The 56,679-nt window shown below is 51.2% G+C and overlaps 2 protein-coding genes across 2 annotated transcripts; one reads left to right on the top strand and one right to left on the bottom strand.

Annotated features, from left to right (window-relative positions):
• Positions 1-2,581: 2,581 nt before the first annotated feature.
• LOC121448132 (procollagen-lysine,2-oxoglutarate 5-dioxygenase 1) lies at positions 2,582-30,706 on the bottom strand. Its single transcript, XM_041651883.1, has 19 exons — positions 30,566-30,706; positions 25,506-25,597; positions 24,440-24,573; positions 23,897-24,060; positions 22,216-22,328; positions 21,054-21,117; positions 19,603-19,700; positions 18,582-18,683; positions 17,911-18,042; positions 14,802-14,923; positions 12,515-12,619; positions 12,140-12,265; positions 11,248-11,389; positions 9,708-9,821; positions 9,039-9,104; positions 8,342-8,446; positions 6,791-6,937; positions 6,258-6,383; positions 2,582-3,407 (listed from the first exon to the last, which is right to left on the bottom strand). The coding sequence occupies exons 1-19, from the start codon at positions 30,639-30,641 to the stop codon at positions 3,252-3,254; spliced, it is 2,184 nt and encodes a 727-aa protein (XP_041507817.1). The 5' UTR covers positions 30,642-30,706; the 3' UTR covers positions 2,582-3,251.
• A 5,252-nt stretch (positions 30,707-35,958) lies between these two features.
• Positions 35,959-42,459, top strand: LOC121448796 (uncharacterized protein KIAA2013). Its single transcript, XM_041653010.1, has 3 exons — positions 35,959-37,097; positions 39,786-40,639; positions 41,740-42,459. Exons 1-3 carry the CDS (start codon positions 36,065-36,067, stop codon positions 41,755-41,757), a joined length of 1,905 nt encoding a protein of 634 aa, XP_041508944.1. The 5' UTR covers positions 35,959-36,064; the 3' UTR covers positions 41,758-42,459.
• The last annotated feature ends 14,220 nt before the right edge of the window (positions 42,460-56,679 follow it).

Below are 56,679 nucleotides of genomic sequence, written 5' to 3'. Positions count from 1 at the left end.
AAACTGAGAGATGCCATGATTCTAAATATGAAAAAAAAATGCAAGCTACCTCATTAATATTTTTATACTGATAACATGTTAAGGCTTTGGAGAAACTGTACTAAATGAAATACATTATTCTAATTAAATTCGCTTCTCTTTTTACTTCTAGAAGTACAGCTGATAGTGGAGGTCACAAAATGGCTCTGTAAGGATGGCTGCTACCAAGTCTGCCAACCTGTGTGCCACCACCACGTGGTTGTCCTCTGACCTCCACACATGATAATTAAATACGGCCAGAGCCTAGAGAGATAGCTCTTACGATGGATTCAGGGAATCCACCGTCCTCTTCTGTCCTCCATGGGCAAAAGGCACACGTGTGATATACTTTCATACAGGTTCCCGCAGGCAGGGAACTCATACACATTAACTAAAAATAACAAACAAAATCTTTAAAAGCGTGTCAGACGGCTAGTTGAGTATTTTAAGTTACCCTAGTGGCTTGCACTCACAGTGGGTACTTTGCTTATTTTTTTTGTTTGTTTTTGAAGCAGGGTTCCCAATCTGTGGTCCTAACTAGCCTTGATCTGATGACCTTCCTGCTCCACTTCCCTAGGGCTAAGACTCTAGTCATTTGCCACCACACCTAGCTCTCCTGGTATGTTTTCTACTGATTGGCACTGCCCTACAGCCAGGGTAGTCATGCCCCAAACAGCTTCAGAGGTAAGTCAGCACTCCAGTTATGAGTCTCCAGGGAGGTGAGTCAGGGGAAGCTGTAAGGCACTGCCCACAGGGCAGCCTCCTGTCTGTAATGTCTGACTCTGGACTGGACAGTCACACCCAGTCCTTGCCTTAGGGTATGGTGCACACTGAGTGTCTCCCACACCATCCCCAGCCTCCCTAGGGAATTCTCTGAGCACAGAGCTGTGAACTCCATTTCCTTTCCCTTTGGCAGAATCTTAACCGGACAGAGGCCAGGAGGACCTCACCTAGTATCTCTCCTGTCCTGTAATCCCCCTGAAAGCACTGGCCTAGGCCCTAATCCCATCCTAGATTGCAGGAAGAACATTTGAGCCCATTCCCAGGCTTCTAATCTTACCCTTCACCTGGGCTTCTCTGAACCAGAACTCCAAGCCACGAGACCTTCCTTCAGCCCCTCAATGACAAAGTTCTTCCAGTACTGCTGACTGCTACCAGATATGGGTTCGGGGAGAGCTGGGGTCCTGCTGTAGGAAGCCTTTCTTATGTCATTCTTTCCTATTTTAATTGATTTTTCCATGGCGCATGTGAATAACATTTGTAACTAGAAAAATGGTCATCATTAGTTAAAAACAGCCCTAGAAAGGACGTGGTGGTTCACGTGTGATCCCAGCTGATGCCGAGGTAAAAGGATTACACGTATTGGGAAGCTCCGCCCAGCCCCATTCCTCCCCTTTCAGACCCTGTCCCTTATGCTTTGTGTTCTCTGTGGGGGTCAGATTGTGAACTTGACCAAAGCTGGAATCACCTGAGCAGAGGAAATCTCAGTTGAGAAAGTTCCCAAGACTGGTCAGTAGGGCTGAGAAAGTTCTCAAGACTGGTCAGTAGGGCCAGTAAGCAGCACTCCTCTTTAGCCTCTGCCTTCATCCTTGCGTCCAGGCTCCTGCCCTGACTTCCCTCAGTGATGGAGTGTGACTTGAAAATTACAAGCTGAAACAAACCCTTTCCTCTCCAAGCTGCTTTTCACAAGGGTTTTTATTACAGCAACAGAAACCTAAGACATCATGCTTGGCCTTCACTTGTTGCAAACCTTATTCTGAGAAAGGCATTTGGAGGTATGGCTTCTGGGGAGTCATCAGGATTAGATGAGATCATGAGGGTGGCTCATGGATGGCCTGAGTGGAAGGGAAATCTGAGGTAGCATCACCCTCTGCCTGGCCACGTGATGTTCCACCACGGTTCTACTTGCAGAAGTGCAGAACACGTAAACTTCTGCGCTTTGGTTTAGTTTGTTACTTTTGTTGTTGTTTTGTCTTTTTTGAGATGGGGTTTCTATGTAGCCCAGGCTAGCTTGAGACTTTCCATCCTCCTACCTCCCAGTGCTGGGATTCTAGATGTGCACCATTATACCCAATGTTAGATTTGGGGAGAAGGGAGTTGGAGACAGGGTTTCTCTGTAACTGCCCTGGCTGTCCTGGAACTTGCTTTGTAGACCAGGCTAACCTCAAACTCATGGAGATCCTCCTGCCTCTGCCTCCAGAGTGCTGAAATTAAAGGCATGCACCACCATCACCTGGCTGGATGTTAGATCTTATTAGCAAATGCCCTAAAGCCAGACCAGTGTGGTGTGGGGCCACCCAAAGTTCTGTTCTTGATTTCATAATCACAGCTGCAGAAGGGCTGGCAAAAACCACAGTGGCACTGACAGGTAATGAGCCAGCTCTTGGCGATTAGACAGTATGTGCCAGCCAGTACCCTGGAGGCCACACGGCACTGGGTTTGGGGAACACGAATCCTCAAGTCTGCTAAAAGCCAGATCCACAGCCAGGGGCTCTTACAAGCCTCCCTGCAGATGTCTGCCAGTCACATTCACACTGGCCCACCCCACACATCGCTCATACAATGGTTTCAACAACATTTAATAGAGCTCTCATCTCTGTCCCTGTCTCCAGAGGCATCAGGACAGGGTGACCTGGTACAGTGTGGACAAATCACGCCTCTCCCGCAAGCAGGGTCAGTAGAGAACCACGCTGTGGCACAGACGTCTTTCCTGTCCCTCTGGGAGGATTTCTGACTCACAGTCTCAAGAGAGACAACTGTTGGCTCTGCTGATACAAACCCGGAAGGGAGGGCTTCAACGGTCTTAGGTCCAGGGGTAGAGGTGGGGGTAGGTATGCCCAGATCTTGGTGGCACTGAAACATGAAACAGAATCCTAGGGGGTAGATCTTGCAGAGGTATTCTGGGCACAGCTTCTGGCTCTACAGTCTCCCAGGCAGCTCCAGCAGAAGTCGGACCCCAGAGAGTTGGAGGAAGAAGGAGGGCTGGGAACTCCAGGAAGATGAACATTACCACCGTCTCCTGGGACCGGTGGGAGCACCATGGGCAGCCCCAGTCTTGGAGGGGCGCCCCATCTCTGGTCTGCGCCCGATCTTTCTGACTGGCAGCTTCAAGAGCAATAGGAATTCAGGAATCAAAGATTGGACTGGGTTCCTTGGGACCCAGAGGTCCCGAGGGCTGCTGGGCAGTGGTTGTCAACGAAGAGAAAGGTCTAACGGAAGCAGGCCCTGATCAGTTAGGGATCAACGAAGGACACAGCAATATAGCGGGTGCCCTTGGTGGTAGGGAGGCCTTCGTGGTAGTGTGTGAGCCGCCCAGGGTGCATGAGGGCCCAGCCCTTCCTTGGGGCTCTCACGGAGCAGTTGTAGCGCAGAAATCGGCAGCCTCCACCCTGGAAGAGAGGAAGCATCAGTGAGTTGTTTCTGCATTCTCAACCATTTCCCCATAGCTCCCTGTCCTCTGTTCTATCCCAGCCAAGGAGCCTGTCTGCACTGTCTGGGGATGCCTTGTGGAGTGACATCCATCAGCTGTCGGAGAAAGGCACTAGGAGATGCAAAGGGCACCTCCATCCTTCACCCTTTACCAAGCTTATGATTCCCCTAAGCCTCAGGCTCCACTTCTATAGACAGCTGACAGGAATAAATAAAATAAATATACACAGAGAGTTTGGTTTAGCCAGATGCGGTAGGGCCTGGAATCCCAGCACTCAAAAGATGGAGATGGCAGAATTAGGAATTCAGTGCCAGCCTTAGCCAACCGGGGATACATAAGACCTTGTCTAAAAAAACAAACATAACATACACATACATGCATTCATACATATAGCTTAGTACTGCTTGGGGGTATGGCTTAGCAGGAGAGCACTTGCTCAGGATACAAGAACCCCTGGGTTCCTTTGGCTCACTTTACTCATTCCTAGAACTACAGATGCCTTGTTGTCCGTGACTGTCCTGGGTAATCCTGGCCTCTAGTCATACTAGACATCAGTAACAACCTCAGGGTCTGACACTTCAAAATGTCTTCAGGCATTGCTAATGTTCCCCAGGGGTCAAAACCGGCCCTGGTTGAGAACTCATGGCTCAGGGCTATATTGCTTCACTGTTAACTTGTTTGGTTTGTCTTTCTAGAAGCTGAGGTCTCTCTACATGGGCCTGGCTGTCCTGGAGCTGACGATATAGACCAGGCTGTATATATCCTCCTGCCACTGCCTCCCAAGTGCTGCTACACCACACATAATGTCCCACTGGCCAGTGTTTGAAAACCAGTGTGACAGAGCAAACCGACGCAGAGACTCTGTGAGGACCTGACCTTGCAAACTCCATTTTAAAGAAGGGGCTTCATCTTAAGCCATAGAATGAGCTGGGGGGTGGGCGATCTCAGCTCCAGAAATGCGCTGCCATAGCAGAAATCTGAACAGATGCCCTAAAAATGGCCAATTAAGAAGATAGGGAGTAGGGCCATAAAATTTAACGAGGTCCAGATGTTCTTGGGAGGCATCCTGTCCTTGAAGAAATCTTGTCAATTATTAATGGCCCTTTGTTAGGGTTTTCACACCCCAAAACTGACCAATGGGTTCAGAAACTACCTTTATCCTCACCCAATCCCAAGACAACAGGACTCCAACTCCCCTGACTACAGCGTTTCCCCTTTAAAAGTTCCCCCCTCGCCAGGTTCAGGGCTGCACTTCCCTCACCCACTGCGTTGTCGTGGTGGAGGTAGAGTCCACACTCAAGTATGAATATGAATATTATTTAAAAACCCTCATGTAATTTGCATTGAAAATCCAGCTCTGTGAATTCATTTGGGAACCAGAAACTTGGGCATAACAGTTCCTCCATCTTGTATTCTCGCTGAGGTCATTCCAGGTTTAAGTAGGATGTGATCCCCTTGGAGAATCCCATGGAAAATGACCCGACTCTCAAACTACTTTTGTGAAGCTCCCTGCAGCAGCCACGTGAGGTGGCAGGATGTGCCTTCTGAAGCCTTAAAAACAAACAAAAAACAACCAAGTTCTCATACTGGGCATGGTGGCACATGGAAGGCAGAGACAGGTGTGTCTCTGAGTTTAAGGCCAGATGGTCTATAGAGTTAGTGCCAGGACAGCCAGGGCTACACAGGGAAACCCTATCTCGAAAAAAAACCCAAATCAAACCAAACCAAAACACAGCCATGTTCTGGACACTCGGGGCTACCACAACACTGTGTAGTCCCAGCCAGCTGAAATAAAGGCTCCCAGTTAGCTACAAACTGTCTGATTGGTCACCTCTGGTGAGCTCCCTGTAATGACAGCTGTTTTGGTTTTGAAGACAGAGTTTCATGTAGCCCAGGCTGACCTCAGATTTGCTTTGTAGCTGAGAACACCCTTGAATTCCAATCTTGCTGCCTCCATCTCCTAAGTGCTGAGACAACAGGTGTGACCGCCACATCTGGTTTCATGCAGTTTGGGGGTGAACCCAGAGGTTGCACATGGCAGGCAATCACTCAATGCACAGAACCACAGCTCCTGTCCCAACACAGCTGTATTCATGGGTGTCCTTCACAGTGCCCCGTCCAAAAGAACTAAAAGCATGGTTGTAGCTGGGCTTGACGGTACACACCTTTAACCAGTACTGAGGAGTCAGGCAGGCAGATCTCTGCGAGTTTGAATCCAGCCCAAGCTACAGAGTAAGACCCTCTTGCAAGACTTTTTTTTTTTTTAATTGCATAAGGAATGGACGGAGGCCTAAGCTAGCTCATGAACTGGCCCTATGCAGAGGTCTAGCTGAGGCCCTCAGAATGGCCTTTCCCTATCTCAATGCCTTCTTGGTTTCCATAGCTTTCTTCCAGCCACACAAGTTTGTGTCCCACGCCAAGGCTAACAGTCCCCACACCCCCCAGAGAAGCCTTCTTCCTTCTCATAAAGAGAATCCCAGACTCCCTGACCAATTGCTATCACTCATTGAGTATTTATCGGGGTTTCTTATAAGCCCATGACCTGGGCTCTTGTTCTCCCACCTCATATGAAAACAAGGAAACAGAGAAGTCAAGAAACCTGTTACAGAACACAGGGGTAAGTGAGGCAAAAGGCTGGGTGCAGACCCTCTGGAGTTTGTGCTCCGGCTTCTGCCGAGCTGTGCCTTGATCCAACTCTTGCAGGAAGCCCTCCCCACATACCTGGCCCCATTTTCCTCTCGGCCCCTGGACTCTCCACTCACCTGGCCCCTCCCTCTGCCAGCCTCTGAGCCCCGAGGCCCTGGCTTACCTCATAATCTTCCCCTACCCTGTTCAGGGCTATATTGACGGTGAAGGTAGAGGCATCGTGGTGAGGCATCAAGGAAGGCTGCTCATCGGGCTTATAGCGGACAACGAAGGCTAGGTCAAACTGGGCCTGTGACAGGGCAGGGGACAGGAAAACCTGCATCAGTCAAGAGATGCTGTGGAGGACCAGGGAGAGGCAGAATGGGTGCAGTGAGTGTCCATAAAATCTGTTACGCTGTTCGCTCTCAGAATGTAGGGATACGTAATACCAGTCCTCCAGTGCCCGCAACAGCAGCTGGCACATAAGAGTCTCAGGAAGAATGGATGGAAAGAGGGAGAGAGGGAGGGAGGGAAGAAGAGAGGGAGGGAGGGACCAGGCTGAGGGTCCCCACACACACACCATATCCCCCTCCATACCTCACCTAATGGTGTGGAGATATTACTCTTCACTGGGAAGCAAACATCTAGCCTCTCCCTAAGGCTGGAACTATGCCCACCATCCCCTATCCTGCCGCCCCCCCCCCCAGGCAGACCCACCCTGGTGTAGTAGCCAGGGTAGAGCTTCTCTGTCATGGGCGCGATGTACTCCACCAGGAACTTGTGCCACTCCCGCTCGAAGGTGATCTGGTTCATGTGGATGTCAATAGTGGGGACGTTTTCATAGCCGCCCTGGATGCGGTTGTCCTGGAAGTGACCATGGATAGTGAACCCAAGATGGCACCTGGACTCCAGGCTCTGGCTCTGACTCATTTCTTCCCCTTGACCTTGGCACAGAATGGGACATTATATGGCAAAGCGGGGTGGGGTGGGGGTTGCATATGCTCTTAAAGTCCCAATCTGTTGACTTTGGGTTAATCAACAGGGAGGTCATCCTGGTTGGTCAGCTCTAAACTGTGAGCCTTTTGAAGGAGACTAAAAGACAGGTCATGGTGCCCAGCAGCTCCAAGGTCTCCAGCTTTAGGGAACTGGCGTGCTCCAATAGCACATGAGCTGATAATGAGAAGACAATCCAGAGATAAAGAACAGCTCCAGCAGACCCCTAGTCTGCAGGTTTGTGAGACCCCCCAGCAAAGGACTGGATAAGGCACACCTGGATCCTGACCCTCAGAAACCAGGAGATAACAAATGGGTGGATGGGGGCTTTGTCTTGGTGCTGAGAACTGAGCCCAGAATCTTGCAACACTAGGCAGATTGAACTACACGGTGTTTTAAGTCTTAGAAATGGCATAGAGGGGCTGGCTCAACGGTTAAGAGCATTGCCTGCTTTTTCAAAGGTCCTGAGTTCAATTCCCAGCAACCATATGGTGGTTTCACAACCATCTGTAATGAGGTCTAGTGTCCTCTTCTGGCCTACAGGCCAGAATACATAATATATAAATAATTAAAAAAAAAGAAAGAAATGGCATAGAACTGGGGGAGACAATGTGGGAGTGTAGGTGGTGGTGGGGGGAACAGGATGGGGGATGGGAACCATTCACTGAAGCTCTGGGGTCCATGGACTGTGCCTGTTTGCCCAGACACCAAAATACCTAGGTTAGGCAGGTAACCAGAAGTACACTAGGGTCAGAGATCAGTCAGTAAGAGGCACACAGTAGGGTCAGAGATCAGTCAATTGGAGGTGCACAGTAGGGTCATAGATCAGTCAATTGGATCAGGCATGGATCTAGGAACTCATGTATCTTTAAAGGTAATGCCGAAAGTTCCCAAGTCCTATAGGCCAAGGATTCCTGAGAACAAATGTTCACCGCGCCACTTGCATCAGGTGTCTAATGAATTTGGACCTGGTACCCAGTGCCCTTTGTTCCCTGTTGGTTCGTTTCTCCCCATTTCACATGCTTGCCTGGGGCAGGAAGCTGAAGCATTACAAATAACAAGGCAGGAAATGAAAACCCTCAACCTCACTTTAAGGCAGCTCAAGGCCACATTGTTTGCTTGGGGACCAACACTCCCAGTTTCTAAATCGTGTGTTCTTGCCTGCTTGCACCCTGAAAGTAAAGAGTCCTGGGCAGACTGGCTAAGTAACCAGGAGAAGAGCCCAGAAGGGCATCCTGGGTGAAGGCACAGCCTCCCAGCTGTCCATGGCACTACCTTGTTATCGCCCAGGGACCACTGGCCATAGTGCTCCATCTCCTCCACCAGCTCATCACAGGCCGCCTCCGTGAAGATGGGGAACCAGTAGACATCCGGACAAGGCTAGAAAGAGGGGAGACTCCATCACAGGCGTCCAGAGTGACAGCACCATGTCCTCGTCAAACTGTGGGATCCCCTGTGGAGTTCCTGGTCAGTCTCCTGCAGCCCACTCCCTGAGCCTCGGGGACTCTCTGAGTGTCCCCAAGGAGTCAGGGCTCGGTGGGTGCTGGTTATATGATCAAGGGAGATCAGACAAGACTTTCCAGACAAGGTAACAGCCACAGCTACCATCAGCATGGGAGAATGTACATCTAGGGCAGAGACTACGGACGTGAGAGGACGGAGCCCCCATCCCTCATCCTTGGCTCAGAGGCAGATTTGGGGTGGTCCCTCCTCCTCTTCCTTGAGCGCTTGATCTTGCCTCCATCTCCTGAATTCTGCTATCACAGGCCTAGACTACCATACCCAGCAGTTCCGTCCTTGTCAAAGCATCTACAGACCTCAGCTGGAAAGTGCTGCTGGGGAAAGAGGCCAACCCATCCCAAGCATTGCCAGGGGCGGCAGACTGAAAGGTGCCCCTCTTTCCTCTCCGCCCCCATTCAAGCTCCACCCCGTGTACTCCCATAGCAGCAAGCATGGGATGTGAGCCCCTTACCGTCTCCACCAGCTTCCCCGCCAGAGCCTTGGTGTAATTCTCATGGATGTACTTCTCTTTCCAATCCTGTGGAGAATAGAAAATGTAACAAGGAACGGGGTCCCACGCCTGGCCCGAGTCAGCTGTGGCACCTTAAGCATGGGACATTCTCGGGCAGTCTTCAGCCTTCAGGGCCCTCAAAACCTGAGTTTTGAATTCAAGAGAGGCAGGCAGGTTATCACCGGTGTCTGCTGGGTGTGGGAGTAAGGTCTGAACGAATAGGATCTCACATTTGCACCGATATGTACATTTGTGGGTCTGGATGTGTCTGTGTACAGGCGTGCACAAACGCCCATGTGAGTGACAAACCCCGTCATTTAGGTATACTGTCACATGCTGTCACAGCTGCTGCTTCCTCTAATCATTGAGCCAGCCTCAGGGGTAAGCCAAGCCAGGGAAGATCGATGTTAGAAACCAGATAAGTGAGGTCCAAAGGTTAAAAAGGCTCAAATAAGTCACAGCTCTCTGCTCCACTAGATGGCGCTGTGCCTAAGGTTCCCTCTATACTAGAGACCTGGAGGTAAGCGGGGGACTTGTGGAAAACAGGTCATGCGGGGGTCTCTGGCCACAAGATTAGTGAAATGGAGTCTCTCCAACTTCCAGCCCAAGTCCCACCCACCCAGGTCTCACCTCAGGGTTGCTGAAAACCTCCCAGAGATCATTATGTAGGTGGGTGGTCTGGTAGTTATCCAGGGACAGCAGATGGCCAAAGGTATGGCGGTTGGTCAGGAACATGAACACCTCCTACGGAGAGCAGACAGCTGGAAAAGCCTTCTCACCCTGCACACCCCAGGGAGGGGCAGTGAGCGCTCCACCACCAGATTCAAGCTTACAAGGTTCAAGACCCAGCACCCAGCACAGCCCCCCCACCCCCCGAGAGGCAATCAGGGAAGGCTTCCTGGAGGACTGAAAATAAAAGAAAAGGATTCGCTTGCCCTTTCTTGTTTGCAGCACTGGGGATTGAACCCAGAGCCTCAAGACTGCAGGGCAAGAGCACTGCCAAGGGCTGTGATCCTGACATGTTGGTCACAGGGAAAAACCTAAGCCGGCTGTCACATTAGAACAGATGCATCTGGCCTTGCGAGATGGCTCAGTGGATAAAAGCCTGACAGCCCGGGGCTGGAGAGATGGCTCAGAGGTTAAGAGCACTGACTGCTCTTCCAGAGGTCCTGAGTTCAATTCTCAGCAACCACATGGTGGCTCACAAACATCTGTAATGAGGTCTGGCGCCCTCTTCTGGCCTGCAGGCATATATGCAGGCAGGCAGAACACTGTATATATAAAGCCTGACAGCCCGAGTACGATCCCTGGGACCCCTGTAAAGGTGGAGAGAAAAAAACTGACTCCATGAAGATTCCTCATCGTCACATGCATACCGTGGGACATATGTGCACACACGCGTATATGTGTACACACACACAAAGAGAAAAGGGTCCACATTAATAAGTGAGACACTCAGTTTGATCCCAACATTAGAAAATAAATCTACCATGGGAACCAGGTGTCACAACACACGCTTATTATCCTAGCACTTAGGGGGCAGAAGCAGGAGGATCAGGAGTTCAAAGTCAGTATGATCCTATTTCAAAACAATATACAAAGCCAGGTGGTGGTGGCACACACCTTTAATCCCAGCACTAGGGAGGCAGAGGCAGGCAGATCTCTGAGTTTGAGGCCAGCCTGATCTACAGAGCAAGTTCCAGAGAAAACCTGTCTTGAAAATCAAAAACCAAAACAAAACAAAAATACACACACCAAAACCGTGAAAATGATGTGACTGTCTCTTGGACCAACTTCTCAGTCTACACTGAGGCAGAGAGTTTACATCTCCTTTAGGATGTACCAAAATTATATATAAACTGGATATGGTATCACACATCTGTAATTCCAGAATTTGGGAGACTGAGGCAGGAGGATCAGGAATTGGGGTCTATTATAGCCTAAAGGTTCTATCTTGAAACATCAATGAAACAAACAAAAGAGACACAGACAGTTCAACAACCAGTCCCTGGTCTCTGCAGTCTTGAGGAACGGCCTCACACCCAGTGCCCAGAGGGCCCTGCTGGCCCCTCAGAAGCTCCTGGGCCTACGGTGACAAGCTAGCCCAGTGTGCTGGTCAAGGCTGGAGGACACACCCCTGGCACCAGGACCTCCCAAGAGCCCCACTGACCTGCTGCCGGACATTGGCACAGAAGCTCATGTCGGCATCTAGCTTGCTGTAGTGGAACAGGTCTGCATGCTTCAGCTCGGCCCGCAGGGCACTGCCCTTGATCAGGTAGACATTTGAGATGTAAGGCACGTTCCAGACACCGCTGCAGGAGAGGAAATGACAGGATCACAGTCTAGCAGGAAGGCTCACAGCCTGAGAGCCTGGAGCCCAGAAGAAAAGGTTCTATCAAAATTATAAATAACCTGGTGTGGACACACACACCTATAATCCCAGAACTTGGGAGGTTGAGGCAGAAGGGTGGGAAGTTCAAGTCTATTGAACTTGAAGTCACAAATGGTATCGTGGTGCAGTAGGTGCGCAGGGGGAGGGGCATTCATCTGAGGGTGCTAATCTGGACTTTTCTGTTTTTTATTTTATTTTGCATACATGCATGTGCGAGTGTGTGTGTATGTGTGTATGTGCGTATGCATGTTTGAGTCACAGGACATGAGAGGAGATCAGAGGACAACTTTTGGGAGCTGGTTCTCTTCTTTCCACCATGTGTGTCTCCGGGACCAAACTCAGGTTGTCAAACATGGCAACAGGTGCCCTTACACACTGAGCCATCTTGCCAGTTCTAATCTGTCTTTTTTGTTTTGTTTTGTTTTAGTGCTGGGAACTAAACCCAGGGCCTTGCAAACTTTCTACTCCTGAGTCAAATCCTAAACTCAACAGTGCTCATCTCCTCTTCCCACCCTGGGCATGGGAGCCCACAACATTTAGGACTTCTTCTGTGTGTCTGACTCTGTCCTCTTTGCTTGAGGTTCAGTAGCCACTTGAGGGCAACCAGAACAGGAATGCAGAAGGAGGCACCACAAACCCAGGAGAAGAGACGAAGGTAACGGGTACTCACACACGCCGCCCCTGCACAATGTCCACGTAGTCCTCAGAGCGGGCGTAGTAGCCATCTGCACTCAGTGCCCCCCAGAAATTAGACCAGAGCCTTCCATGGCGGGTCATGAGTGGAGCGAGGACATTCCTGAGTGGGGGACAGACCATACTAAGGATGCGAAGGGGAGGGGCCTAGTAACCTGGGATTTGCATGCTGGGATCTCTAGACTTGTCACTGGGGCAAGGCTCATCAGAAACCTCACCCCTCCTATGCTAGGGACAGACTCAGGAAGGGGCCATTCTATCCGCCTTGGAGTTGTCAGGTTGGGAGGACCAGGAAGAGGGGAAGAAAGCCAAGGGTCTTCCACTTGGCTCCGGGGTCCACCCACAGTCTTACTTGTTTTGCTCAATCAGGAGCCGTAGGGCGTCCGGCTCAGTCAGGGCCACATCAGCATCCACGCTGAAGTAGTAGGTGCAAGTCTGGTCCTGGCGGCACAGGTCTCTGTGAGAGGAAAGGGGGTGAAGGGGAGAGGAAGGGAGAGGTCATCACGACATCTCAGGATGGTTCCAGAGCTTCCCCAGAAGGTACCGTATCTGTCATTATGGCTTGGCAAAGGACCTTAGAACTCATGCAAACACAGATGCAGCCTGATACCTCAAAGGTCCCCCACAACTTCAATACCCAAACCCCAGGTTTCTTAGCTCTCAGATCAATGGCTTGACCATGGTAAAGGTTTGATCTGGGGGAAGCACAGCCCACCAGATGGGGCTCAACCAACCCTGCCTGTCTTGGTACTAGCTGGGCAAAAGCTGGGCGGGGGGATCCATCAGTAGCAGAGTGCTTGCTGGCACGGATGAGGTCCTGGGTTTACTGATATCACCCCACAAATAATGAGCTAGGTGGTGGTGGTGCACACCTTTAATTCCAGCACTTGGGATGCAGAAGCAAGCGGATCTCTGAGTTTGAGGCCAACCTGGTCTATAGAGTGAGTTCCAGGGCAGTCAGAGCTACACTGAGAAAGCCTTTCTTGAACACTCCCCCCAAATAATATACTACTAATAATAATTTTTAAAAGCATGCAGCTGAGTATGAAGTACACATCTATATCACAGCACTCGGACAGGAGAATCTGAAGTTAAGGCCAGCTTTGTATACACAGTGAGCTCAAGGCCAGAATGGGCTACATGGGACCCTGCCTCAGAATGCCAAAAACCTCCTAAAAATGTCCCTTTTGTGCCGGGCGTGATGGTGCATGCCTTTAATCTCAGCACTCGAGAGGCAGAGGCAGGCACATCTCTGTGAGTTCAAAACCAGCCTGGTCTACAAAGTGAGTTCCAGGACAGCCAAAGATATACAGAGAAACCCTGTCTCGGAAAAAAAAATTTAAAAAGTCCCTTTTGTTCAACTAGTCAGAAAACGACAATCCCTGACCTGAAGCTCCCCACTGCCAGTTTTGTTCCACACAGAAGCTAAGAATTGCCCTCTGTTCTTAAATGACTAGGAAAGGGGGGGAAAAAAACATCAAAAGAAAATTATGCTTTCCTGTGAGGAAGTCAAACTTCAATGTCCCGAAATAAAATCTTTCTGGAACACAATCTCACTCATTCAATATTCATGAGTGGCCATCTTTATGTTATGTTACAAGGGCAGACAGCTGAGCAAGGGTGATGGAGCCCACCTCGCTGACTGGCAGAGCGAGACCTATCCAGTTATTTTAGGGAGGTTTGCCAGCCACAGATTAAGACACAGGAATTCTTTTTTGTTTGTTCGTTTTTTGGTTTTCGAGACAGGGTTTCTCTGTGTAGCTCTGGCTGTCCTGGAACTCACTCTGTAAACCAGGCTGGACTCAAATTTAGAGATCCATCTGCCTCTGCCTTGTCAGTGCTGGTATTAAAGGTATGCACCACCAACACCTGGCAAGACAGAGGAAGTTTTATTAATTTTTTGAAACAGCCGTGTCGCCACCCTTAGGCCAGCTATGTAACTGAGGGATGACCTTGAACTCCTGACCCTCTGGCCTGAGATTTCAGGTGTGTACTACAAGGGTCAGTTTATATGGAGCTGAGGACCAAACACAGAGTTTCACCACGCATGCTGGGCAGTCACTCTACCAACTGAGACATCCCCATCCCTAGACATGGCTTCTTGTGCCTTTGTTTTGGGGCTGGTTTATTTATTATTAGCGTGTGAGCACACCACAGCATGCATGCGAAGGTCAAAGGATGACTCTGAGTCGGATCTATCCTCCCACCGTCTTGTGGTTGGCCTCTGAAGAGTCCTTTTTTTTTTATTTGTTTGTTTTTGAGACCAGGTTTCCCTCTATGTATCCCTGGAGCTTGCTCTGTAGGCTAGACTGGCCTCAAACTCAGGAGATCCACCTGCCTCTGCCTCCCGAGTACTGGAGTCGTTGTATTTCTAATGTCTCGGTCAGTCCTGATCTACGTCTAACCCTCCAGTCTTTCTCCTTTCCCTAATTTCCTTCCTAAACCCACATGACACTGTCCGGGAGCCCCCAAGTTGTCCTGACAGAGTCTATTTCATTTCACAGGAAAGCCCTGGAATCCCGACAGGGACAGAACTATATTGGAGACCACAGAGCCTTCTGAATATCCATCCCGCTGCTCCCAATGCCATGGCCCTTTCGCCACCACCATCCATGAAGAGACTTCTATGCCTGACTCACGCGCCCATGTTCCTGGCGTCGGCGTTGGCCATGCGCATCTCAGGACCCACTAGCTTCACGGACTGGTACTCACTGCCATGCTCCGCCAGGAACTTCTCTACCTCAAGCTTGTGGTGCTGTTCCTGGAGGTGGGAAGGCAAGGAGCAGATGAGGGTAAAGTCCCGGGAAACAGCAGCTGTATCACTCGCCAGAGGATGCTGTCTCTGGCACACTCCTGCCACCTGCATCTCTGAAGGGACTCTAGCCAGCCCGAGCAAGGCAAACACGCCGCCCCCCCCCACCCCCCCTGGGGCTTTCTCTGCCTTGCTAAAAACCATTGGATTACATTCCTAAACCTCTTCCCTTATCTGGCCACTTCCTCCTCCTGAGTCTGACTACCAATATCCAGCTACCAAGGTATTGAAGTGCAGCAATCAAAAGCCCCCTTTGGCTCACCTAATTAACATGCCCATTAAAATGAAACACCTCATCATAGCAGAGGGCTTCCCCTTTTTACCTTTATAAGCTGCCATTTGCCTACGAGCCACATCGGTTTCCTCTCTATCCAGGGGCAGTCCTTTGTCCCCCTCCAAGACAAATACCCTGTCCTTTTTCCCTTGTTCACTTTCCCCTTCTCCCTCATCCTCTATCTCTGTCTTTGTCCCTTATCCCGTCTTCTGTCCCTCTGGGGCAAATAAATCTCCTTTGTGCTGAGAACTTGTTCTTGGGGTGTCCTGAGCCAGTCCTGTTCCCTTCAATCTGTCAGGTGCTCTTTTCTAGTGATCCCTTCACTCTCATCTTCCCTGGCCAGGCCCCGCCACACAGGTCTCTTTCCAGCTCTGTCATCACAATAGCTCCTCCTCCCAAGGACCCTACATCCAGAAGATGTGAGGATCTTTGGAATGTGATGTTAACACACATACAGGGCGATCAGAATGCATGTATGACAGTCTGCACCTGCCCCCGCCCCCTGGACACAGAGAGAACAGGCTTTTTAGTTCTAAACCTAAACAGGGACACCCCAGCTACTGACACGGTGGTGCCACATCATCATCTACAAATGGCATCCGGGGATGCACGTGGCCTGATCTATCACAGGCTAGAGTCAATCGGTAGACCAACATCAGCTCTGCTCCGAAGAGCTTATGACGTATGGCAGTGCCCTGCTTCTGTCTCTGCTTTAGGGAAAGCTGTCTCCTCCCTCAGGTCACTGGGAGCAGGAAGTGAGTCAGAACCAGCACACAGCAGGTCCTCATGTCTGTGACTGTTCTCTTTCTACCCACAGTGGCAGTTCATGTTCACGCAGGGGAGCTGTGAGCCGCATGAGGGCAGATCCCACTGCCTAGCTGTCTGTAGAGCCTGCTGTGCATGGGAGGTGGATGTGAGGAAGCCAGGCAGGGAGCCAAGCTGAGTGGGAGACTGTGGGTCCCGGAATGGGGCATCTTGTTGCAGCTGGACGGTATACAGGGGAGACACAGACAAGACAGCAGAGCGGGACTCAGAGCCGACAAAGGGTCCCATAGACTGGGTAAGATCTAGCCAGTCAAAAGCACAGCAAAGCAGAGGAGACCAGGCTTCCCCTGGCCAGGAGAGTGCTGAACCACCAGGCCTGCTTCCCACAGAGCTCAGTGCTCAGGGCTTGTACCCATTTTCCCTGAAGGAGCTAAAGCGATGGAAACCAACTTGACTTTCACCAGATCAAACCTGCAAGCATTAAGGAGACAAGAAACAAAAATGACAACAGTCAAGGTGTGGTGGGTTGAACGAATAGCCCCCACAGGCTCAGATGTTTGAATACTTGGCCCCTAGTTGGTGGACCTGTTTGGGAAGGATCAGGAAGTGTGGCTTTGTTGAAGGAGGTGTGTCACTGGAGGTGGGCTTTGAGGTTTCAAAAGCTTTCTGCCATCCCTAGTGCGCGTGTGTGCTCGCGCTCTCTTTCTCTCTCTCTCTCTCTCTCTCTCTCTCTCTCTCTCTCTCTGCCTCCTTGCCTCCTGCTCATGATTCTAGATGTGAGCTCTTGACTGTTTCTGCCACCACGCCTTTGATCCACTGTCATGGACACTAACCTTCTGGAACCATAAGCCCAATCACAGTTTCTTTTAGATATCGCCTTGATCACGGTCTTTGTCAAACAGATAGATAACTAGACACAAGGGTGTCACTGTGTGCCACCTGTGAGTGGAGCAGCCCTTTTCCTACTGCTATGGATAAAACCTAGGAATTTGGGATTGGAGAGACTGACTGTTCAGTCACTAAGAGTGCTTGCTGAGCTGGGCATGGTGGTGCACACCTTTAATTCCAGCACAGGGGAGGCAGAGACGGGCAAATCTCTGAATTTGAAGCCAGCCTGGTATACAGAGTGAGTTCCAGGACAGCCGTGGCTGCACAGAAAACCCCTGCCTCAAAAAACCAAAACAGGTAGGTAGGTAGGTAGGTAGGTAGGTAGATGACAGACAGACAGACAAATAGTGAGTGCTTGTTCCTCTTCCAGAAGACCTGAGCTTGGCTCCCAGCACCCATGTCAGACAGCTCACAGCCATCTGCAACTCCAGCTTCAGGGAATCCAACACCCTCATCTGGCCTCCATGGTACCTACACTGATGTGAACATGCACACATAATTCTAAAAATTAAAATATTTGGAACCCAGGGCCCCCCTACACACTGGGCAAGTATACGATAGCTAAATTGCACCCTTAATGCTTTATGAAACTTTTTTATGGGAGAGGGACAGGCTCATTATGTAACCCAGGCTGGCCCCTAACTACAAACCTCACACCTCAGCCTCCTCGGTAGCTAGGCAGTTCCTCCCACCCCTTACTCTTCTATGCACTTCACAGGTCAACTTGTTTAACACTTGCAACAGTTCAGTGTGATTACCTCAACCCCAACCTCGATCTCATAAGTAAGGAAAGAGGAGCAGAGAGTTTAAGGCTGGTACCTCCGTCACACAGCCAAGTACCACTGCTGGGATTTAAGCACAGGTCTGACCCAGTCAGCCTAGCAATTTGGGGACACAGCCCACTGGCCACTTCCATTCAGTCCAGACTCAGTGGGATCCTCCAAGGTCTTAGGCCAGCTCACGAGGCTGGGCCCTTGAGTCGACCCCCCACACGGCACCTTCTACTCACGTGGTTGTGAATGAAGAGTCGAATCTGTTTCTGGGGGTATCGCAGGCGCAGCAGCCGCAAGAAAAACAGGGACAGGAATGGTGTGGGCTGCTCGATGAACACACCGACCAGGACAGTGGGCAGAGCTTCATCCTGCAGAGGGAAAGACGGAAGAGGAGTCAAGAAGGGTCTCGTCACTGTCTGCCACCAAGTCCTGACTGCAGCCCAGGGAAACCTGAGGTGGAGGCCCATGGCCTCAGGAAACTAGATGTTCGAGTGGCACAGCATCAGTGCAGGCCATGCAGGTGTGGGGCTGGCAGGACACACGATGAGGCCTGCCTGAGAAAGGTACAACCAGTTCCCAGGCTCTAACAAGGACCAGCGGATAGCACGATACCAGATCCTGGCTCATGCGGTGTTCAAGCTAGGCCATAAAGGGCAACAAATGCTCACAGCATAGGAAGAGGCTAGGGGAGGATAAAGGGCCAGTGAGAAGAAGACAGACACGGATGTCAGGAAGGAAGCTGGAGCCTGGGTGGCCTGGTGTAGCTTCCTGGAGGAGGCACTTGGGTGGCCCCACAGACAGAGAATAACCTCTTTATCTCTCGCCAATGCGCCACTCCGCTTGGGGTCACCTCCCCTTCCCCCCATCTCGTGGGGCTGTCCTCAACTCAGCTCAGGCCTGGCCTCACCCTAATGCCCTTGAGGCTGCGCAGGCCCTCGTCGCACACGGTGCAGCCCGTCTCGAAGGTCCAGAATCGAGGAATGTAGTTGCCCAGGTAATTCAGCTGCAGCTGGTGGAAGTCAAATGCAGTAGTAAGGGCCCAGCCAGCCACACCACCAAACTAGCCAATTCCATCTCCCCTCTGCCTGCCATCTTTCAGGGTCCAGGGGGGGTGCTCCATCGCCCAGGAGAGCACCTGGCTGCTGGAGCTTATAAAAACCCAGATTCCTAGGGACTGGGCCTCACAGGATTTCAGGTGGGGTAGAACCAAGACTTGCATTCTTCTTAATTGCCGGGGAGAGGGCTGCGGGGCAGAGTCTCAAGTAGTCCAGGCTGGCCTTGAACTCCCCATGTAGCCAAGAATAACTTTAAATTCCTGATTCTCCTGCCTCTACCTCCAGAGTTCAGAGATTACCATGCCTGCCTTATGTGGTCCCTGGTGACCAATCCCAGATCCTCAGGCATGCCAGGCAAGCCCTCTACCAGCTGAGTAACACCTCCAGCCCAAGATCTGCATTTTCCCTCAGGCTTTCTCTCCTCTCCCACCCACAGGATTCTAAGGCTGGTGACTGACAACCAGTCCTCCGGGACCACTTAACTAGGGTCTGTTGTCCCCAGCCACCATCTGCCCCAACCCCTTCCACAAGGCCATGAGTACAGCAACTCTATTTGTGACAGATTGGTCCCCAGTGCCCGTATCCAATACATGTTCACTTTCTGAATAAGTGACTGCCATATCGCACCAGCGTAAGGTGATTCTGGAACCTTCCTCAAAACCTAGATGGGGACAGTGGCCTCTTACGAATCCTATGATCCAGCAGGAATGGACAGGGCACCATGCGCACCATAGGGGAAAAACAGGACACCAGGCCAAGTTTGTATCAGAGGACCCCAAATAGTGGCACTAGCCCCAGGCTGCAGTCACAAGAGAAGCAGAGTTGGGACTCTGGCTTCCTCCCACGCTCCCCCAGGGTTGGACCCCTCCCTACCTTGGTGGGCCCATTGCCATGGATAACCACTGGAAGTGTGTCATAGGCCAGATTCCGTGCTCGCACGTGGCCCATTTCAAACTTGAGTACGACTTCATCTGGAGGTGAGAAAGCACAGACCCACACCGTGGCAGAGGGGCCAGGGCTGGGGACTCACAGGCTGGGGCTCTGCAAAAGTCACGTCACCCATTTTTCGAGACAGGGGCCAGGGTTTCTCTGTGTAACAGCTCTGGTTGTCCTAGAACTAGCTCTGTAGACCTGGCTGGCCTCGAACTCACAAAGATTCTCCTGCCTCTGCCTCACGGGTGATGGGATTAAAGGTGTGCACCATCGGTCTCCCCATTTTAATTCCTTCTTTTTGAAGATTTCTTTTTATTTGTGCATGCGTGCGTGTGCGTGCATGCGTGCGTGTGCGTGCACATGAGTGCAGATGCCCAAGGAGGCCAGAGGCATCGGATCCCCTGCAGCCAGAGCTACAGGTGGTTGTGAGCCCTGACATGGGTACTGGGAACTGAACTCCCATCTCCTGAAAGATTTCCTGGCCACTTTAAAAATTACATTTAGCCAGGCATGGTGGCCCATGCCTTCAATTCTAGCAGGCAGATCTCTGAGTTCAGGGCCTATTTGACCTACAAAGTGAGTTCTAACACAGTAAGGGCTACACAAAGAAACTCTGTCTCGAAATAAAAAGAAAAGTTGCCTTGATTAATTTAGTGTTGGGGGTGTATATGTGGAGGTAAGAGAACAACTTGCCAAGGTCGGTTCTCTCTTTCAACCATGTGGGTTCTGGGGCTCAAACTCAGGTCTTCAGGCTTGGCAGCAAGTGCCTTTACCCGCTGAGCCATCTCACCAGCCTCAAAATCCCTTCTTCATGGGGTAAATGTGTGATTGGCAGGCACTCAACATAGCAGCATGGAAGGAACAGAGGGGCAACAGCGACCCCTGTCTTTTGTGTGGTGACCCATTAGAGCCAGAAGTGGAATGGGGAGGGGCAGCAAAGACTAGAACATCCCAGCTTCAGACACAGGGGCAGTACTGAGAGCGGTGTGTATGATATGTGTGGTTAATCAGGAAGACTTGTAGCAGAGCAAAGTCATCTCCAGTCTGGGGCCCAAGGAGAAGGGCTCCCTTGTACTGACACGGCATGCAGGGTGGGGCCGAGGACCAGCTGCCTGCGGTGGCTATCCCACAGTCTCCTAAGCCGAACGGCTGCCCTCCTCCCACCTTCTGAGAGACACAACTCTGCCCCCATGACATCTGGAGGGTCTCTGGGATCCGAGCAGAAGGCTGACATCAGCTCAGTGCAATGACCGAGGAGGGGTTACTTGGTTTTTCTTCTTTGGTTCCAGCCCTGATGGGAATCCTCCAGTCCTTCAGCACATAAACCCCACTTCCTCCTCAGGTTTCACACCCCCCCTCAGGCACCACCCCCTGCCAGTGCCACTGCTCACCCAAGGCTCCATCCAGGTTCTGGAAGATTCGGCAGCGGTGGTCCAGGCTGATATTGATTTGCTCCTGCAGGAAGGAGGGCCTGGGCTGCAGCAGGGACAGGCCCCAGGCAAGACCAGGTCCCCAGCACACCCAGCATTGGGATCCTGTCCCCACACTGGCTCAGCCTGCTACATCCTGGCTCTATTCAGAGAACCAGGAAATCTCAGGGCCGGAAAGAAGCTAAGGAAGCACCTGGTTCAGCCATAAAGACGACAGCTATACGACAGCACACACTAAGGCGTGACGTTCCTATGTGCCAGTCTCCAGTGCCGAGCTCCTATGTACATGTATGAATCTGATCACCACAACATTCCTGAGAGAGATACTAATGGTATATGTATTATAATAAAAATTAATAATACATTAATTTTTGGTTTCTGAGACAGTTTCACAGAATGTGCAGGCTGGTTTCGAGCTACGTAGCCTAGGCTGGCCTCCAATTCACGATCCTCCAGTCTCTCTGGGATTACAGAGACATCACCAGGTGTAGCTTTTTTTTTAATGTTTATTTATTTTTATGTATATGCGTGTTTTGCCTGCATGTATGTAAGTGTGCCACGTGCATGTACCCACAGAAACCAAGAGGGCAACAGATCCCTGGAACTAGAACTACAGACAATTTTGAGCCATCACGTGGGTGCCAGGAACAGAAGCCTGGTCCTCTGCCAACAGCAGCAAGTGCTTTTAACCACTAAGCCATCTCTCCAGCCACATGCATTTCCTTATTTTGCATGTGTTTATGTTTGTGTGCATCTGTGTGCCGTACTGCATGTATGGAGGCCAGAGGACAATCTGCAGAAGTTTGTTTTCTTCTTCTACCATGTGGGTCTGGAAGCCTGAACTAAGTCACCATGTTTGGCAATACCCACTGACCACAACACAGGCCCTTGGCTTTGCTTTAACCCAACCACACTGCACCCAATCACTCCAGAACTCTAAGCAATGACCATATTATGTAAAAGCCCCCAAGTCTATGGCAGTTTGTCACAATAGTCCAAATGGACAGAGGCACTAACCCAGTGGCTCAGACCCCAAAGGACCGCCCCCAGTTCAGCCTGGCTAGTGTGATCCAGGGTCAGCAGTCCCCAGACCCCTCTCCCCATCCTACCTACCACCTCTTACCCTCTTCTCTGGGTCCAAGAAGATCTTGGTGTAAAAGAGCTGGTCACTGTCACTGTCCTGGCCCTCCCACTCGGCCACCAGTTTGCTGAGATTGGGGGCATAACCAATAAAACCTGCGGTGGTAGATGGGACAGAGACTGACATTTAGCTTCCAGTCCCTGGGCCAGCTTCCTCCCCTCCCATTCACCTCCCACTGTAAACCTCACCTCTTCACTTCTGCCTGAGGGGAGGTGGGATACACACTAGTTAAAGCCACCAGAGAAGCTTTCCCAAGATCAACAGAACCCACTGAATTGCACCCACTTAGTGCTAGGCCCCTAGACAGCAGATCTGCAAGGATCCAAGCTTGGATCCCCTTTATATAGTCATCTGAGCAACTTAGATCGGAGAAGGGGGGAGGCTGGAAAAATGGCAGAGCACTCCAGGGTCTGAGCCTTGACAAGCAGGGGAAGCCCAGAGGAGCTCCTGGATAAGCTGAGGACTGCACAAGCAAGAAAGGGAAGAAACAGGACATGACCCCTGGGCTAGGCGACTTCCCTATCCCAGCACCCCCCCACCCACCCACAAGAATAGTGTTAGCTCTCTGGACCAATGAGACTGGCTGGTGGGGCCTGTGGTTCTACGCTCTGAAAGGACGAGAAAGGGTTGAGGGCTGAAGTGCCAGAGGGGTTACAAGACAAAGACAGAGGCCAGGCTCAGCACCAGGAGAGGAGGAGGAGGCCCAGAGAGCAGTGGGTATACGTCTCAATAGATACAGAGGTTTTTAGTTGTTTTTAAGAAAAGATCTCACATAGCTCTCTCTGGTCGGCTTTGGGCTCATTAACTAACCAAGGAGACCCTTATGATGATCCTCCTGCTACCATCTCTCCAACTGCAGGAGTGCAGGGGTGTGGCACCATATCTCCTGTGCAGTGCTGGCCATGGATCCCAGAGTTCTGAGCATGCTGGGCAAGCGTTCTACCAACTAAGCTACATCCCCAGCCCTGTTTCTTGTTTTTCACTTTTCTACACAACTTGTGTGTGTGTGTGTTTGTGTGTGTGTGTGTGTGTGTGTGTGTGTGAGAGAGAGAGAGAGAGAGAGAGTATGTGCGCATGAGTTGTGTGTTAAGTGTGTGTGGTGTTAAGTATGTGTGTGTGTAAGTCAGAGGACCACTTGCAGAAGCTGCTGCTCTCCCTCCATCACGTGGATTTTTTTAAAGATTTATTTATGCATGTTTTATGTATATGAGTGCTCTGTCTTCAAGCACACCAGAAGAGGGCGCCAGATCCCAGTACAGATGCTTGTGAGCCACCATGTGGTTGCTGGGAATTGAACTCAGGACCACTGGAAAGGCAGCCAGTGCTCTTAACTGCTGAGTCATCTCTCCAGCCCCCATCATGCGGACGGACTATAAGGATCAAACCAGATTGTCAGGCTTGATGGCAAGAAGCTATGGCCACTGAGAAATTTCATTGGTTCTGCCCCCCCCCCCCCCTCTTTTTTTGGACTCAGGTCTCATGTAGCCCCACGCTGGGCTACTGGATTCAGTGGTGACTCCAGGTTCTCCAGCACAGCTGGATGGCTTCAACTAATTGAGGAAGACATCCCTCAGAGGCTCTCTTTGAGATTGTGTGCCTTTGGAACCCACAACCCACAGCGTCGTCAGGTACTGGACCCCACGCCCTGCACCCAGCCTCTTACCTCCAGAGCCCAGGAATCGTTTGCCGTCAGAGACCACCGGATACTTGGCCTCCAGTCTCCGGTCGGGGTAGATAAGTTCCTCAGCTGAGAAGATCACCCGGCTCTTGGCCTGCTGGAACTTCTTTAAGAGTTCTCGAGGCCCCGAGGCAAACACCACATCGTAACTGTGATCAAAGCAGGAAGAAACTGATGCAGGTCCAGAGAGGGATCCCACGGAAGGACCAGGGATTAGGAGCCCCTCACATCCTGCACCAGCCACCACCTGGGAGACAGAGCTGCATGCCCCTACCTCCCTCAGTCTGCCACATTTCCATGCCCATGCTGGGCAGAGACAGTCCCCATAATCCATGCCCTTGTCATATTCGAATGTCATCTCTGGCAGCTCACACCTCCCATCATTGGCCTATATCAGAGAGACTTTTCCTGGGGTCTCCCACCTTAGATAAGCTTAGCTAGGGGGAGACTCCCTTACGTGTGATGTCCAGGTCTTATTTTGGGTCGCTGCACTCCAGGGACCCAAACAGGAATTCCTGGCACACCCACCTGTCAGTGAAGAGAATAACCAGGTCCTCCTTGTCTGCGTGCTTTTCCAGTGCCTTCTTCAGCAGCCGGACCTTCTGTCCTCCCCCTGCCGATGGCCCGCTGTCCACGCTCCAGTCCTCCCCCAAGCCCAGTGCCTGCAGAGAGAGGTGCCCAGCTCTCGGTAGAGGAATATTCCTCCACCAGTTTGGGCAGTAGATTTCTTTGCTTCCTTTCAACCCAATGTAGGAAAACCATACCAGGTGATGCCAGCAGTGGTCATGTGACCAGGGATAACCAATCACTACTTCCCACTCCTCTGCCCCCCCCACAGCTAGAGCTTGGAGTATGTAAGCCAAACATGGCCTATCAGAGTCTTCCCTGGGTCTGTTGTATTAAAGCTACGATCAGCTAATGTTGAAAAGTCGGGGTGCAGAAGTCTGGGGCTAGAGTTCCTTAGCACAGTGGAGAGAGCTTGTCTCTAGAGATAGAAAAATGAAGCTCCAGCCATGCCTGAAGCAGCACTCTGCGTCACCTGGATCCATGGCAGCCGACACACTTCTTTCTGTGTAGGCCACGATGAAGCCAGCGTTGAGTATATCTCTGTCCCCAGCGCCCAACACCATGACTGACAGAGAAGTACTCAGAATGGGGCCGCGGAGGGGAGGGCTGACTCCCTGCAGGGCTGGGCCCCATGAACTGCCCACAGAAGACAGGCACGGCAGACAAGCATGTCTCTTTGTAATAGTGTAGACTCTAGAGGTCTTCAGATCACATCCATTCCTAAATGCCCCAGGGGATTGTGGGAATGAAGGTTCCTAGGTCCTGCCATCCACACTAGTCTTCAAAGAGAGGTCTCCCTATGCTACCATCCGGATCTACTCCGCATCTCTCTCTCACCTCCTAGAATCTGCTCACACTCTGTCCCTCATCCTAACCTATGCTCCTCCTGGCTCCTGAGTCTGCTCCAAGAGCCCTAAGCGTAGGAAGGAGAAGCCCCCCCCCCCCCTCTCTCTCTCTCTCACACACACACACACACACACACACACACACACACACACTGTCTCCGCCCAACCTAGGAAGCCCTCACCTGAATCTTGTAGTTGAAGAACTGGGCTGAACGCTTGAAGCGGCGGAAGCCCTCGGTCTCTTTTGTGGCCACAGTGAGGACCAAAAGGTTGTCTGTAGACAGAGAAGGACATGGTGAGCTGAATGAGGGCAGAGGAGAGTCTTGACCAGTGGCCTTCCTCATCACACCACCACAGACAAGGGCTCAGGCTGTGCCAGGGGTTAAGAACAGAGTTGGGGCATAACCCTTCTTTGCCTACTCCCTGGGCTCCTTGGCTATGGAAACTGACAAACATATCGGGCAGCACCCAGGGGAGAGGGTGTCTGCACCCTGGTTTATGAAACCAAGTCTCTGGCTTTAGAGGGTGCAGGCACCACTTGGGGAGGAGGGGAAGATGCCCTGAGTGCCGTCTGTGGGGAGATCTATGGCCAGTGCTGGGCATCAGAGAGGAGATGGCCACCTGCTCTCTATGCGGACAGTGAGCGTGAACATACTCATCCACTCTGGTCTTCCCCCAGCCTGTGGGGGTGACTCTCCCGATGCCACACCTCCCGTTCATACTGCCTGGGGCGGAAACGCCTTGAAATCCCACCGTACCATGTCTGTGGTACGATTTTTCCTCCGCCTCCCTCCCTCTCATTTTGAAAAGGAGCCTCGTGTAACCCAGCCCCATATCCGACTCCACAGGTAACAAAGCTGCCCTTGAATGTCTCTACTGATCTTCCTGCCCCCACTCCCAAACGCTGAGGGTGCAGGCATGCACTGCCACACTCAACAAGCCTGGCTTTGTTAACACTTCCTAACAAGAGGCCTCTCCCTGCTCTGCAGTGTGACTTCATCTCTGCAGCAGAAGAACATGTTAGAAACAGCTCCCAAGATATCGTCTGTGGGTTGGAGCCCCCCAGAAGCCCCTCTGGACCCCACTGGGAGGCTGTGATACCTAAGAAGGGCGAGTCCCTGGCTTTATGCAGTAAGGTCAATGAAGTCTCTGTCTTTCAGAGCTACTAGACATTTGGCACACTGAGGGAAGTCAGTGGGGCTGACCAGCGAGGAGAATGCCTTGCCCAGTAGTCACGGCTCTGTGCAGACAGAGGTGGCCTCATTCTTTGGTTTGTGTGGGCTCTTCAGCCTGAGTCTTCCTGCCGGCTTCTGTCCTTCTTGCCAGGAATCCCAGGGCCAGTCATCATAGCACCCTCTCCCTTCCCACTATCAACCCCTGTGAATCCCACTCAGACTTCTGCCCTTGGGGGACAGGCCCACTATTCATTGGTTATTATGGTTCCTCTGCATTCAAGATTCCCATTTACCTACGTGACCAAAATACTGTCGTTGTTGTCGTGGTACCATAGTGATACTTAATAATAAATAAATAAAGCTTGTTTGAATATCAGAGAGTAAAACAGCCACACTGGTCAGCCTTACAGACCAGGCAGTGGTGACACCCATCTTTAATCCCCAAAGCCACACTAGTTCGCCATAGTTAGGTGGTAGTGGTTGATGCACACCTTTAATCCCAGCCCTAGAGAGGAATATAAGATGGGAGGAGACAGCTCTCAGACACAGTCTCATTCTGAGGGTTCCTGGAGGCATGATCGCCATTTCGAAGAAGCAGAGGTAAGAGACAGTAGTTGGTCGCTTTTGCTTTTCTGATCCCTAGGTAGAACCCCAATATCTGTTTCTGGGTTTTTATTATTTGTGCTATACCCCCTCAAGAAGAAAAACATAGCAAAACAAAATCAAAAACCCAGCCAGGCCAGCAGCAGGCAGGTAAGTCCTTTCCGTTCCCCTACCACTAGACATCAGGAGCTAGAGCCCAGAGAACAAAGGGACCAGCTCTCCCAAGCTGGCTGAGGCTACACAGGCAGGAGGCTGTCCCGTAGCAAGGGATCAGTGCCACGGGGACCAAGAAGGGGTTGGCAGGACCCAGTAGTGTGGGCTTGGGAAGGAGCGGACAATGCCATGAACAACTGTGGAAGAGTAACCTCCCCACTTGAAGTTCAGAGAAGAAAGCTGCTGTTCCCATGAGGGGAAGGGCTGCCTCCAACTCTGGCCTGGATGGTCAAGCCTCCCTAAAGGTAAGAAGAACTGGTCACCAGTTCTGAGGCCCCCTTGCCAAAAGGGGGGCAGGAAGAGTGTCAGGCCAGTGTGTGTGCGTGTGTGATTTTGGATTCTCCAAGGGTGTGTGTGTGTGTGTGTGTGTGTGTGTGTGTGTGTGATTCTGGATTCTCTAAGGGTGTGTATGCGCACATGTGTGTGTACATGTGTGTGATTCTGGATTCTCCAAAGGCGTGTGTGTGTGTGTGTGTGTGTGTGATTTTGGATTCTCCAAGGGTGTGTGCATGCAATTTTGGATTCTCCAAGGGTATGTGTGTGTGTGTGTGTGTGTGTGATTCCGGATTCTCCAAGGGTAACTGAGGCACAGAGAAGCTACAGATATGCCTAAGATCACAGACCTGGGAGTGAAACAAACTGGCTAGCATTTTTATTTGAGACAGGGTCTTACTATATAGCCCTGGTTGACCTGAAACTTACTGTATAGACCAGGCTGACCTTGAACTCAGAGAGGTCTGCCTGCCTCTGTCTCCAAAGTGACAGGATTAAAAGCATTTTCTGTTACGCCTAGATGTTTTTTGCTTTGAACATTAGGTCTTACTAAGTGGCCTAGCCTGGCCTCAAACTCACAGTCCTCCAGCCTCTGCCTCCCAAGGGCTGTGATTACAGGACTGTACCACCTAGCCTGGCCTCACCTAGCCTGGCCTCAAACTGCCTCAGCCTCCCAAGGGTTGTGATTACAGGACTGCTTCGTCATGCAGAGATCACAGCCACATGCTTTTTGTTCTGGTTTTGAGGCAGGATCTCTCTGTACATGCTTGTCTGTCCAGGAACTCACTCCATAGACCAGGATGGTTTGGAATTCACAGAGATCCACCTGCCTAGCTCCCGGAGTGCTGGGATGGAAGATGTGTGCCACTACGCCCAGCCACGTCCACACTCTTAACCTGCCACAGCACCCAGCATGGTAGAACACACTAAAGGTAGAATTCAGAATTACTGGGGCTTCTCCGGGCTCCTCCAGGGCAGGTATCCTCTCCAGTCCACTATGAGCCGCCTGAGAGCTCTGGGCCACCCAACCAGTGTCAACATGGGGCTTGGGTTGCACCAGGATATCATTCCTACTTCCCTGCTTGCTGTGTATGCTCAACAGCCACCAGGGCCACATGGGCCTGGCACCCTGTAAGCTTAGCCTTTCCATCTGCTGCCCAAAGTCCAGCAGCCATTTCCCCAGATTGACAAACTGTGACCCAGGTCTTCAGAGATGAGAGAGAGACGTCAGAGCAGGGTGACAAGGACAGACGGCTCAGAAAATGCCTCAGTTTCCTCATCTGCACCGTAGGATCAGGGCACCTGGAGCCCGGTCACCAGCAGGGTCGTCTCTGACATCCTAGAGGGCAGCCGAAGTTCTAACAGGGATGGGCTGGAGTAGAAGGGCAGGCAGCAGCAGCAGGAGAAAGTGAGATAGTGGAGGTGGATGGGGTGGCCGATGCAGGGCTCCAGGCTCCTGCCAGGGAGTGGATCCTCTGCACACATCACCAGCTGAACCCTGGGGTCGGACTTCCCCATCAGATATTCTCTTATCGGTCTCCCTCTCTCTACCCTGATGGATTAGACCCTCCAGGAAAACTAGCTCCTCTGAGCGCAGAGAGAAAATGCCCAGTGCCTTGACTTTAAGGAGACTCAGGAACTGGCCTCCATCTCTCATCTCTAGGAACGAGGTATTGTTGTCCTGCTCTGACGCCATGAACACTAAGATTCTCAGAGACCGTATGTCATAAACGTTACCAGTGGGAGGTGTGTGACCCTGTGTATAATTTAGCACAGAATCGGCAGGCATGCAAAAAATCCCTGGTTCCCAGCATATGGGTCTCAAAGCTAGGGCTCTCTCTCTCTCTCTCTCTCTCTCTCTCTCTCTCTCTCTCTGTCTGTATGTGTGTGTGTGTCTCTCAAACAGCCTAGACTGACTTAAACTATGTTGCTGAGGATGACCTTCTGACGATTCTGCCTCAATCTCCGAGTACTGGGGTTACTGGGGTTATAGACACGCATAACCATGCTCAGTCTCCGACGTGCTGGGGACCAAATCCTGGGCTGCATGCATGCTAGGTGTATGTTCTTACCAACTGGGCAGCTTCTCTAACCCACCCAGATTCCTTTAACTATCCTACCACCCACCATGTCAAGGCCACCTCCCAGGTCTTCCAGCAGGATGGGCGGAGGGGAACAGGATGCCCTGGAGAATGTGGTCAGTTTGTCTTTGTTTGTCTGGGTGGTCCAGTCTGACCTCCTGGCTTGGAGGGGGGATCTCAAGGACTCAGAGAACAGTGCTAGGGGGCTAGGGTCCAACAAGGGGTGGGAGGACAGGAACACCCACTCAGGATAGTGGGGCACAGTTGGGAACCCAGTAGCCCTTGGAGAAGCAGAATGAGCACTTGCCCAGGAGTCTGGCCGACCTGGGTGGGATCAACCTCTCTCAGCTGCAAGCCACGCTTACCTCCTTCACTCCAAAGCCCCTGCCTCACCCTAAAGATAACAGGAGCTCAGAGCTGGGCTCTGGAAGCAGACACGTCCAGACAGGGGGAAAGAAGTCATTTTCAATGCCCACAAGCTGTGTGGCCTTGGCGAAACCAATCAACTCTGGAGCCTCAGTTTGTGAAGCTCAAAAATGGGGATGATATAAGGAAGCACTCCCCGAGTAGCAAACTCTTAACTGGTGAGGCCGGGCTGCAGTAGGTCCTGTCAGAGCAACAGGAGCCTTGCTACTTATTATGGGAATTATCACCGGCACCTCTGTGCTCTGAATGAGGGTGGAGAATGGGGAGGTGAATCTCGGCTGCCTCCTCTCCTGCCCGCTGCACAATCGTGGGGATCGTGGCCCCATGAGAGGAAGTGATCTGTAGGAGTCACTCGCGGGCAAGTGGACAGAAGACCGCAACCCAGCTCCCCCGCCCTCCTTTCCCAGGTCGCCTGGACACTCGGGTCCTCGGAGAGGCTGCCTGGCACCGCTCCCCACACCGCGCCCTCACCCTCCAGCTTGGCGTCGTCCTTCGCCTGGGCCAGAAGGAGCCAGGCCAGCGGGGCCAGGAGCAGCAGGGGCCTCATAGCCGGGTGTGGGTACGATCCGCCTGCTCCGAGACTCAAGCTGAACTGGAAACTTCGCGACTGGGCCGGCGGGCGCTGCCACGCACTGGGCCCGCCCCGGAGGCGGTGTCGCGTACTCCTCCGCCCGCCCCGGGGAAGGGTTTTCTCGCTTAGGCGCTCAGGTCCTCCAGACGTGGGGCAGGTTATTGTGGTCCCTGGGTCCTGTCGCCGGCCGGTCCATGCTCTCTCAATTCTCTCTCCACCTCTCTCCAAGGGATGCAATGCTACCCAGAGAAAGAACTGGGCTAGGAGGACGAGGGTTTGCTGTCTAGAAGAGTGGGACTTCATATTCATTTGGCTTTGCACGGAGATGGCGGGATCTGTAGGGCACCTCAGAGTTAGCTCTCAGAGATTTCATTTTCTTTATGCCTTCACCAGACTCCAGAAGTGAGGGTTTGAGCCTGGAGTGGACACAGGTGTTGACACACCTTTGCTGAAACTATAGAAAGGCTAGTCCCAGCTCCCAAAAGAGAATCACTTAATTCGCCTTTCTGCCCCGAGGGGGAAGTCTGAAAGGAGTCAAGAAAATTCTTGCTGCAGAGGTTAACTGTGGTATGGAAGTGTGAGTTGATGGATGGGGTGGGATGGGATGGGATAGGATGGGATGGGATGGGATGGGATGGGATGGGGTGGGGTGGGATGGGTGGGTGGGTGAGTGGATGGGTGGAGTGAAAATTTTCAAGGCATTTTCACAGACAACCAAAGTAAAAATTCATCAGACATGTCCAGAGCAAGGGCTCCTGGTCCAGATGTCAGCCACACACATCCACATCTGGACCACATCCTGCCCAGCTGTGGAAGAGAGCTCCAACAGGGACCCTGGAGCCTCCTTTCCTCAGATTAAACTCTAGGGCAGAATTGTGTGGAAGGCGCTTGAGGGAGTCAGGGAGTTGGGGAGCAGAGATCTTTCACCGGTGCTGCTATGTCAGCAAGGAAACACGAATCTTCAGGATTCTAAGTGGGAAAGGCTGTCTCTTCAGTAGGGCTCACTTGTTAAAATCAGATTCTTCTCGTGGACAGGTAAAAACAATGCTGGCTGGGGTGGGGTGAGATATGCCTAAATCCTAGTACCCAGGAGGTGGAGGGAGGAGAACCAAAGCCAGCCTCAGACGCACAGCCAGACTCTGTCAGAGGAAAAGGGATAGGAAGGGAGAGGCGTCATGACCAAGCTGGAATCCCAGCACTCAGGAGGTGGAAGCAGGATCAGGAGTTCAAGGCGTGCTCAGCCATATAGCTAGTTGAGACCAGCGTGAACTGTATGAGACCCTATCTCAAAACAACCCGTCCTCCCAAAAAAGAAAATTACAGACGAATGTTTGCAATGATTATTTCTAGGTTGTGATATAAAATGTATAATATTTACACAGCATCGCTATGTCATATTATTTCTGGATAGTTCTTGTTTTCTTTTTCCTTTCCTTTCCTTCTGGAGAAAGTTGTACCATATTTGTACAGTTGAGGTCGAGAAGATGAGAACAGGCAGAAAATGGCAGAGGTTTGCTATACAGAGGTTGACTCCCTCACACAGTAGAAGTGAGACCCAGGGCTGCCCAGCAGCAAGCTCAAGGCCACAAGATGAGCTAGAGGAAGAGGCCTCGGCAGAATCTAGAACATTTACTTCCTTGCTGGGACCCAGGGTTGGGAGCTGCTGCAGCTGGGGACAGGACTTGGTGCCAAGCATCCACCGGCTGTTTTGGACTCAGAAGACTGCAGACTGAGATTGCAAACCCTTAGAAGAGGAAAAGCAAGGACAAAGGAAGGAACAGTCAACCTTTGTTGACTGGCTCTTTTTTTGCAGGCACGGGGATGGGGGGGGGGCTTAGTTTGTTTTTAGACAGGGTTTCTCTGTGTACTCTGTGTAGTCCTGGCTGTTCTAGAACTCACTCTGTAGACCTGGCTGGCCTCGAACTCAGAGACCTGCCTGCCTCTGCCTCTGGAGTGCTGGGATTAAGGAGCTTGCTAGCACTGCCTAGTCCAGCTGGTTCATTTTTTAAAAAATATTTATTTATTTATTATGTATACAATATTCTGTGTGTGTGTATGCCTGCAGGCCAGAAGAGAGCACCAGACCTCATTACAGATGGTTGTGAGCCACCATGTGGTTGCTGGGAATTGAACTCAGGACTTTTGGAAGAGCAGGCAATGCTCTTAACCGCTGAGCCATCTCTCCAGCCCCAGTTGGTTCATTTTTTAAGGCTCTCACTTCATGCTCATAACCGCCTTTCTAGTCAGGCAGTTTTTGCTTCTGTTGGCAAAATGAGAAACTGAGGCTCAGAAAAGCATCTGCTTGGCATCACACATCTGATGTTGGGCCACAGTAAGGAAGCACCGGACAGTTCCTAGAGTCCAAGGAGACGCTCAACAGTCATATACCCCAGACAGGAAACATTCCTGGGCCGTTTCCAGAGTCTGACTTAGATGAGGGATCGGTTTTAGAGACTGCCTGCCTCTTCAGGAGGAAGAATTCCCTCTCACAGAGCTTTGCTTCACTCTCTTGGTATCTGCTTCCTGTTTGTTTCACCAAATGGCTAGAACTTGAACCTGGTCCAAGCATCGTCTAGGATGGCCTGTCTCTTTAAGCAGAGGTGGTGGCTGCTGTCCAGATGTTGCTTCTAATATTTCTAGTACGTGCTATGCGTGCTTTGGACTGTTAAAGGCGCAGGACGCCACTTTATTAGGAAGGTGCTGGACAACTGCAGGATGGGGGAAGGTAAGGGTGTGTGTGTGTGTGTGTGTGTCTCCCCAATTTCCTTTGTTGGTCTGGGGAGGAGCCACAGCTTCAGTGGGATGACCATATTTTGAGCTGTTTGATTGGCTGTCATTTCCTACTGGAATTAGCCCCAGTAGAACACTAGAATTTTCTCAGCTTCTCCTTTAAGTAGAACAAATAACGGGCAAATAAAGATTTTAGATTTTATTTATGCTACAATTTCCGGCTAAGAAAAAACAATACATATATTTATCTGTAAGCAGAGAGACTGGATGGAGAATGTCCTGGAAACCAGTTGCACCAGGACTGGGGCCTCAGAAGGGAAAATGACTCTAAGCTAAATACTGAATACTTCATATGAGCCAGGCAAGTGTGTTAAAGCTTCAAACACTTGCCCAGAACAAGTCTTCAGAACAAGCCTATTTTGTAGTATAATACCTATTTTATAGGTAGAGACACTGAGGCCTGTGAAGGTTAGTTGACTTGCTAACAGGAGTCGGGTCAAGAGTAGAACCCATCATGTTGCCGTGACCTTGCTGTGGCTATGCGGCTGACTCCTGCCTCTGGGCACTCCCATGGCCATCTCTTGGGGTATTTGAAGATGACACGGAGTTAGGAGCACATGTAATAAATAAAGCCTTCAACCTAGAAATCTGTCTTGATGAACTGCTTCCCAAGAAACATGCACAGAAGTAGGCCAAGATGGGGGGCTGGAGAGATGGCTCAGTGGTTAAGAGCATTGCCTGCTCTTCCAAAGGTCCTGAGTTCAATTCCCAGCAACCACATGGTCTGGCGCCCTCTTCTGGCCTTCAGGCATACAGAGAGAATATTGTATACATAATAAATTAATTTAAAAAAAAGAAGTAGGCCAAGACATACTTCGATTACACCAGTGTTTGCAGCAAAAATACTCACAGGCTGGGATAGTGGCTCAGCAGAGGGCCTGAATTTGATCTCCAGTTACTCATTGAGAGCTAAGCTCAGTGCTGGGCACTGAAATTCCAGCACTGGCAGGTAGAGACCGCAGGCTGTCTGGGGCTTGCTTGCAGGCCAGGCGGTCTAGCGGAATCAATGAGCTCTGGCTTAGTAATTGTTTCAAAATCAGGATGGAAGGTAGGCAAGATGGCCCAATAGGTAAAGGTGCTTGCTTCAAAAGCCTGGCAACCTAAATGCGCCCCCTGGAACTCATGTAAAGAACTGGCCTCCTAGAATTGTTCTCAGACCTCATGTAGTACGCATATCCGAACATACATATATCATGTTCACCTGCATGCACGTGCACACACACAATAATGATATCTTTTCTGAAAATTAAAAAGGGGTTGGAGGGATGGTTCGGCGGGTAAGAGGCTTGCACCCCACATCAGGCAGCTCACAGGCGCCAGTAACTCCAACTCCAGGGATCCCACACCACCCTGACTTGGACACACCACACTGCGCATGTGCAGGTCAGAAGCCTATTTGAAGGAGTCAGTTCTCTCCTTCCGCCACGCAGGCCCTAGGTACAGAACTCAGCTCATCACACTTGGTGGCAATTTGCACGCCTTTAATCCTAGCGTCTAAGAAAAGAGGAGGATCCCTTGGGCCCAGGAGTTGTTTGAACACTAGAGGGATCCTGTCTCAAAGATAAATAAACAAAAATAGTTAAATGCAATCAAAACAGGATGAGCACTCTTCCAATGGGACACTGGCTCACAATTTCAGCCGTTTTCTGTCTGCTTAGCCCTCTAGAAGCCACCTCAAATGACTGTCAACTGCGAATCCACAACTGCCTGTCTGGGTCTGAATTGACCAGAATCCAAAGTGGAAACAATTGCCCATTGTCGTCTGTCTTCTGTCAGAGTGTCCAGCTGACTTTTTTTCCCTAGATGGATGCTGCAGGCCTTGATAAAGGATGAGATCTTAATGTTTTGTGTTATTTAATGAGTTACTTAGGATTGACATCAAGAAAACGAGTCGGTGTGCTCAAGAGACAGGCAGTCCTGGGCTGGACTTATGTCTCACTCTGGTGTATTCTCAGCCAGGCAGATTTGAAAATTTGAAAATGTTGACAAAATATTTCCTAGGAAATTAATTTTCCCTGTCTACTCTTTCCCTCCTCCCCTTCCTTCCCGCCTCCCTCCATTTCCTTTATTCCTCCCCGGCTCCTTTCCTCCCTTCCTTACTTCCATTTACCCCTATGCCTATTCTTCGTCCAGAAATAGTTTTACAGAAACAGTACGTTTTTATTTTTTTAACTTTAGGGCTGTTGAAACCATCAGTAGCAAACGAGGCGCAACACATGTTGGGTTTGGCTTGCTCTGTGATTTTCTTTTCTTTTTCCTCTTTCTTTCTTTCTTTTTTTTTAAACGGGATATTTGGGCGCCAGCCCACCCCTAAGCTCTCCAAATGCCTTCCCTCCACAACACCCCCACACCGAGCCCTGACCACGCCCCCAAAGAGACTCCACCTCTCCTCCAAATCCCGCCCCCCGCCGATTTTCCCTCTGTCGCAAAAAAACTCGGCGACGCTTTACGGGCTGGCGGCGTTTGACGGCTGGGACGCAACCTAGAAGAAGGAGGAAGCGGTGGCGGTAGCTGCCGGGGCACCTGTGGCGGGCGTCGAGGTGGGCGCGGCGACGCGGGCCAGTGAGTGAGCGGCGGCGGCCGGGCGGGTGGGCTGGGCGGCGGGCCCGATGTGGCTGCAGCAGCGCCTGAAGGGGCTCCCAGGGCTGCTGTCGAGCAGCTGGGCCCGCCGCCTCCTCTGCCTGCTCGGCCTCCTGCTGCTGCTCCTGTGGTTCGGGAGCTCCGGAGCACGGAGGGCGGCGGGCGGCCTGCGTTTGCCGTCCTGGTCCCGCAGCGAGCCGGGCGCCGCGGAGCCGTCCGCCTGCCTGGAGGCGGCCACCCGCGCGTGGCGCGGCCTGCGTGATCGCGGCGAGGCTGTGCCGCTGGGCCCCGGGGTGCCAGCCCTGGTTGCCAACGGTTTTCTGGCTCTGGACGCCGCCTCCAATCGGCTGTGGGTGACGCCCGGGGAGCGGGAGCCTGCGGTGGCCCCGGACTTCGTGCCCTTCGTGCAGCTGCGCCCTCTGAATGTGCTGGCTGAGGCTGGAGAGGCGGTGCTGCTGCTACGGGAGGGTCTGCTGCGCCGAGTGCGCTGCCTGCAGCTGGGGACCCCAGGCTCAGGCCCTGCCGCTGGGGTCGGCGGACCCGCCTCGGCCTCCGGGCTCTCCGCGGGGTCAGGCCGTGACTGCGTGCTACTGCAGGAGGACTTCCTGGCACACCGAGGCCGACCCCATGTCTATCTGCAGCGCATCCAGCTCAGCAATCCCACGGAGCGTGTGGCCGCGTTGCAGACTGTGGGGCCCACCGCGGGCCCCCCTGCCAAGTCCTTCACCAGCACTCTGGAGAAGGTCGGGGATCATCAGTTTCTCCTCTCCTCGGGCCACTCCTCAGTCAGTCCATCGGGGCCAGTGCACCTGGTCGTCGTGGCCTCTAAGAAGTTAGTGAACCGGCTCCAGGTGGCTCCCAAGACCCAGCTGGATGAGACGGTACTGTGGGTGGTGCATGTCTCTGGTCCCATCCACCCTCAGGTACTCAAAAGCAAAGGAACCAAGGAGCTCAAGGCGCTGCAGGACTTGGCAAGGAAGGAAATGCTGGAGCTGTTGGAGATGCCAGCCTCGGAGCTGCTTCAGGATCACCAGCACCTCTGGGCCCAGCTGTTCAGCCCAGGTGAGGCCTTGGTGGGGGCGCGGTCCCCTCTCCACTTGCACCAGTATCCCTGTGGTCCACGTTAGAGACATTCTCCGTGCCCGGCAGCGCTCACACTGAGGGTTGGAACTTGGGCTTGATGTGAAAGGGTTGAATCGCTCTTGACCACTTTGAAGCTGTATGACCTCGTTTCTGTGGTCTTAGCTTTAAAAACAGTATATGTTATGAGGTTTTAATGAAAATCTGAGTGTTAAGGTTCACTTTTATTGTCTGTTCTAGGCCTTGAGGTCTGACGTGAGCAGGTGGAGGGTTTTCTTTTGTATGGGAACGGGGTCAATTTGTAAGGAATAAACCACCAGGGAGCCCCCACTACCCCAGACACTCTGCTTGGGCCCCCACAACCTGCCTGGACCTGACCTTAGCTTCTAACCTTTGATCTTCATCTTGACATTGTGGCTGCAGCTATTACCAGAATGCTGGAGGCTTCTTCCAGCTGGCTGGAGTGTGTGTACTAAATGAGAACTTTCTTTCTTCCTTTCTTTTTTTTTTTTAAAGTCTTTTATTTGCGAATTTCTTTGCGAATGAAACCCTTTCTTGTCATCTGTTAAAGAAAATGCAATTCTCAGCACTCAAGAGGCAGAGGCAGGTGGATCTCTGTGAGTTCTAGGCCAGCCTGGTCTACAGAGCAAGTCCCAGGATAGTCAGAGCTACATAGAAGACTCCCCCACCACAAAAAAAATATTGCTATCCATAGTACTGAGTTTTGGTTTATCAGCACCCATGTGTAAGGTTGTGCAGAAAGAGTTTAGTTCATTCAACAGGTGCTTTTGCCGTAGGCTGTTGGACAAGTTAGCAAACGAATTCTTGTTTGCACAGTGTTTGCCTGGGTCAGGAGGAAGACGGGACGGAACAGAACGTTTTAAGTAAGAACTCCTAGACTGGAAAGTGCTGTGGGTGTGGAAGAGAGTGAGTAGCTGGTGGGAGTCGAGTGCAGGCTGGGAGGGCTTCTCAGCTCCCCTGACATGGAGTCAGAGTTAAGCCCGGTCATGTGACAGGGAAGTGGGCATTCAGCCTGGAAGCTGCCCGAAACAGGAGCAGGTTAAGCCTGGTGATGAGCAGGAGCAGGGCGGCGTGAGCTTGCAGCCGTGAGGAAGGACAAGAGGTCTGGTTCTGAGACAGAAAGGTGGGAGTCGTCAGAGTATAGACTGACAGGGCATGGACACAGGTAAATAGTTCCTGGGGAGCCCGGGGGGAGGAGGAGGCCCCCGGGTTGTCACATGGAGATGGAAGTGGTGGACCTTGATATTTTGGGAGGTAGGGCTGTTGGGCCATGGTTTGGCTATGGGAAGAGAGATCTGGAGAGTAACTTCCTGATGTGTGGGTGTGAGCAGTTGCTTGGAGATAACTAGGGGAAGCTTTGGTTGGGGGTGAAAGTTCATATCAGATCACTTGTACCTGTCAGATATCCAGGTGGAGACGCTGAGGGTTTGATCAGCCCTGTGAGTCTAGAATCATTTAAATCGGAGCCACTGTACTAAACTAGATTAAGGTACTTTCAATCTACAGTCTCAGCACTCAGACTGTGAGGGAGAAGGAGGACGAGTTCAAGGCTAGCCTGTGCTACATAGAGAGACCCTGCTTCCAAGAGAAAAAATAAAATCAAATATTAAAATAGCTATAGGAGGAATTAAAGAAATAGCTCAGCTGCTCTTTCAGAGGACCTGGGTTTAATTCCCAGCATCCACATGGCAGCTCACAATGGACTATTAACTCCAGTTTCAAGGGTTCAAGATCATCTTCTGCCCTCCAAGGGCTCTGCACATAAATTAAGCAGACATACATACATATATGCATATATACAATAATTTGTTGTGGGGGTTAGTTTTCAAGACAGGGTTTCTCTATGTAACCATCCTGGCTGTTCTGGAGCTTACTTTGTAGACAAGGCTGGCCTCAAACCCACTGAGATCTTCCTGCCTCTGCCTCCCAAGTGCTGGGATTAAAGGTGTGCGCCACCACTGCCCGGCAATAATTTTTTTAAGCTATATTTACCAGAGAGTGGTAGAAGAACCAGCTAGTATTGGCTTGGACACAAATGACATCTAGTTGGGGGTTCTAGACCATAGGGTTGAGAAGACCTGACCCATGTATGTTGTTCTTAGCTCTGACAGGAGGTCCCCCAGTCCCTAGTTGGTCATGTTAGATGCCTGTTACTTACCTCTGTTAATCACTGTCACAAAAGCAGCTTACTGAAGAAAGTTTATTTGGGCTTGTAGTTCAAAGAGGCGCAGCCCATCATAGTGGGAAAGGCATGGTAGCAGGATCAGGAGGTGGCCAGTCACAGTCACACAGCATCTGCAACTCAGGAAACGGAGAGATGATTGCTGGTACTCAGCTTGCTGTTTTCTGAACCCCAGCCCATGGTACAGGACCCCCGGCATTTAAGGTGGATCTTCCCACTTCAGTCTAATGTAAAAACTCTTCCATAGATGTGCCCAGAAGTTTGTTTCTGTGGTAATTCTAAACCCCACCAAGTTGAGTGAAGATTTGCCATCTCAGGAAGTCAGGATGGCTCTACCATACCCAGGGCACCCAACTGTTATCCTTTATTACTGGACCCAAAGCTCCACCATCTGTAGCCCTGATCTTCTGTTTCTTTGCCTCCAACCAGGCCTTCTTCCCTAACGTGCAGCCTTTTTGGTGTTTCAGGTGTGGAGATGAAGAAGATCACAGATGCCCACACGCCGTCTGGCCTGACTGTGAACCTGACACTGTACTACATGCTCTCCTGCTCGCCAGCCCCACTGCTCAGCCCTTCTCTGAGCCACAGGGAACGAGACCAAATGGAGGCAACACTCAACTATGAAGACCACTGTTTCAGTGGCCATGCCACCATGCATGCTGAGAACCTGTGGCCAGGCCAGCTCTCCTCAGTGCAGCAGATCCTGCAGCTGGCTGACCTGTGGAAGCTGACCCTCCAGAAGCGAGGCTGCAAGGGGCTGGTGAAGGTTGGCGCTCCGGGCATCCTACAAGGCATGGTGCTCAGCTTCGGCGGGCTACAGTTCACAGAAAACCACCTGCAGTTCCAGGCCGACCCTGAGGTGCTCCACAACAGCTATGCGCTGCGTGGAATACGCTACAAGAACGACCACATCAACCTGGCCGTGCTGGTGGACGCTGAGGGCAAGCCCTACCTGCACGTGTCTGTGGAGTCCCGAGGCCAACCTGTCAAGATCTACGCCTGTGAGGCAGGCTGCCTCCACGACCCTGTGGAACTGACCTCGGAGCCTGGAGGCCACACCTTCTCCGTCATGGTGACACAGCCCATCACACCCCTGCTGTACATCTCCACCGACCTCACACACCTGCAAGACCTGCGACACACGCTGCACCTTAAGGCCATCCTGGCCCACGATGAGCACATGGCCCAGCAAGATCCTGGCCTGCCCTTCCTCTTCTGGTTCAGTGTGGCCTCCCTCATCACCCTCTTCCACCTCTTCCTCTTCAAACTCATCTACAATGAGTACTGTGGGCCTGGAGCCAAGCCCCTCTTCAGGAGCAAGGTAAGTTCCCTCTACTCCTAGAGCCCCACGCTTCTGCCATTCTCTGTCGTGTCCAGAAAGGGGGTGACAGCCTAGGCAATAATGGAATATCCTTCAGGCCAGTGCCCACAGTTCTCAATATCAGAGAGGAGTCCGTTTTGATAGCAAGCTAGTTATGATAGTGTACTCCTGTTATCCCAGGAAGATGCTAAAGCAGGAAGGTTGTCAGTTTGACACCAACATGAGCTGCATGGCAAAACAAAACAAACAAAAACCAAAAAACCCATTGCTCCCAGAGGTCAGGCTCTCAGTGTGGGTCTGGCACTGCGGTCATCTTGTCAGCCCACAGCAGCAGGAGAGCCAGGCCCTCCCTGCCCCTCTTCTCTCAAACCATAGAAGACCAAGTAGTGGATCTGGGCCCAGCATCCCATGCAGGAGATGGGCCAGTCTCTGCCACCAAGAAACTGTGGCATTTGGATTAAGGCCAGGCTTGCAGGAAAAGTAGTGCTTGACCCTCAGGGCAAGGCAGCAGCAGATGGAAGCAGGTCTGAGTTCCTCACGATAGGGAGCAATGTGGAGAAGGCCTTCCCAGTAGCCAGCTTGGCCAGCTGTGATAGAAAAGGTGGGTTCTGTAGCCTCTGGGGTCAGCAGACTCTTTGCCCTACTGGCCACTGGCCTCCTGCCCTTGTTCTTGCTTGGCACGTATATTCTTATATGTTCAACATACAATTGGGAAGACAAACTGCCTCCCTGAGGAACTGCCCATGCCAGAGAAAGCCCCAGCAACATGCCACATCAGCCCAAGGAGGTTCATGGGCCGCTACATAGTAATTGTAGCCTGGCCCTGGGCCGGGAACTGTCTATTTGTCTGAATCTGAGACATTGTCCCTGTGGTCTGTTCCTCTGCCAGTGTGTATATTTGTCTACTTTGAGATGGCTTCGTGTAGCCTAGGCTGGCCTTGAACTTGCTATGCAGTAGAAGCTGACTTGAACTCTCCTGTCTCTACTTCCCAAGTGCTGGAATCAGTAGTGTGCCCCACCATGCTTGACTTTCCCCAGCTGCTTCTGTAGCTGGGCTGTGGGTTGGTGCTGAATCGTGACCTTCTTGTTTCATTGAGCAGGAAGATCCCAGTGTCTGAGTGAACCTCGAGCCCTGCTCTCGGCCACCGTTTGCACAAGACACCCAGCACTGAGCATCCTGCTGCTGCATGAACAGGGAGCCTTTGGAAGCACCAACCCTTTGTGCCTTGTGGGGGACAGTGACTCAGAAGCGCTTGTGGGTACAAGAGTTTGCACTGGAGGGGAAAGAGGGCCGAGGACTTGTGTAAGTTTTCCAGTCAATAAAACAAACCCGTAGGGAGAATACTTGAAGTTGAGCGCACTCCTTCCACTTCCCCCTGTCTTTTATCCCAGGAAATAGCTCCTCTGTAAAGACTGCTGAGGAAAATCCTGTTCTTTTCCTAATTTAATGTGTTCTTTCTTGAATGGATTTCTAATTTATTTTTGTTGAAATTTTGCTTGGGTGGCTTTTCCTCCACCTTAGATCAGGACTGTTGGTGGCAACAACGGATCCCTGCCACTTCATCGGCACCCAGAGGCCCCACACAGTCTGGAGGCGGGGCCTGAGCTCCAGGCAGCCACCCTGCCTGGGGAAGGTGTGCTTCCCCTGCCCTCCGCTGGTTTGCACATTGCCTCTTTCTTACCGTGAGCCAGTGGGATCTGTCCTTTTGTACTTCGGGTCCCTGGGAAAGGTGTTTAACTTTCTAGTGATGGATGGTTGTTGGCTTTTGAAATACCAAAGCTTTTTTGTTCTTTTTTTAAATAAATATCTTTTAAACTTCCGTGACTGGTTTGTGTGTGGTTGAACCCTTGGACACATTCATCACACCCTCCCTCATCACTAGATTTTTGGGGTGGTCTTCAGTGCTATACCCTGCCTCAACTAGCTGTTTTCTTATGTGACTTTTGGCTGTGCTGCTGCAGGACCAAAGCATCTTCCCTACTGTGGTGCAGGCTCCTCCTCCCTTACCCATCCTCAGAGTCTGGACCCTCCCTCTCCGGGTTTTCTATCTGGAGGGAAGAGGTGGCAGACAGTGTTGAGCCTTCTGCTCACTGTGGGGAGAGAGAGGGACAGAATGGGGACAGCCACCTCTGCTGGGGGCTGTCATCCTTGGGGTTTAGTGGTTTCCCTGGCTTCCCTGACTTTGACTCACCAGAAAGCCTGGCCTGCTTGCCAAGGACCCGTGTGTCTGTGCCGCCACAGCTGCTCGAGAGTAAACAAGAGGATAGGCTGTGATGTGGGCAGCCCTGGTTTTTACTGCTTCAGTCCACAGCACTGGGAGCTGCAGAGACACGGATATGGGCCAGCTCGCCTCTTCCAGAGAGGAGTGTCATTTACAGCGTGACAAGCCCTGCAGTTCCAGTAAAGTGGAAGCTGCTCGGAGCTAGGTGCAGTTTGCAGGCCTCTGCAGGCCTCGAATCCCAGGAGTTGAAGGTCATTCCTGACTACATAGTGAGTTTGAAGCCAGCCCTGCAGACCTCATGACTTGAGTTCAGTCCTGCAATGGATGGAGAGAACCAACACTCTAAAGTTATCCTCTAATCCCACGTATGTACCGTGGACCATGTGAATTATTACATACACATAATACAAATGTTAAACTGTCTTCAAATTAAACTAGTACCTGTAAATTACAGCTCTCGCTTACAGACTCTTACTCCAGGTATGGAGGCATATACCTGTAATCGCAGCACTGTGAGGATGCAGAGGCAGGAGGATTAAAGCAAGTTTGAAGCCAACCTGCTACATAACAAGTACCAGGAAGTACTAGGCCAGCCAGGGCTACGGAGCAAGATACTCTCAATGTCCCTACACCCAAAGCCCTTCACTGTCTTAGGTATTTTATATCAGTTTAGCTTCATGTGGGAGGAGCATGCTGGGGTGGGGGGTAAGATCTCAAATGCAAACCAGGTATAGCAGTGTACACCTGTAGTCCTGGCACTGTGGACAGTAGTTCAAGACCAGTGTAGGCTACATAGCAAGATGGTCTTTATACTCAGTTGCAGCCTGCTGTACGTAGTGAGTTCCAGGACAGCTAGGACTATATAAAAAGACACTTTCAAACAGCAAAAGCCCCTCAATTTCAGAGATGAGGAATTAGGCCCCAGAGAGAAAACATGCAAGTCCATGCAACTTTCTAGTGTCAGACTGGAAGCAAACTGATTGAGGCTTTCTCTAGGCCCCTTCTCCCTACAGCACCCCCAGTGACTTCTGTGGGACGGCTGGCATGGTGTCTGCAGTGCACCTCTGACATGCTACTAAAGGATCCATTCACTGAAGGGTCTCTGGGTTTGGGCTTTTTTTAGTGTGTATGTGTGTGTGTGTGTGTGTGTAAGAGAGAGAAACAGCGAGGCAGAGATGGGGAGGACAGTGTCCTTAATATGTGCAGGTGCATGCAGAGGCCAGAAGAGTGCACTGGATGCCCTCTCTATCACTCTTTGTTTCTCTCAGGCAGTGTCTCTTCCTAAACCTGGAGCTTGCATCTCAGGGAGGCTAGAAGCCAGCAAGCCCCTGTCTCTGCTGTCCTCAGAGCTAGGGTTACCTGTGGTTTCATAGCAAACACCCAACTTGTTACATTAGTGCTAGGGATCCAAACTCAAGTCCTCACACTTGCATGCAAGTGCTTTGCCCAATGAGCCTTTCCTTGGGCCTTTTTGTTCGTTTGGTTGTTTTTTTTGAGACAGGTTTCATGTAGGCCAGCCTGGCCTTGGATGACTTGGGACTTCCCTGCTTCCACCTCCCAAGTGCTGAGACCGTAGGCATGTGCCACTATGCCTAATGTGGCTTGTGACTTTTACTATTTTTTCATTATTTTTAATTATATGTATGTTTCTGTGTGTAGATATATACCTGTAAGTACATGTGTCCTGAAGCTGGAGTTACTGCAATTGTTACTTAGCTTTGTAGGTGCTAGGAATCAAACCTGGTTCCTCTGCAAAAGCAGTATATGCTTTCAACTGCTGAGTTGTCTTCTCTAGTCTGTGAGTTTTGTCTTCTCTTTCTTCTCTTTTTAAATTTTTAACGTTTTTTTCTTTTGTTTTTTTTTTTTTTTTCGAGACAGGGTTTCTGTGTGGTTTTAGAGCCTGTCCTGGAACTAGCTCTTGTAGACCAGGCTGGTCTCGAACTCACAGAGATCCGCCTGCCTCTGCCTCCCGAGTGCTGGGATTAAAGGCGTGCGCCACCACTGCCCGGCTAAATTTTTAACTTTTGTTTTTATTTTATGTGCACTGGTGTTCTGCCATGGGTGTCAGGTCCCCTGGAACTAGAATTACAGACAGTTGTGAGCTGCCATGTGGGTGCTGGGAATTGAACCCGAGTCCTCTAGAAGAGCAACCAGTGCTCTTAACCACTGAACTGTCTCTCCAGCCCCGAGTTTTGATTTTGAGGTGGTCTTTCTCTGTAGCTCAAGCTAGCCTTCTACTTTTGACAATCCTCCTGCCTCAGCCTTCCGAATGCTGATTATACTCATGCCTGAGTTTCCCAGGAGTCTCTCTCAGCATTAATTATAAAATTAATTATCCAGGTGCCTAAGGCAGGCTCTGACTCCTGCCGTTCCCATGATGTATTCTCTGTCCATTTGCCTTCCATCTGTGCTGCAGTGTTGCTGGCTCCTCACACACAACCCAGTCCTTCCCAACAGCTGGAAAATGGGAAAGGATTCACCCACAGTAGGCTTCTTGTACCCCATCCCTCACCCCGCAGGCTACCTTTCATCCTTGTCATTGCTGTGGCACAGGTGTAATCACCCTACAGCATCTGTTTTGGGAACTCTCATTTTCAGATGCAACTTTGAAGCTCTGCGAGGGTAACATATTACGATGTGTTGTCCTGTTTCTGGGATGCACAGTTAGTCTCTCTCTCTCTCTCTCTCTCTCTCTCTCTCTCTTTTTCTCCCTCCTTCCCTCTCTCCTTTTTTTTTAAAATATTTATTTATTTATTATGTATACAATATTCTGTCTGTGTGTATGCCTGCAGGCCAGAAGAGGGCACCAGACCTCATTACAGATGGTTGTGAGCCACCATGTGGTTGCTGGGAATTGAACTCAGGACCTTTGGAAGAGCAGTCAGTGCTCTTAACCGCTGAGCCATCTCTCCAGCCCCCCTCTCTCTCCTTTCTTAAAGAAACTCCTTTATCCTTTTATACATGTACTTGTGTGTATGTGTGTAGTATGTATCCCACAGCACACGTGTGAAAGTCAGAACAGCTTGTAGTTCCCTCGGTTCCCTCCTCTCACTATGCCGGTCCCTAGCCTCCTTGAAGGACCAGGGTGGCCCACCAGAGGAGGATAAGACCTCGAGTTGGCACCCAAGTGTACCCATCCAGGGTAGGAATGGTGTGAGTATACTGTCAGATTCAGGGAAGGTTCGGGTACAAGGGAACAGAAATAGCCACCAATCTGGAGTTGACGAGCCAGAAGCTGGGGTTTGCCTCCTCCACCATCGACCTCAGAGGGAGAGGGTTGGCTCTGGGGTCCCAATCCAGGGCCATGACAGGAGAGATGTTAATCACCTCTGTCTTGATCACTGTCATAGTTTTAGTCAGTCTTCACAGTTCCCTCTAAAACCAAAGGAGAGAAGCCCCCACCCCCAATCCCACCTGCGGAAGACTGAGACCAAAGGAAAAGAAGATGACTTGCCAAAGTTCACAGAGAGGTGGCTGAGAGAGCCTGGGCTGGCTGGGAGGCAAGCGCTTCCTAGCAGGCTCTTGTTAATGATTGCCTTGCCTTTCCCGAGAAGCACTATAAACCCTGACTCCTAGATGCCCCCAGGAGCCACAGGAATCAACTTGACCACTGGGGTGACAGCAAACAGGACTGACAAGTGGGTGGGAGAAGAGGCTGTGGCTTCTCACAATGAAACCCTCTGAGGGCACTAGGCTGCATCCCCAGGGAGCTGTGTGAAGAGTGGGCCATGAGTCCCACTCTTGGGGACTATGTAATTAGGTGACCTCATACCTATGACCTCACACTGTGAGTTAAGCTTTCATATCCCCATGTAAACGGAGACTGCTCGTTTGTTTCCCGGCCACCCAGACCCGAATAATCACACAGAAACTATATTAATTACAACACTGTTTGGACAATAGCTTAGGTGTATTCCTAGCTAGCTCTTATATCTTAAATTAACCCATTCTAGTAATCTGTGTATCACCATGAGGCTGTGGCCAACCAGTAAGGTTCCAGTGTCTGTCTCCTTTGGTAGCTACATGGTGTCTCCCTGACCCCGCCTACTCTCTATATTCTGTTCAGATTTCCTGCCTGGCTTTACACTGCTAAGCCCTTGGCCGAAACAGTTTTATTCATCAACCAATAAAAGCAACACAAGTACAAAAGGACATCACACATCATCCTCACCTGTAAAAATGGGCGGAATAGTATCTTCCCACTTCACAGAATGGCTGGGAAGTGCCAATAACTAGACTACGGAGGACTGTATATGCTCTGTACATATGACCATTATTACCTACCGTGGGGGTGGGTCAGCCCTTCTTTACCCGAAAGCCAACTGTGAACTATCTGAAAACCATCTTTTGTTTTATTTATTAACTTCAAAATGAAAAAAAAAGAAAATTCAAAATGAAATTTAATATTTCCTCCTTTTCTTTATTTTATTATTACTTTTATTTTTGAGACAGGATCCCATGTATCCTAGGTTGGCTACAAACTCACTGCGTAGCAAAAGGGGAGCTTGAAGTAAACACTTACTTTCTTATTTTTATTTTATGTACATGCCCGTGGAGCTGAGTATATGTTTGAGCACCATAGGCATGCAGGTGCCTGCAGAGACCAGAAGAGGGTGTTGGGTCCCCTGGATCTGAAGTTGCAAGCAGCTGAAAGCCACCTGACGTGGGTGCTGGGACCCAAACTCTAGCCCTCTGAAGGTGCTCTCAACCGCTAAGCTAGTTCCCCAGCCTCAGGAACTGTTCCCTGAGAGCTAGTGGCTTCTGCTTTTCTGCTTTTTCTTAGATAACTCTAAAATGGAATTTTTTTTTTTAAGATCTGTGAATTTGAGTTCAGCCTAGCAAAACAAAGCAAAAAAAAGCACCCAGAATGCCCTAGAGACAATTTTATGGGCAGAAGGCAGTATTTGAACATGCAAGTACCAAGGCTTGACAGTGGAGATTCTGAGCCACTGAAACAAATCCTGCCAAGAGGAAGCTTTCTGTAAGGCAAGGGTGTCTCAGATCTGGGAGCTGAGCAAGCCCTGAACAATCGTTTTCAGCACTGTGGACAGAACCTGATCTCCCACCCTGGGCGTCGTCCAAACAGTCCTCATCTGGAACATGCTGGACATGCTCTGCCAGTAGGCCACCTGCTTAGCCTCAGACACCATATATGAATGAACTGGTTCAGGCTCATAAGCCCCAAAGGGAACTGTTGAGACGGGGTCACTGGCTCCACACCAGCCAGTGTAGCTCCCAGAAAGAAGCATCTCAAAGGCTCTTGGGTTCTTTGTGACCCTGGATTATCCTGACTTCTGTTTCTATGTAGGATTCTAAGTGCCCAATAAGGCTCATTCATTCATTGATTCAAGAAATACATCCCTCATGTTGACTTCATTCTGACCCCTGAAGGATCTCCCCTCTCAAGAGTGGGTAGCATGTGCTTTCTCTTCTTCAAAGGTGAAGGGACTAGGGAAACATTCTGCCTCCTTGAGAGTAGGCACTCCAGTGTCCAGAGGACACCCTGGGATGTTGTAGGTGACCAGTCCAAGCCCAGACTCTGTCCTTTCCACAGCACGCAGTGTTTTGTCGTCAAGTCAAGATAGGTGGCCGGGGACTCCCTAGAGGAAGGGTTAGAAGCTGCCACTGTGAAATGGGCTGAAGGTGGAAAGGTGTAGGAGCTGCCTTTGACACTGAGAAAAAGAGGCAAGCATGGCCACATCAATGTAAGACACATCCCAACCCTGGACTGTGGGCAGGAAGGGGTGGTACCACTTATAGGCACCACAGTTCTAGTAAGAAGACCCCAGGTCAATGTGGCTCAAGCAGAAAAGAGGACAATTTAGCCCCTGCTCCTGAAAAATGCTATGCAACTCCACGTGTGGCTGGATCCAGGGTCTCAAATGCTGTCATTGGGAGAGCATGTCCCTCTCCATCATTTAAAAGTCCCTCCACCGCAGAAGAAATGGGTTCCGGAGAGTCTGGGGTCCCACACATCCCAGAGGAAGTCAGAGAGCATCTAATGTTGTGGTGTGGAGGGGACCACCCACTTAAACCACAGAGACAGGAACTGGGATGGGAGATGGGCTCCTTGGAGGAAAAGCAAAGGGCAGCTTTCTTTTTTAATTATTTATTTTATGTGTATGAGTGTTTTGCCTGCATGTATCTGTGCACCGCATGCATGCCTGGTAGCTGGGGAGTCCAGAAGAGGGTGTCAGAGCCTGGGACTGGGGTTATGGATGGTTGAGTCATAATGTGGGTGCAGAGAATTGAACCCAAGTCTTGTGTACGACAGAAGGCCCCTGCCGTATGAAATGAGGAGCTGTACTTGACAGCTCAGGTACGAGGTAGGGTATGTTTGTTAGTTTAGTTTTGTCAGTTTTGTTAACCAAGCTAACTTGACACAGCCTAGAATCACTTGGGAAACCAGTCTCGGTGAGGAATTGTTGTGATCAGGTTAGTCTGTAGGGGCCAGTTTTTTGTTTTTGTTTGTTTGTTTTTTAGACAGGGTTTCTCTGTATAGCCTTAGCTGTCCTGGAACTAGCTCTGTAGACCAGGCTGGCCTCAAACTCACAGAGCTCCACCTGCCTCTGCCTCCCGAGTGCTGGGACTGAAGGTGCGCCACCACCGCCGGGTTGAAGGGAATGGTCTTGACTGTTTTTACCGATGTGGGAGGATGGAGCTTGGAAGGCAGCATCATTCCCTGGCGTGAGGCCCTGGACTGCACACGTGCAGAGAAAGGGAGCCGAGCACTAAGCGTGCGTGCTTCCTTGTCTCTCTGCCCTTCACTGTGCACGTGATAGAACCGGCTGGTTTCCCTTCCTTGACTTCCCCGTAACAATGGACTGCAAGCTGGAATTGTCAGCGAAGATGTGCTCTTTTGCCCCCACTTATCACAGCAACAGAAATGGAACTAGGACACAGGGCCTCCTGCACGCTGGGCAGACACTACCATCTGAGCTATATCTTCAGCCCCTAATAGTTTTTATAATAAAAAAAAAATCTCTGGCTGCAGGTGACTGTGGCAGCTGCCTGCCACACCCCTGTAGAATCTAAGACTGGTAAGTTTACCAACATACTCAGAAAAGTCATGTGATCTAAGTTTGTGTATGCTTCCATCAAAATCTTAAATTTTGTTATTAATTTATTTTATATGTATGGGTGTTTTGCCTTCATGTATGTCTGTGCACCTGATGCTCTCAAAGGCCAGAAGAGGGCATCTGATCCCTTGGGACTGGAATTGCAGACAGTGAAGAGCCACCGTGTAGATACTGGGACTTGAGCTCAGGTCCTCTGGAAGAGCAGCCAGTTCGCCATATGGTGCCTCACAACTGTCCACAGCTCCAGGTTGAGGGAAGCCTACGTCCTCTCTGATCTCCACAGGCACTTGGCATGCAGATGATGCACAGACATATGAATGGGCAAAACACTCATATACATAAAAATAAGAATAAATGTAAAAAGTTGCTGCAACAAGCAAACAGTCCAGTCTCCAGATCAAGCTAACATTGGCTGCTATTTGATGCGTGATGACCGAGCGATATGACCCCTCGGTCTGGGCTGTTACCACCAGCCCATACCACAGATGAAGAAACTAATCCACCCATGCCTCCATGCATTTATCCACCCACCCACCCTTGTAAGACCTCATGCTTTGAACTCCAGCTTCAGTTTCCTGGGGTTACTACAAGAAGAATGCTCATGCCTATTTACAGAGTCAAGTATAGGCCTCCAGAGAGGCCACTGTTCCCCTTCCTGTCCCTACTCACGTCTCCCCAGTTTCTCACAAGACATCCTCGGAAAATGTCCCTTATAGAACGCTGCTGCTGTATCGACAGCAGGTGGCGCTGAAGGCCTTTTCCTTACCTGGCAGGATGACACTGAACAGATTCCGCCCCAGTCCGTGGCTAAGTGGACAAAGGCTTTCTTTGGTTCCACTAGCTTCTTTTGGGGCCGACATTAAGAGGTCCGTTTGACTCACAGACAGGGTCTGCAGCAAGCCAGCTTACTGTCGAGGAAGGGAGGGAGCCAATGGGAGACGGCTGAGCTGCCCTTCCTTTGTGGGAGGTCCCATACCTCAGGACCCCAAGGGCAGGCAAGTTCCAGCGGTGAGATTATGGTCTGGGGGGTAAGGGAGCTCATGGATGGGGTAAGGGGCCACAGGAAGTTTGTGAATGGGGTGTAACCTCAGGGGAGGGGCAGTCTCCGCCTGGACACTGGAATCTGCTCATCATTGATGCCTGCTGACCATTCCTTTCTGCATTCCACAGTGGCCTCGCAGAGTGGGGGCATCAGCAGAGCTACAGAGATGTCTGTCACGTGCTCCATCTGCGCCTCAGTCACTTTATCTCCACGCTGAGCATTCTGAGGATGCTGAGAGCAGGGTGCAGGATGAAGGGGTGGCTCAGCACTCCTGGGAAAAGCAGGTTTGGTGCTGGAGGCCAACCTGCTCCTCTCCTCATCCCTGGCTTTGGCATGGTAGACTGGAGAGAGCGCCCCCTGTGGAATAACAGACATCCTTAACTTAGATCTGAACTCTGCTGATGCTGCAGGATGCTTTCAAAGTGCTTCACTTTAGCTGGGACTCAGTTTCCCCAGCTAGTTAGATGGGTGCAGCTAACCTGCCCAGGCAGGCTCACAAGGTCAGGGTGACAGATTGGACAATATGCTTTCTTTTGGGGGAGGGCAAGTTCTTCTGCATACCAGACTGGTCTCAAATTCACTGTATAGTTGAGAATGACCTTGAACTTCTGGTTCTCCTGTTTCTGCTCACCAAATCATGGATTACAGGTGTACACCACCACGCCTGGTTTATGTAGTGTTGGGACTAAACCCGGGGCTTCATGCATGCTAAACAAGCCCTCTACTAACTAGATCCCAAACCCAAGATAATGCACTTCTGTTTGTTCTGTTTTGTTTTCAAGACAGGGTCAGGCTGGCCTCAAACTCAGAGATCCACCTGCTGCCTCCTAAGTGCTGGAATGAAAGGTGTGCTCCTCCACCGTCCAGTTGACAATGTACCTTTTTTTAAAATAATTTATTTTTATGTGCATTGGTGGTTTTGCCTGCATGGATGTCTGTGTGAGGGTGTCAGATCTTGGGAGATAAAGACAGGTGTGAGCTGCCATGTGGATGCTAGGAATTGAACCATGGGCCTCTGGGAGAGCAGTCAGTGCTCTTAACTGCTAAGCCCTCTCCCCAGCCTGATGATGCACTTTTTAAACAAGAAAAGCATAACCTTCATTTAGGCTGTCTCCCGTCCCTTGCCACAGCGGCAAACATGTTTTGTTTGGGAAATTTGACATTTTTGTTCTTGTTTTCATCTTCCCAGTGATGGAGATGGAATCTGGGGCCACCTCTGTGCTGGGTAAGAGCTCTCCTGTGGAACCACACCCAGACCTCAGCCTTCTTAGTAACATCTCAAAATCAGATTTTTCCGTAAAACTGTTTTAAGTGTTCCGGAATATCTTTGTTCTACTTCCGTCTCTGGTAAAACGGGACCATTCTCCTAAGAGACAACTCCAGCACCTGGAGCTACTCACGTCAGGTCCCCAGTGTCCTGTTGTGCCTGCCATATCCCCAGCTGGCCATCAGATGCTGTTTGTCACTGGTTGGCATCACTCACTGCAGGATCCCCGCAGGTGTGTTTGAGCCGCAATCCCACAGAGTTAGGATTTTGCTCTGCCGTGGGTCCCAGGCCATCCTGTTCTGTTCCCTCTGTTCCTCTGCTTGCTCGCTCCCACCCTCCTGGCTCTCAGGAGACCTGAGCACTTGTGGAGCTGCTGGGCCCTGACTTCTTGCAGAGGAGCCATATCCACTCTGATGATACATGGCAATGCATGGTCTGTCCCGGGAAGCAAAAGCCACTAGGATGGGCCCATGATGTGAAGAAGTTCCCCAAAGAGTCATTCTCTTCTCTAAGTGAAGTGGAATAGCAGGGACAGGATACTGACCTTCCCTAGCCCTCCCCTCTCACCCTTTCTTCCCTGTTTTCCCCTACCCTCCCTATCATGGCCAGTAGTCAGATCTCCTGGGTGGCAAGGCAGCCGCCCGACTGGAGGGGGCCCAGGAGGGTGCTTCACTGCTCACTGTCTTCCGGGGAGCCCCTCCAATTGGGCTTTGGGCTCCGACCTCTAAGAGCTGGTCTTCTTTGTGATGTATCTATTGCTCAGAAGAACCTGGGTCCTGATAGGCTGTGCTTCTAGGAGCTGCTGAGCCATGTGTCCCCTGGGGCCAGTCACTCCACTAGCTGGACCCCCTTTAGGGAGCTTTTCCTGGGCTACCTACGTAGCTCAGTGGTAGAGCCCTTGCCTAGCTTGCTCAAGGTGTCTGTTTCTATCCCCAGGACTGCAAAAGAGGGGTGGGGAGGTGGGGTTCTTGAGGCTGACCACCTAGGGAATGGGGCTGCTGGCCGGGAAACGCCCCACCAGCTATCTCCTGGAAGCACCACCTCCTTTGCCTGGATGCGGCTGGTCTTGCACAGAACTGTCTCTCAGAGGCACCACTTCCTGGCTATGCCACAGCCTTCTTCTGGGAATGCCACCGGAGCTTAGAACTAACTGTGCAGCGGAGGGTCTGGGCTGTGGCCTCAGGCCACCCTTCTGGGCTGCTTTGTGCGGTAGACGCAGACTGCTGGAAGAAAATTTCGAGGATTTAAAAAAACAAAAACAACAACAACAACAACAACAACAAAAAACAGTTCCATGTGACCCCAAATGCCTGGGAGCCATATTTCCTGAATTCAGATTCCTGCTCATCCCTTGGCTGCTGGGTGCCCTTGAGGACAATTCTAGGTGGTAGAGAGAACTGAATTAAATCAGTACAGGAAGCAATTGACACTCAAGCAAGGGCTCAGGCAGGGAAGCTACTGTATGGGTGATAGAAAAAAAACAAGAAAAAAGAGGGGAGGTCCCGTTTCCTTAGCTCAAGTGGCCCACTCACCCCAAATCCTATAGGTAGATATGGGTTCGTTTAGGCAGCCCTGATGTCTAAGGTTTGGGAATTTGTGTCTTGCCTGTCCATAGCAGTTTGGCAGGGAGGAGGAGGGGAGGGGGAAAACACTCAATTAGGCTAGGCCAAGATGGCCGAAGCAGGTCTTTTGATGGTGCCAGATGCTGCCCTTGGCCAAAGACAGGCCCTCTTCATTCGCTACATAAACACAGCAGGACGGAGCCTGCTACACCGAAACCCATACAAGGCCTTGGGACTGCGCACCAACTCAGATCACGGGGATGCAGGGGGTTCACCTCCTCCAAGGAAGGGGCAGGTTTAGGAGCGAAACCAGGGAGCTATTTCGAGAAGGTGTCAAAGGCCGGAACACTAAAATTAGAGCCTTGGTTCCTAAAAAGACATTGGCGCCAACCAAGGTCTGAGAGGGGGGCTCTTCAGTGCGGAATGTGACCCCAGGAAGCGCTCTGGCGATCCTGGGCAATGAGGTCAGCCTGCAGGACCAATGGGACCAGCCACCACCCTTGGTCACGTGGTAGTCACGGGGACCTCGCCTCTGGCCAGCCCTGGGGCTGCTTCCAACCACTTTCCCTGTGTACCAAGCCCGGAGAGGCGAGGGGGCAGAGCTGCGGGTGCAGGACTGACCTTCCTGGCTGCGCTTTTCCTTTTTTGACTGTCCTTTGTGCTTTTTGTTCCATCCTGGGCATAGGAGTAGGAGGGGCGCGTGCTTGGAAGAGGCAGCCATCTTGGAACCTGGTGTTTTGACCTGAGAGATGAACCAAGAGGGGTCCCCAGCCTAACTGGCCTTGGTTTTCACCTCTGTCACACAAGGGGCCTTCGTTCTTCTCTCCATTCAGGCCTGTGGCAATGCCACCTCAGGAATCTGGCTGCAGAGGAGAAGTCCTTATGAAGCCACCTTCCAGGGTGAGACACCAACAGCTCTGAGTCTGGCAGAGCTCTTCTCAGCCTCCCCGGGGCCCAGAACCACAGGGAGTTCTGATTACCAGCCCACCTGTGACCAGGGCGTTAGCGTAGCTCTCCCGCTGCCCTCCTAAGCTGGATCATCCAACGTCATCCTCCTCCTCAAGGCCTGGAGGGGTGGCTTAGTGGTTAAGAACGCTGTCTGCTCTTACAGAGGAAGTGGGTTTGGTTCCCAGTGCCCACATGGCAGTTCCTAACTGTCTGTCGCTCTAGTTTCATCCAGTTCCCGGCATCTGGTACCCTCTGCTGGCCTCTATGGCCACTGAATGCATGTGGTGTAGTCTTCCAGGCATGCAGATAAAATACACTACATATAAAGTAAATATATCATTTTAAAGTTCAAGTTTCTTTTTTTCTTTTTATTATTTATTTATTTATTTTGTTTTTTTCGAGACAGGGTTTCTCTGTAGCTTTGGAGCCTGTCCTGGAAATAGCTCTTGTAGACCAGGCTGGCCTTGAACTCACAGATATCCACCTGCCTCTGCCTCCCGAGTGCTGGGATTAAAGGCGTGCGCCACCACTGCCAGACAAATTTCTTTCTTTCTTTTATTACAATAAATCGAAACCAGTTCTCTGTGGCTGGCTATCACTCTTCTAGACCTAACTTCAGGTATTCTTCACTACCTACCCTGGGGCTTTTTACTTTGCTGTTTTTGTTTGTTCCCCACCACTGGTTTCTGGGTTTGGGTGGTTAACTGTGAGCGCCAACCTTCACCATCAATGTAATAACAAAGCACCACCAACAAAATTGACTAGCCTTTTCTGTGTGTACGTGTGTGGGGTGGGGCAGGGAGACAGGGTCTGTGATCCACACCTGAACTCACTCAAGCTGGCCAACCACGGCTCTTCACTCTTGCGAGTGCGGGCATCACAGGCTTGAGACACCATACTGTGGCCTTCAGAGACCTTTTCGGGTCACGTGGGTGTCAGCGGGTGTTTGCTGAGCTCCGCCCTGGGAGCAGGAGTGAGCCCTTCTCTAGCACTCCCGGGGACCCTCATCCCAGTGACACTTTTTCCCTAGCAGGGCTGGCAATCATCCTTCCCATTACCCTACTTCCCACTTCTCATCCCCACTCCCCACTGGGGTCTTGGTAGACAGAAGAAGGCCCCAGGCTTGATGGGTGGTGTCTGCCTGGGCAAGGCACAGGAGAGTGGTGATACCCATACGTACACGTACCCGCCACCTGTGCTGGGCACTTTGCCCATTTTTTTCTGCCTGCCCCGACTGTGGCCACAACTCTGGCTTTGGTCCAAGTACTTGCAGGCTCCTCTGGGTCCCACGTGGGCTGAAGAATTCCAGGAATGTGTCACAGCTGCCGAGAGCTCTTCAGTCTCTGCCTGTGACCTCTCCTGTGACTGCCTCCAGAGCTCTGTGAAGAGGAGCCTTGTGGGTGGGCGGTCTGAAGACCCTGGGCTCCAGCGGTGGTCCTGAGAAGCAACCCGGTGTGTGGGGTGCTCACAGGTGGAAGCCAGTGATCACAGACGGCTATCAGTAACCCCCTCAGTCTCCCAGTGACCGGGAAAGACACCAGCATTGCAATGCATTGTGGGACTTGAGTATGTCAGGAACTGCTCTGGGAAGTTCACAGGTTTCAGCTCTTTTAACCCTGACTTGGAGAGGGAGCCCCCACAAATGTACAACAACCTTAGCAGGAAGCCACAGCCTTACCTGAAGGGACCTGCCAAATCTGGGAGCTCCTGCCTCAAATATGTAGGTGTGAGAGATGCCTAGGGAGCCTGAGAACCCGACAGATCTGGCTGTGCCCTGGGCCACCCTGGTCTGTTTGCTCCATGACGCCAGGCGGTTCTGCTCATGGGTGAATGCAGGTACTCTTGGGGTTCAGAAGGGGGTGAATCCCCTGAACCTGGAGTTACAGGTGGTTGTGAGTCACCTGGCCTGGGTACTAGAAA

Source organism: Microtus oregoni, unplaced genomic scaffold (assembly GCF_018167655.1).
Source record: "Microtus oregoni isolate MIOR12 unplaced genomic scaffold, Mior012 000005F_ref0000423, whole genome shotgun sequence".
Taxonomy (NCBI): domain Eukaryota; kingdom Metazoa; phylum Chordata; class Mammalia; order Rodentia; family Cricetidae; genus Microtus; species Microtus oregoni.
This window is presented reverse-complemented; position numbering and strand designations above follow the sequence as displayed.

Coding starts and splice junctions, on each gene's coding strand:
- LOC121448132 (XM_041651883.1), bottom strand. CDS start 30,641: ATGAGGCCCCTGCTGCTCCTGGCCCCGCTGGCCTGGCTCCTTCTGGCC. Junction 12,620..14,801: donor GACGCCAGGAACATGGGCGC/GTGAGTCAGGCA, acceptor TTCCTCTCACAG/AGACCTGTGCCGCCAGGACC. Junction 11,390..12,139: donor ATTGTGCAGGGGCGGCGTGT/GTGAGTACCCGT, acceptor CCTCTCCTGCAG/CGGTGTCTGGAACGTGCCTT.
- LOC121448796 (XM_041653010.1), top strand. CDS start 36,065: ATGTGGCTGCAGCAGCGCCTGAAGGGGCTCCCAGGGCTGCTGTCGAGC. Junction 37,098..39,785: donor GGCCCAGCTGTTCAGCCCAG/GTGAGGCCTTGG, acceptor TTGGTGTTTCAG/GTGTGGAGATGAAGAAGATC.